This window comes from Pezoporus flaviventris, unplaced genomic scaffold, assembly GCF_033815535.1.
Source record: "Pezoporus flaviventris isolate CSIRO_AGI_PZ_B2104156 unplaced genomic scaffold, CSIRO_AGI_Pfla_v1 ptg000126l, whole genome shotgun sequence".
NCBI lineage: Eukaryota > Metazoa > Chordata > Aves > Psittaciformes > Psittacidae > Pezoporus > Pezoporus flaviventris.
In genome coordinates this window covers 153,058-225,146 of record NW_026892674.1, presented here as the reverse complement: position 1 = coordinate 225,146, position 72,089 = coordinate 153,058, and the positions used below count along the sequence as shown (strand labels likewise).

General features: G+C 39.1%; 1 protein-coding gene across 3 annotated transcripts; it reads right to left on the bottom strand.

Moving 5' to 3' along the window:
• Positions 1-33,616: 33,616 nt before the first annotated feature.
• Positions 33,617-66,847, bottom strand: YTHDC2 (YTH N6-methyladenosine RNA binding protein C2). Of its 3 annotated transcripts, none has more exons than XM_061478521.1 (30): positions 66,619-66,847; positions 66,157-66,247; positions 62,762-62,958; positions 60,838-61,037; positions 60,101-60,267; positions 56,606-56,708; positions 55,237-55,393; positions 53,564-53,671; positions 52,301-52,449; positions 51,781-51,916; positions 51,311-51,437; positions 50,235-50,300; positions 49,133-49,311; positions 48,866-48,962; positions 48,694-48,781; positions 48,514-48,594; positions 47,505-47,587; positions 46,372-46,477; positions 46,081-46,200; positions 45,495-45,767; positions 44,851-44,977; positions 44,135-44,340; positions 43,390-43,585; positions 42,153-42,262; positions 40,724-41,016; positions 39,014-39,191; positions 37,665-37,868; positions 35,738-35,920; positions 34,216-34,319; positions 33,617-34,064 (listed from the first exon to the last, which is right to left on the bottom strand). In XM_061478521.1, the coding sequence occupies exons 1-29, from the start codon at positions 66,797-66,799 to the stop codon at positions 34,239-34,241; spliced, it is 4,287 nt and encodes a 1,428-aa protein (XP_061334505.1). In that variant the 5' UTR covers positions 66,800-66,847; the 3' UTR covers positions 33,617-34,064; positions 34,216-34,238. The 3 variants fall into 3 exon arrangements, with proteins under 3 accessions (XP_061334505.1, XP_061334506.1, XP_061334507.1); XM_061478522.1 differs by having other exon boundaries at positions 46,419-46,477; positions 47,509-47,587; XM_061478523.1 differs by lacking the exon at positions 66,619-66,847 and adding an exon at positions 65,768-65,833 and having other exon boundaries at positions 62,762-62,953; positions 66,147-66,247.
• Positions 66,848-72,089: the final 5,242 nt, after the last annotated feature.

The window sequence follows — 72,089 nt, the reverse complement described above, 5'->3', positions numbered from 1 at the left end:
CACCAAGTAGTGCTGTTTAAAATCCATTCCCGTCTATGTTATTCCTTGGGATAAATTTATTGCTATTTTAACACTTCTTGTGGTTTAAGCCCAGCAGGTAACTCACAACCGTGCAGCTGCTCATTCACTGCCTGCCCCTTCCCTCCCCCCGCTCCCAGAGGGATGGGGAAGAGCGTCAAAAGAACGCAACTCCCACGGGTTGAGATAAGAACAGTCCAGTAACTAAGGTATAACACAAACCACTGCTGCTACCACCAATGATAATAATTATAAGGGAAATAACAAGGGAACTGCTCACCACCCACCGGCCGATACCCAGCCCCACTCGAGCAATGACCTAGCCCTTCTGGGTAACTGCCCCCAGTTTATAGACTGCGCATGATGTGCTGTGGTATGGAATACCTCTTTGGCTAGCTTGGGTCAGGTGTCCTGTCCCTGCTTCCTCTCCTCCCTGGCAGAGCATGAGACTCAGAAAGTCCTTGGTCAGAGTAAACATTACTGAGCAACAACTAAAAACATTGGTGTTATCAGCGCTGTTCCCAGGCTGAAAGTCAAAACCACAGCACTGCACCAGCTACCAAGAAGGGGAAAAATGACTGCTACTGCTGAACCCAGGACAACACTCCAGCTCTTTATTACTTTTCTGGTTTTGGCTGGGATAGAGTTAATTTTCTTCCCAATAGCTAGCACAGTGCTGTGTTTTGCTTTAGTCTGAGCATTATTATGCTGAAACCACACCAATATTTTAGTTGTTGTTCAGTAGCACTTTTCAGCCCCTCATGGTCTGCCAGTGAGGAGGGACACAAGAAGCCAGGAGGGAACAGAGACAGGACAGCTGACCCAAACTAGTGAAAGGGGTATTCCATACCACAGCACATAATGCCAATGTATAAATTGTGGGGAGTTACCCGGAAGGGACCGAATGCTGCTTGGGTCGGGCCGGCATCGGTGGTGAGCAGTTGTACTGTTCATTACCTGACTGTCTTGCGTTTTATTCCTCTCAGTATTTTTATTTCTTTCCATTAGTATTATTGTCATTAAATTTTACTTCATTTCAGTTATTAAACTGTTCTTATCTCAACCCACAGGTTTTACTTTTTCCGATTCTCCTCATCCCAGCAGGATGCAGAGGGAGGGAGGGAGTGGCTGCATGGTCCTTAGTTTGCCAGCTGGGGTTAAAGCCCAGCACATAAAAATTAGTGAAAATAGTCTAAAAGAACCCTACTTGGGCAATAATGAAATTCTTGGTATATTATTACTTCTCTCTGCCGATCAAAGTGCAATTCTTTCAGAAATGGGCCTTCCCAAGAGGAGACCATGCCCTGCAGGTTCTGCTCCAACCCGCTGTCTGATTGAGACAGCAAATAGCTGGACCGTCAAAGAGATTTTTTTAGCTGCACTTCAACCACTGCCTCTCAAAATCAGCTGTAGGAAAACTGTCTGTCTCAGTGGAAGTTTCTTCTGGTGATTTTCTCCAACAGAGGTTTATGTGAGTTAGTTGTTGAGAATGCTGGAAACAAAAAGTGGGAAGTACCCTATTTCAAAGGAAGAAATTAACAAAAGAGCTCCCCAGTTCAAAACCAGAAAAAGATACATCTACTTAGTGGAAAATGCCAATATGGCAGGCTAAAACAAGAAGTTTTAATTGGATGTGTACAAAATATCTGTAGGAAAAAAACAAACGAATTAGCCAAGTTATTGCCTGACCCCAAATACTAAATATACAAGTTTTTAACATAACTAAGAATGCAAAAGAGAAGAGACTGTGTGGTTAATTTACTAAATAAAAATTAAAAACCTCAAGTGAGCCCATTTTTTGGCACATCGTATTGTATGAAATATTTCTGAACTTTGTATGCAAAGGAAGATACATAGGTTCTCCACTGCTGTAGCCTAGCCAGGACTGCTCATAACCGTTTTGTTATTTTGGCTTACACATGAACTATGTTTAATGTGGACAGTAGGACAGCTAATAGTCTGCAGTATATGGAATTATTGGAAAGTTAATTTTCCAGCTGTAGAATATAGATTGTGGAAGATCAGAAAAGTGCAGTCTTTCTCTGTTACTGGAGTTTGGGTGTGGTTGTGTTCACAAAGTAGTTTCTACTATTCAAGCTTTTCTCTGCAGGTGAAGGAAACAGCTACTTCATGATGAAGAAAAATGATAACTGAATGTTAGAGTTCTGATTTGCTCTCTTAACCAGCTGCTTCTGAATAATGATTTCTATCATTAAATATAACCACAAAATGACACCTGCAGAGCAGTAATTAAGAAAAACCTGGGATGGCGGGTAGCACCAGAGCTGTTTCTGACTGGCATTTCGGAAGCCTTCTCATTCCCGGAATTGGGATGGGAGAGAAACAGCAGCTCACTACATGGAGAATGTTTTCTTGGCATTAATTTTGGAAAAGACTTTGCTGTTACTATTTGTGCTAGTTTGTCTCCATTGCTTCTTTATCTTTGCTAATTCGTGATTTTATCTTGATCTGACTGCAGGAATATGGTGAGAAGGATTTCTCTGTGAAGTAGGAGCTAAAGGTGGTACTTTTCCCTATGATTTTGCTGAAATGCATCAGCTTTAATATTGAAATCAGAGAAACGAATTGGTATCCTTCTGACAAATATGCACATTATACACGCTAAGCCAGGAGACTAAGCTTATGCTGGAAATCTAGTTTGGTTGTCAAAAATTAAGGTGCTAGTCCTGTTCCCTCTGACTGCCGCCCACTCAATACGTGTGCTCAAGGGAGTTGTTTGTGTTCGTTAATATGTCATTGTAAGCCTGCATGCAATGACCCCTTTCCCTTAGAAATTTATTTCTTATATTTGTAAGTGTAGCACGTGGAATGCGTCTTTTCCCAGGCCTGAAACTGGCTGACATTGAAGGAAGAAAAAACTTGTACGAGTTTTCAGCTTCTGAATGTTCCCATTGCACAATGTACTCTGTGCTTGGAATAAACTGCAGGTACTCTGGACTTGTGTCTTTCTCTGACCTTCAGCCTTTTATTTTTTTTTTTTCCTGGTCTTTGTTCTGTCAAAGACAAAAGGTCTATGAGGAATTGTATAATGAAACAATAGATAATAGCTTTGTGCTGACCTGGCCTGAGGTGGCTTTGCACTGAATTGTCCTGCGGTGTGCTGGAGCATCGTCTCAGTGGTCTGTGGGGAAACTAGAAGGTACCTATTTACTGCTTAAAGGAACTGCAAATGTTGAGATTTGGGTTGCATTTACTGATGAAACAAAGTATTGAGTGGAAGAGGTAGATCAAAATAGTATCTGTGATTTTGGAGGCATTATCAGGAAGATCCCCATCACCTGTACTTGCCATAAGGTCAGATAAGCACAAGCACAGCATGAAAGTAAGCTCCAACTCCTTGCTGGAGAGGTGGGCAGTTTCACAGTTCCTTCTGCTTTGCTGTGTTCAATAGAATAGATGCTTCTGTCTTTCCTTTTACTTAAACATAATCTGTGACTCTTGCAGCTGGTGCAGAGTCTTCATGCTGTGCAGCAGCTTCCTGTTTGGCTGGATTGCAAGTGATTAGTACCAAATACAGGTAGGGGTGAATCTGGCCGATGTGCTGCTTCTGGAGGTGTCAAAATCAGAGAAAAAAAAAAACAACCAACAATCAGCTCTCTGATCTACCACCAAAGGACCCAGTTCCTAGATCCTACACTTAACTGAAGAGTGATACTGACAATTTATAATCCTAGTCTATGTTCCTAATTAGCATGCTTCCTGTTTAATCTTCTATAGCCGTTTTGCTCTTCTCAGTTGTTGCAGCCTGTTTCAATTAAATCACAAATTCCTAGTACTACATGCAGCTTAAATTACAATGCCTACCACAATGAGCTGAGACTCTTATCACTGTTTTGTAGTATGATAGAGTCGTAATATTTGCATCTGCAGCTTGAGCAGCTTGCAACTGGACTTCTGCGTGTGTATGCCATGACATGATCAAACACTCCAAGAAGCAAGCACGACTCCAATATGTTTTAAAATTAGAAGCATTTAAGTTGTTGTTTGTCTGCAAGACAGGATGATACTATTTTCCTCAAGGGCTGTTCAAGAATACGAGAGTGGAGACCTGGCCTTCTGATGAATTTCTGACACTTTGGCACTGCAAGAAAACTTTTTAAACTGACGGGAATGGTGCCACGTGCTTCTGTCCAGAAGCAGGATTTGTCTCCCTGGGTTTGAGAGTAAGTCCAGTCTAAAGTACGTAGTTGGCTGTGTTTCTTTTTAAAACTTGATGATGGTTATTTTGCTCTTGGGCTCTGCTGTTGTTTGGAAGAAGGGATATTACCAGGAGCCTTGAAGTTACTAACTTTGAGATCTATCTGTTAGCCTGTAATCAAGTGAAATAGACAAAAGGACTTTTTGCTTCCTTATCTGTGAGTTCCTGGATGCTCCTACGCGACTAGGATGGCGTAACCTGTAGCAATGAAATGAAGTTTGGATACATTCAGCTATCCAGAGTTAGTAGATAAAATGGAGGCTTAATGACTGACTTCTTAATACACAAAATATCCAGATATATGGTCCATCAGGGACAGAATATCATAGTTTCAAGAAATGTTTGGGCTGATTGAATGATGCTCCCTCAATTAGGAGTCTGCGGGCTAGTCTGTGGCAGTCTGTGGGCCGTAACCAGCCTTAGTTACAGAAAGGCTCAATGTTTGTGTTTGCTACAGTGGTCCTGTTTGGAAAATGGGTAAACAGAAGTATTTTATGGGATTCTGTAACATGAGGAACTGTAAATGTAACAGATAATTTAAGACTTCTACGGTTTTTAAATGGGAAAAAAAAAAATTAAAAGGGAAAAAAATTTCCTTTTACAAGAATTCCACCTTGAACAATCTTCTGTAGTACTTAGAAGGGTAGTAGACGTCTTTACTTTGGAGGTGTGAGAATTAGAGATACACAAGAAAACCTATAAAGATTATGAAGGTAAACAAAATAATGCTGGAAGCTGATTTCAAAGTAATAAGGCTGGTGAATAAGATTTTTCTGGATAAGGCATTTCAGGTTCCTTTTAAATTAATTTAGAATTGATTGATAATAATTGATTTCAGAAACCTGACTTTAAATTTAAAGGGCAAGAGAAGCCAAAAATACTAGTTCACTGTGCTAAATGATTTAGAACATAACTATATGGTTTAGTTTTAGTGAAGAAGGTCAGTACTTCGTATTACCTGACAAATACAGTGTCATCACAGGATAAGGCTGTGTCTAACTATCTTGGTGTTAAAATAAAACTACTATGTAGCATGTTGCTGGACAACCTCTGCGATTTCCAAACACTACTTTTTTTGAGGGGGGAAGGGTAATAATATTTAGTGGGAGTGCATTTATTTGTAGCCTTACAATCAAGTGTTACGCAGTCTCTTCAAGAATATCTCTGATGGGCCCTATCAGTGGTGCATGCTTATTGGACTTACGTGATTTCTTTTTTTTTTTTTTTGTAACTTTATAAGATGTACAAATTCTTTCTTTGTTGAAAGTAGTTAACATTGGCTACATAATTGTTATTAGCGATGTTTCTTAAATATACAAAACTGAGTCACTGATCTGCATCGAATTCACTGTGAAAAGATAGTACTCTTGTAAACAATATGTAAAAAGATATTAAGTTTAATGTCATCTTTGAGAATTTAAGAATAAAGCTGGCTATCGTAACTTTGATTTGACTCTTTTAACTGACGGCTATGGCAAAACAAATGTTGGTACATTCAGAAACTGTCTTAACAGAGCACTTAAATAGCATCTCATTTCTTATCCTGATTTCTTTCTTGTTAACTTCTGCTGCTATTATTTTTAAACACAGATAGTTCGTGGAAAAAGAACTGCCAGAACTAATGTGGGAAGAAGTGTGGTGCTATGCCCAGCTTTTCGCATCAAAGCAGCAAACCTAATGAGTTCTAAGCTCAGCCTTTGCAAATTTAGGGCAGGACTGTGCAATGTGATCAAGAATCCTATTTCAAAGAATCACAGAATCATTGGGGTTGCATATCATCTGCTCCAAACCCCGCCTTCCAAGAGCAGGCTACACAGGTGGGTTTTGAACATCTCCAGTGAAGAGGCTCCGCGGTTTTCGAAGGTGACTGAGCCAGTTCCCAGAGCACTCTCGGGCGCATCCCATCAGAATGCACCCATGCATCCCACCAGGACCTATGGATTTATGGCCTATCTGTTTCCCAGCTTATCCGTAACTCAGCTGCTGCTTAGGTGTCCCTGAATTCAGGAGTTCCCTGTGCTGCTGAAGCTGCCGCCTCACCAACTGAATAATAGAGGAAGCATCAACTTGCCGCATCTGTCAGACAGTTGAAAAAATGCAACAGTGAACCAAACACACAATTATGTTGTCCTGACGAGAAATACAGGGCACATAAAAAGCACTTCTCTGAGATCTGGAGCCACTTTGCCTTTGTTATCTTATCTTCTTACCACACTGTGACTACAGAGATGAATTGGAATAAAACACTACAGGTCCACTACAAACCCACTCATTCCACCCCCAGTGCTTGTCCTGATTTCAAGTGCTCTTACTTCATTAAGTCTTTCCATTACCTCAGTGGTAGAGTTTTTTAATGTTATCACCAGTTCCCACCACTGCTGCTTAATATTTCATCCCTGGAAATTACTGAAGACAATACAGCACATATAACATCAAAGCAAAGAGGCAGGCAAACGTACTGAAGGAGGAAATACACCCGACACAGGGCAGGCCATAGGCCTTCAGCGTTAAGTTCAATTCCATTTTAATGCTTCCAGATGCACGACAAAGGCTATTAAAGAGATTGTTTTTGCAGAAGAACTGGAGGAACATCCCATTATCGGTCATATAAACAACCCATTTCTAATAAGACTACTTTGAGCTCCTACCATCAGTCTAGTGATTCACTGACAGGGAAATCATTACTTAAACGCTGTGTGAATGAGAAAAAAAGCATTTTTTTAGTTCCTAAAGTCCAACCGATTTGCTTTTACTGAGAGGAAATTTCTATTATTTTCGGTGCCATTCAGGGTGTAATTCCCGCACAGTCATAATCATCACTACCGTTTCCACCTGGCTGCTACGAAGCATCTGCAGTGCTACAGGCAGACGCTTCCCGTAGTGAAGTATGAATCTCTTAAAAGCCTCCTATGCGCAGCCCTGGCTGTGAGTAGGCAGCACAGTGGGAGAAGGTCTTGCTGCTCTACAAGCGCTACAGACTGCTACTCCTTCTGATGGCAGGCCCCCTGTTTTGGCACTGAAAAGGTTATGTGCCTATCACTAATGCTGAGAAACATCCACTGTGAAAACTTTCTAAGGTTTCCAGGTTTTCATATAGTCTCTCACTGTAATAACCGAGATTATCCCTGTACTCTGCACATTTGTCAAAGACTAACTAACCTAAAGTAAAATCCTTGTAATTTGGGATAGTGCCTCTTTTCAGGTGAACAGGCAACTGCTCCAGTGTCTTTCCTTTAACAAGAGACAATGCGCAAATAGAAATGCATTTTCTTAACTGTCACTGCTAACCATACCTTCTAAACGTCCACTGATTGCAACTGCACTTCTAATTCCTATAGCAAATAAATCATCAGGTTTATCAAACCATCAGGTTTATCAAACTATCCAATGCCTTGAAGAGACATGAAATAAGGTTTTAGCGTTACAGAGGCCTACACATCAAAATGCTTCTTCCATATACATACAAGAAATACCTAGATTACAGATTTATAATCAGTAAAGCAATATTGGGTGCACTATCCAGATGGTTTGTTTCTCTTCCCCCGTAAAAACGTGAGCAGATCAAGAGTGAGTTTTTAATTCAGATACATAGAAGACAGCATATCCAGTTAATTTAATGAAAAATGAAAAACTAGATTTCATGTTTTCTATTTTCCAGTTCGTATTTTTTTTAATCAAGTTCAAACAAGTCTCATACATGTACAAGCACCAAGTTTTTGCCACTTGTTCAGACTTGACAGATTATTCAATAAGTGAAACCGTTGTGACTGATGTATTTTTAGTATTCGCAGATACCGAATATGCTGCACAAAGGCTCTCTATGTAGGCTATGTTCAAAATTCCTTTAGCACGTTTACTGTAAGAAATGGGTTTTAGACAAAGCTCTTTCCCTAATTCCTTTGGGTTGTTCTTTTCAGCACTCAATACTAGCTGCAATACTATGCTCAATTCATGCACTTTTTTGTTGGTTTGCCTGATGTAATTATTTCTACTTCTACGCAAAACCTAGTTTAGCCTCTTGTATTATTAAGAGCTATTACAAATATTCCACTGAATTCTTACATTCAAGTGGACTGTTTTCATCATACAACTGAGGCTGTACCTTACCGAATGAAGTAAAGGCAAATGAGGGTTTTAAGCAAAATTTGTCATTGTAGTAGGAATACTGCTACATTTGTGACAAGTCTAAGGATACAAATAAGTATTGCAGGGTATTGCATAATATATTGCAGTATGGATCTCACACTAAGCAGAGAACTGCAAAAAGTGACAAGTCCTGTCACATTTCTCTATTAATAACTTCCTTGTCCTTTAATCTATATTTGCAAGTGTATACTGACTTCTGGATGCACAGCTATTTTCAAACGATTGCTATATGATTCATTTTAGGGAAAAGAGCCTTATGAAGAGGGTGTCTTGTAGATTCACAATATGAAGAGAAGAAACTGAAAAAAACAGTTACCTGTAATAAGTTCAACCATGCAATTTGAAAATGGGAATCCAGAACTGGATCACTGTGTCTGAATTGCCCAAACACCACATTAATTTAGCGGTTAATCAAACCAAGTTTGAGATGGTCAGACTTCTGCCCAAATCGCTAACATTTCTCTGTTAACTGCACTCTGTTATCTGTCTGGGAAAAAGGGGCACAAGGACGCTTGAGTATATACTATATCTCCTGCTTGAGTATGTAGGATAAAAAAAAATAACTATGCAGAACTTCATACCTAACATCTGTTCTTCCCTGGCCTTAGGCTCATTAGTGGGAATAAAGTCAGGGATCATTGCTCCCAAGCACTGTTTCAAATGGTTTGGATTAAACTGAAATCTCTGCATCATCTGTGAGCATCAAGGAGAAAAAATGACTATGATGTCCTCTCTGTTGTCTTCAAAACTGAATGAGACTCAGCAAGAATGAGGTCAAGCAAAACTAGAAAAATGTGCCTATTCATGCAACAATGCCTTGTTATACCACAACATCTGTCATACACACACTTTTCTACGTTGTACACTCTTCTGTGTATTGATCTTCATATTGTCTTTTACAAACTTGTGAGGTAGCAAGGTGCACACCAAATCAATTGCCCCAAGCCTTTAGCTTTTTTGTTAGTCTCTATAATTTCAGTCTCTATACTTTCATTTACAATATACGGCTTATTTTACGACAAAAATAAAGTGGTGCACAAAATTAAGCAGATTAATGCATACATTTATTAGAGCTTTTCACACACATAAGGGTATGGAAACCGCATTCTCAAAATAATTTTATTTAATGTTTCATATTTAGTAATCAAAACAAGATCAGTAACTCCATGCAGAACTTCGGCTGCAGCAGAAATTACGACAAAGGATGCAAAGTCCGGTCGGGAAATTGTATGGTCCATGAATGCGTCCACACAATGAAGATTGTCCATAAGGACACATCTGAGGAGTAGCTATTCAGTGCACCACTGACTACTTGAGCACTGTAGTCAGTGCACGGAGCCCCGAGTCCCATAGGCATGAAAATTACAGTTAATTTTTTTTAATGAAAAAAAATTTTCCCATTTTTTTACAGAAAATACGGTCCCAAAACTGCAGACAAGATGCTGCAGCTTTGGTTGAAATGAGGAGGTAAAGTCTAGCCTTCTTTAACTGCTACACATTCTCCCTCTCCGAATTAAGTTCCTAGTTCAGTGACGACAAACCTAGAGCTAATAATAATGATGCAATTATATCCTATTGCTAATCACAGTTCTCTGCTGGAAGTGTTTTGTTCCAAAACCTGTATCATTGAAGTAACAAACATACACCATAACCTAAGTACAGGCCTTACCTGAGTCCAACACAGCACTAAGCTGTAGGACTTCTTAGGTATCGTCATCACCCATTCTAATATTCTTGGAATTTTAACTTTCTTTAAGAAGTTAACATCTAGGTAACATTTTGCACTTGTAAACCATATGAAGTTTTGAGACAGTTTGTAAATAGCAACCTCGGTCACCCTGCTTTACCAGGGTTTATCAGAGAGCAGATGAGGAAGTGTAGAAATAAGAATAGCAAAAATAAAAAACCCAAACAATAAAAAAACAACAGTTTGATCAAAAAACATTGCGAGTAGAGATCGGTATACACACTTTGCTGACAAGACTACTGCGTCACTTGTGCTGCGTTCTAGATACAGAATTTTGCTGCCTACATAGGAACATTATCTACCATCAGACGCAGATGTCCAGCTGCTGAAAAGTGCTCTTCATAATAAAGCTGGCATGTCTGCTTTTTTCACATGATGATTCTTTACGGTGAGCTGCCAAAATGATAAACTACACTGAGTGCTCTCATCTCTCCATTGTCAATCCTTTACAAGCACTGGTAGCTGTGATGTAACTCATGCTAGATACCAATTTTTGGCAACAAGCTACATAACTGTTACCAGAGAGATTGGGACCAAAAGATGGCAAAGCGTCATGGAATCATAGGTAAAATCATGGAATCATAGAATATTTAAGTTTGGAAAGGATCTTGGTGTTCCAGCCCCTCGCTGCAACTTCACAGACAGTAGGGAAAATGATTTATTCATGAAATTCAACAATGCAACTACAGGAAGTATCCGATTACAGCAAACCCTTCTACAATGAAATTCCTCTTTCAGAAGCACTTTTCTGCTTTATATATCCCACAGGCTGCTTGCATTAATCATAATAAAAGACGTGCTTTGAAAGGAAAATGTCATCCTGTTTCTCACTGTCATGTCATCTCAATTTCTCAGAGCTCCACAAATAAGACATCTTCTAAAAAAGTTTTCAATTATTGTAGTTTCGTTCAGTGCCAGGAAAAGTACACCTAAATAAACTGGCAAGAACTTTCAACTGTAATCTGGCAAATGAGAAATCTACAGCCAGTTTTCTTTGTTTCTCTCTTTCTTCTCCCACCCTTCCTCCCTTATTAGCAATCAAAGCAAGTTGAAGGAGGGAAATTCTTTTTCTCTTTTTAGAGGGTTATTCCACTGCTCTTCTATTTCTAGATTTGCTTTTGACTACAGTGGGGAACTCCATATTGGCTGTTCAGGATTTTATGCTTATCTAGCCTCCTGGTGACAATGCATTTTTATAAATTCTATGAATGTCACTGAGGCTGCCCCTAGTATTTTTCTGCCTTTCTGTTTCACAAGTATAATCTTACTGTAATGCCATTTTCTAAGTTGAGCAAATGTCCTCACTCATTTCATGATAGAAATGAAAAGAAGGCAAACGAGCTTGCTCATGTGGAAAGACTGTTATACAGTTTTTCATAACACTATCAACACGGCCTTACAGAAAAACTGCTTTTAAAATGTTGCAAGCACAAGTTAAGAAATGCAACACTAAATTTGTTCTTGAAGAAAGATGACCCACTCGATATGATGTCATCACCATACGAAAAATATATGTAGATGCATTTGCGTTACAAATGGCAAGCTCAGTTCTTGGGTACATATATTCGTTTGTTGCTGCTGCAGTAAATTGCAGGTATGTGTTACTACAGTGCACTCTCTTTGATCTAAGTAAATTTGAAAGCTCAAGCTAAGAAATAAATGCTAAATTATGAGGTTTTAGCTGAGAGTTCAAGCAGCAAAAATATATCCCCTTATGTGTACACCAGTATTACCCTTCTTGTCACTCCATGATGAAGGTCGCACTTGGCATCGGCAAGCAATCAAGCCAAGCTTGAGAATTAAAGGAAGCACAATGCAATGACCAGAGTGGCTGTAAAGGACTTGTGACACCATGTTCTGGCCACAGGTTACCCACAGAGCCTATTGCATGGTTCAATCTTTTCCTGCAGTGTAGTGCACAATGCCATAAACATATCTTCTACGGACAAAGCCTGGAGATAACGTCGAGCCACTGAAAACACTGTGAGCTTCGTGTATCTCCATTCAGAGAGCGATCAGACTTAGCAACTCCACCTCTAACAACCGTGGATGTTAGTTCCTCAACAAGGTGGTTACTTTTTTGCCTACTAACAATACATGACAGGGTCTTTGTTTCTAGATAAATAATGCTACCACGGGGTATCGAAGATGGAAACAGCCCAGGCAGACACAATGGAAAGCCATAAGAAACACTATGGTCCCATGCTGAAAGGGAGGAGTAGCTCCAAAAAAGTGGATGAAGAGAGAAAGTTCAAAGAAAATGCCTTATCTCCTGCCCTTACAAGTTCCAAATTTAAAGTCAAATCATTGCAATTCGTGGTTAGTGAAAGCACTCAGGCTACTGCTGACTCATGAGTAAAGAATTGCAGAGCTCCAATGGTTTGGTGTGGGGAAACGGGCGACTTCAGTAGATAAAGTTTCTGCCTTTACCTACCTTTCCAATTTCACCATCCAATTTGTCTCCGAGATCCATTTTAATAATTGGTGCATTCTTTCACTGCTGTTACTTAAAGAAAGTATTTCCTTCTTTGACAACAAGAAACTCTGTACTGCGTATGCAGTGTTAGAGAAGAAATTGAACCCTTTTCCTGGAAGCTTAGGATTTTGAGACGTCTGTTCAGACTTCTGGCATTCTAATGGATGTTAGAACTAGAAATAGAGCTAGAAGCACACCAAATTATTTAAAAGGATGAATGCAAAATTTTGAATGTAGACAGGAGTTACGAAACGGCATGAAACAGCAGGAGAGAAAAAAGTTTGTTAAAAAAGCATGCTGGGATGTATAAGCAGGATCAAATCTGAATGAGACACAAAGTAATCCTTCTGCTTCACTCAGTATTGGTAGTGATTTAACATAGAAACTCCAGAAAACAATGGAAGTATTTATAAAATTCTAAAAAAAAATGACTAGTGAGAAAAATCAAATTGCTGTTATTTAGATGGACAGAAATAGTTTGAGAACATGTTGTAAACTGACAATTAGCTGTCCTTTTATAAGCGTAATTATGATAATTATATTACAAGGACAGGTTTGGAGCTTTCAGTTCAATGTTCATTTTATCTAGCAAACTGCAGATAGCACCTGCCTCCAAAAACTCCAAACCTGTCCTTGTAATATAATTATCATAATTACGCTTATAAAAGGACAGCTACAAGGACTGAAAGCCAGAGATATTTATTTTTATTATATAAATATTATATAAAATAATATATATATATATATATTCTCAGCCATAAACAAGCTGACAAGGCACATGGGCTGCTTTTCCTGCAGGGGTTTTTGAAAATACCTCTGGCCTCTGGAAATAGTTTGAGAACATGTTGTAAACTGACAATTAGTTGTCCTTTTTAAAAGCCAGAGGTATTTTCAGCTAGCACCTGCCTCCAAAAACTCCAAACCTGTCCTTGTAATATAATTATCATAATTACGCTTATAAAAGGACAGCTAATTGTCAGTTTACAACATGTTCTCAAACTATTTCTGTCCATCTAAATAACAGCAATTTGATTTTTCTCACTAGTCTTTTTTTTTAGAATTTTATAAATACTTCCATTGTTTTCTGGAGTTTCTATGTTAAATCACTACCAATACTGAGTGAAGCAGAAGGATTACTTTGTGTCTCATTCAGATTTGATCCTGCTTATACATCCCAGCATGCTTTTTTAACAAACACTTTTTTCTCTCCTGCTGTTTCATGCCGTTTCGTAACTCCTGTCTACATTCAAAATTTTGCATTCATCCTTTTAAATAATTTGGTGTGCTTCTAGCTCTATTTCTAGTTCTAACATCCATTAGAATGCCAGAAGTCTGAACAGACGTCTCAAAATCCTAAGCTTCCAGGAAAAGGGTTCAATTTCTTCTCTAACACTGCATACGCAGTACAGAGTTTCTTGTTGTCAAAGAAGGAAATACTTTCTTTAAGTAACAGCAGTGAAAGAATGCACCAATTATTAAAATGGATCTCGGAGACAAATTGGATGGTGAAATTGGAAAGGTAGGTAAAGGCAGAAACTTTATCTACTGAAGTCGCCCGTTTCCCCACACCAAACCATTGGAGCTCTGCAATTCTTTACTCATGAGTCAGCAGTAGCCTGAGTGCTTTCACTAACCACGAATTGCAATGATTTGACTTTAAATTTGGAACTTGTAAGGGCAGGAGATAAGGCATTTTCTTTGAACTTTCTCTCTTCATCCACTTTTTTGGAGCTACTCCTCCCTTTCAGCATGGGACCATAGTGTTTCTTATGGCTTTCCATTGTGTCTGCCTGGGCTGTTTCCATCTTCGATACCCCGTGGTAGCATTATTTATCTAGAAACAAAGACCCTGTCATGTATTGTTAGTAGGCAAAAAAGTAACCACCTTGTTGAGGAACTAACATCCACGGTTGTTAGAGGTGGAGTTGCTAAGTCTGATCGCTCTCTGAATGGAGATACACGAAGCTCACAGTGTTTTCAGTGGCTCGACGTTATCTCCAGGCTTTGTCCGTAGAAGATATGTTTATGGCATTGTGCACTACACTGCAGGAAAAGATTGAACCATGCAATAGGCTCTGTGGGTAACCTGTGGCCAGAACATGGTGTCACAAGTCCTTTACAGCCACTCTGGTCATTGCATTGTGCTTCCTTTAATTCTCAAGCTTGGCTTGATTGCTTGCCGATGCCAAGTGCGACCTTCATCATGGAGTGACAAGAAGGGTAATACTGGTGTACACATAAGGGGATATATTTTTGCTGCTTGAACTCTCAGCTAAAACCTCATAATTTAGCATTTATTTCTTAGCTTGAGCTTTCAAATTTACTTAGATCAAAGAGAGTGCACTGTAGTAACACATACCTGCAATTTACTGCAGCAGCAACAAACGAATATATGTACCCAAGAACTGAGCTTGCCATTTGTAACGCAAATGCATCTACATATATTTTTCGTATGGTGATGACATCATATCGAGTGGGTCATCTTTCTTCAAGAACAAATTTAGTGTTGCATTTCTTAACTTGTGCTTGCAACATTTTAAAAGCAGTTTTTCTGTAAGGCCGTGTTGATAGTGTTATGAAAAACTGTATAACAGTCTTTCCACATGAGCAAGCTCGTTTGCCTTCTTTTCATTTCTATCATGAAATGAGTGAGGACATTTGCTCAACTTAGAAAATGGCATTACAGTAAGATTATACTTGTGAAACAGAAAGGCAGAAAAATACTAGGGGCAGCCTCAGTGACATTCATAGAATTTATAAAAATGCATTGTCACCAGGAGGCTAGATAAGCATAAAATCCTGAACAGCCAATATGGAGTTCCCCACTGTAGTCAAAAGCAAATCTAGAAATAGAAGAGCAGTGGAATAACCCTCTAAAAAGAGAAAAAGAATTTCCCTCCTTCAACTTGCTTTGATTGCTAATAAGGGAGGAAGGGTGGGAGAAGAAAGAGAGAAACAAAGAAAACTGGCTGTAGATTTCTCATTTGCCAGATTACAGTTGAAAGTTCTTGCCAGTTTATTTAGGTGTACTTTTCCTGGCACTGAACGAAACTACAATAATTGAAAACTTTTTTAGAAGATGTCTTATTTGTGGAGCTCTGAGAAATTGAGATGACATGACAGTGAGAAACAGGATGACATTTTCCTTTCAAAGCACGTCTTTTATTATGATTAATGCAAGCAGCCTGTGGGATATATAAAGCAGAAAAGTGCTTCTGAAAGAGGAATTTCATTGTAGAAGGGTTTGCTGTAATCGGATACTTCCTGTAGTTGCATTGTTGAATTTCATGAATAAATCATTTTCCCTACTGTCTGTGAAGTTGCAGCGAGGGGCTGGAACACCAAGATCCTTTCCAAACTTAAATATTCTATGATTCCATGATTTTACCTATGATTCCATGACGCTTTGCCATCTTTTGGTCCCAATCTCTCTGGTAACAGTTATGTAGCTTGTTGCCAAAAATTGGTATCTAGCATGAGTTACATCACAGCTACCAGTGCTTGTAAAGGATTGACAATGGAGAGATGAGAGCACTCAGTGTAGTTTATCATTTTGGCAGCTCACCGTAAAGAATCATCATGTGAAAAAAGCAGACATGCCAGCTTTATTATGAAGAGCACTTTTCAGCAGCTGGACATCTGCGTCTGATGGTAGATAATGTTCCTATGTAGGCAGCAAAATTCTGTATCTAGAACGCAGCACAAGTGACGCAGTAGTCTTGTCAGCAAAGTGTGTATACCGATCTCTACTCGCAATGTTTTTTGATCAAACTGTTGTTTTTTTATTGTTTGGGTTTTTTATTTTTGCTATTCTTATTTCTACACTTCCTCATCTGCTCTCTGATAAACCCTGGTAAAGCAGGGTGACCGAGGTTGCTATTTACAAACTGTCTCAAAACTTCATATGGTTTACAAGTGCAAAATGTTACCTAGATGTTAACTTCTTAAAGAAAGTTAAAATTCCAAGAATATTAGAATGGGTGATGACGATACCTAAGAAGTCCTACAGCTTAGTGCTGTGTTGGACTCAGGTAAGGCCTGTACTTAGGTTATGGTGTATGTTTGTTACTTCAATGATACAGGTTTTGGAACAAAACACTTCCAGCAGAGAACTGTGATTAGCAATAGGATATAATTGCATCATTATTATTAGCTCTAGGTTTGTCGTCACTGAACTAGGAACTTAATTCGGAGAGGGAGAATGTGTAGCAGTTAAAGAAGGCTAGACTTTACCTCCTCATTTCAACCAAAGCTGCAGCATCTTGTCTGCAGTTTTGGGACCGTATTTTCTGTAAAAAAATGGGAAAATTTTTTTTCATTAAAAAAAATTAACTGTAATTTTCATGCCTATGGGACTCGGGGCTCCGTGCACTGACTACAGTGCTCAAGTAGTCAGTGGTGCACTGAATAGCTACTCCTCAGATGTGTCCTTATGGACAATCTTCATTGTGTGGACGCATTCATGGACCATACAATTTCCCGACCGGACTTTGCATCCTTTGTCGTAATTTCTGCTGCAGCCGAAGTTCTGCATGGAGTTACTGATCTTGTTTTGATTACTAAATATGAAACATTAAATAAAATTATTTTGAGAATGCGGTTTCCATACCCTTATGTGTGTGAAAAGCTCTAATAAATGTATGCATTAATCTGCTTAATTTTGTGCACCACTTTATTTTTGTCGTAAAATAAGCCGTATATTGTAAATGAAAGTATAGAGACTGAAATTATAGAGACTAACAAAAAAGCTAAAGGCTTGGGGCAATTGATTTGGTGTGCACCTTGCTACCTCACAAGTTTGTAAAAGACAATATGAAGATCAATACACAGAAGAGTGTACAACGTAGAAAAGTGTGTGTATGACAGATGTTGTGGTATAACAAGGCATTGTTGCATGAATAGGCACATTTTTCTAGTTTTGCTTGACCTCATTCTTGCTGAGTCTCATTCAGTTTTGAAGACAACAGAGAGGACATCATAGTCATTTTTTCTCCTTGATGCTCACAGATGATGCAGAGATTTCAGTTTAATCCAAACCATTTGAAACAGTGCTTGGGAGCAATGATCCCTGACTTTATTCCCACTAATGAGCCTAAGGCCAGGGAAGAACAGATGTTAGGTATGAAGTTCTGCATAGTTATTTTTTTTTATCCTACATACTCAAGCAGGAGATATAGTATATACTCAAGCGTCCTTGTGCCCCTTTTTCCCAGACAGATAACAGAGTGCAGTTAACAGAGAAATGTTAGCGATTTGGGCAGAAGTCTGACCATCTCAAACTTGGTTTGATTAACCGCTAAATTAATGTGGTGTTTGGGCAATTCAGACACAGTGATCCAGTTCTGGATTCCCATTTTCAAATTGCATGGTTGAACTTATTACAGGTAACTGTTTTTTTCAGTTTCTTCTCTTCATATTGTGAATCTACAAGACACCCTCTTCATAAGGCTCTTTTCCCTAAAATGAATCATATAGCAATCGTTTGAAAATAGCTGTGCATCCAGAAGTCAGTATACACTTGCAAATATAGATTAAAGGACAAGGAAGTTATTAATAGAGAAATGTGACAGGACTTGTCACTTTTTGCAGTTCTCTGCTTAGTGTGAGATCCATACTGCAATATATTATGCAATACCCTGCAATACTTATTTGTATCCTTAGACTTGTCACAAATGTAGCAGTATTCCTACTACAATGACAAATTTTGCTTAAAACCCTCATTTGCCTTTACTTCATTCGGTAAGGTACAGCCTCAGTTGTATGATGAAAACAGTCCACTTGAATGTAAGAATTCAGTGGAATATTTGTAATAGCTCTTAATAATACAAGAGGCTAAACTAGGTTTTGCGTAGAAGTAGAAATAATTACATCAGGCAAACCAACAAAAAAGTGCATGAATTGAGCATAGTATTGCAGCTAGTATTGAGTGCTGAAAAGAACAACCCAAAGGAATTAGGGAAAGAGCTTTGTCTAAAACCCATTTCTTACAGTAAACGTGCTAAAGGAATTTTGAACATAGCCTACATAGAGAGCCTTTGTGCAGCATATTCGGTATCTGCGAATACTAAAAATACATCAGTCACAACGGTTTCACTTATTGAATAATCCGTCAAGTCTGAACAAGTGGCAAAAACTTGGTGCTTGTACATGTATGAGACTTGTTTGAACTTGATTAAAAAAAATACGAACTGGAAAATAGAAAACATGAAATCTAGTTTTTCATTTTTCATTAAATTAACTGGATATGCTGTCTTCTATGTATCTGAATTAAAAACTCACTCTTGATCTGCTCACGTTTTTACGGGGGAAGAGAAACAAACCATCTGGATAGTGCACCCAATATTGCTTTACTGATTATAAATCTGTAATCTAGGTATTTCTTGTATGTATATGGAAGAAGCATTTTGATGTGTAGGCCTCTGTAACGCTAAAACCTTATTTCATGTCTCTTCAAGGCATTGGATAGTTTGATAAACCTGATGGTTTGATAAACCTGATGATTTATTTGCTATAGGAATTAGAAGTGCAGTTGCAATCAGTGGACGTTTAGAAGGTATGGTTAGCAGTGACAGTTAAGAAAATGCATTTCTATTTGCGCATTGTCTCTTGTTAAAGGAAAGACACTGGAGCAGTTGCCTGTTCACCTGAAAAGAGGCACTATCCCAAATTACAAGGATTTTACTTTAGGTTAGTTAGTCTTTGACAAATGTGCAGAGTACAGGGATAATCTCGGTTATTACAGTGAGAGACTATATGAAAACCTGGAAACCTTAGAAAGTTTTCACAGTGGATGTTTCTCAGCATTAGTGATAGGCACATAACCTTTTCAGTGCCAAAACAGGGGGCCTGCCATCAGAAGGAGTAGCAGTCTGTAGCGCTTGTAGAGCAGCAAGACCTTCTCCCACTGTGCTGCCTACTCACAGCCAGGGCTGCGCATAGGAGGCTTTTAAGAGATTCATACTTCACTACGGGAAGCGTCTGCCTGTAGCACTGCAGATGCTTCGTAGCAGCCAGGTGGAAACGGTAGTGATGATTATGACTGTGCGGGAATTACACCCTGAATGGCACCGAAAATAATAGAAATTTCCTCTCAGTAAAAGCAAATCGGTTGGACTTTAGGAACTAAAAAAATGCTTTTTTTCTCATTCACACAGCGTTTAAGTAATGATTTCCCTGTCAGTGAATCACTAGACTGATGGTAGGAGCTCAAAGTAGTCTTATTAGAAATGGGTTGTTTATATGACCGATAATGGGATGTTCCTCCAGTTCTTCTGCAAAAACAATCTCTTTAATAGCCTTTGTCGTGCATCTGGAAGCATTAAAATGGAATTGAACTTAACGCTGAAGGCCTATGGCCTGCCCTGTGTCGGGTGTATTTCCTCCTTCAGTACGTTTGCCTGCCTCTTTGCTTTGATGTTATATGTGCTGTATTGTCTTCAGTAATTTCCAGGGATGAAATATTAAGCAGCAGTGGTGGGAACTGGTGATAACATTAAAAAACTCTACCACTGAGGTAATGGAAAGACTTAATGAAGTAAGAGCACTTGAAATCAGGACAAGCACTGGGGGTGGAATGAGTGGGTTTGTAGTGGACCTGTAGTGTTTTATTCCAATTCATCTCTGTAGTCACAGTGTGGTAAGAAGATAAGATAACAAAGGCAAAGTGGCTCCAGATCTCAGAGAAGTGCTTTTTATGTGCCCTGTATTTCTCGTCAGGACAACATAATTGTGTGTTTGGTTCACTGTTGCATTTTTTCAACTGTCTGACAGATGCGGCAAGTTGATGCTTCCTCTATTATTCAGTTGGTGAGGCGGCAGCTTCAGCAGCACAGGGAACTCCTGAATTCAGGGACACCTAAGCAGCAGCTGAGTTACGGATAAGCTGGGAAACAGATAGGCCATAAATCCATAGGTCCTGGTGGGATGCATGGGTGCATTCTGATGGGATGCGCCCGAGAGTGCTCTGGGAACTGGCTCAGTCACCTTCGAAAACCGCGGAGCCTCTTCACTGGAGATGTTCAAAACCCACCTGTGTAGCCTGCTCTTGGAAGGCGGGGTTTGGAGCAGATGATATGCAACCCCAATGATTCTGTGATTCTTTGAAATAGGATTCTTGATCACATTGCACAGTCCTGCCCTAAATTTGCAAAGGCTGAGCTTAGAACTCATTAGGTTTGCTGCTTTGATGCGAAAAGCTGGGCATAGCACCACACTTCTTCCCACATTAGTTCTGGCAGTTCTTTTTCCACGAACTATCTGTGTTTAAAAATAATAGCAGCAGAAGTTAACAAGAAAGAAATCAGGATAAGAAATGAGATGCTATTTAAGTGCTCTGTTAAGACAGTTTCTGAATGTACCAACATTTGTTTTGCCATAGCCGTCAGTTAAAAGAGTCAAATCAAAGTTACGATAGCCAGCTTTATTCTTAAATTCTCAAAGATGACATTAAACTTAATATCTTTTTACATATTGTTTACAAGAGTACTATCTTTTCACAGTGAATTCGATGCAGATCAGTGACTCAGTTTTGTATATTTAAGAAACATCGCTAATAACAATTATGTAGCCAATGTTAACTACTTTCAACAAAGAAAGAATTTGTACATCTTATAAAGTTACAAAAAAAAAAAAAAAGAAATCACGTAAGTCCAATAAGCATGCACCACTGATAGGGCCCATCAGAGATATTCTTGAAGAGACTGCGTAACACTTGATTGTAAGGCTACAAATAAATGCACTCCCACTAAATATTATTACCCTTCCCCCCTCAAAAAAAGTAGTGTTTGGAAATCGCAGAGGTTGTCCAGCAACATGCTACATAGTAGTTTTATTTTAACACCAAGATAGTTAGACACAGCCTTATCCTGTGATGACACTGTATTTGTCAGGTAATACGAAGTACTGACCTTCTTCACTAAAACTAAACCATATAGTTATGTTCTAAATCATTTAGCACAGTGAACTAGTATTTTTGGCTTCTCTTGCCCTTTAAATTTAAAGTCAGGTTTCTGAAATCAATTATTATCAATCAATTCTAAATTAATTTAAAAGGAACCTGAAATGCCTTATCCAGAAAAATCTTATTCACCAGCCTTATTACTTTGAAATCAGCTTCCAGCATTATTTTGTTTACCTTCATAATCTTTATAGGTTTTCTTGTGTATCTCTAATTCTCACACCTCCAAAGTAAAGACGTCTACTACCCTTCTAAGTACTACAGAAGATTGTTCAAGGTGGAATTCTTGTAAAAGGAAATTTTTTTCCCTTTTAATTTTTTTTTTTTCCCATTTAAAAACCGTAGAAGTCTTAAATTATCTGTTACATTTACAGTTCCTCATGTTACAGAATCCCATAAAATACTTCTGTTTACCCATTTTCCAAACAGGACCACTGTAGCAAACACAAACATTGAGCCTTTCTGTAACTAAGGCTGGTTACGGCCCACAGACTGCCACAGACTAGCCCGCAGACTCCTAATTGAGGGAGCATCATTCAATCAGCCCAAACATTTCTTGAAACTATGATATTCTGTCCCTGATGGACCATATATCTGGATATTTTGTGTATTAAGAAGTCAGTCATTAAGCCTCCATTTTATCTACTAACTCTGGATAGCTGAATGTATCCAAACTTCATTTCATTGCTACAGGTTACGCCATCCTAGTCGCGTAGGAGCATCCAGGAACTCACAGATAAGGAAGCAAAAAGTCCTTTTGTCTATTTCACTTGATTACAGGCTAACAGATAGATCTCAAAGTTAGTAACTTCAAGGCTCCTGGTAATATCCCTTCTTCCAAACAACAGCAGAGCCCAAGAGCAAAATAACCATCATCAAGTTTTAAAAAGAAACACAGCCAACTACGTACTTTAGACTGGACTTACTCTCAAACCCAGGGAGACAAATCCTGCTTCTGGACAGAAGCACGTGGCACCATTCCCGTCAGTTTAAAAAGTTTTCTTGCAGTGCCAAAGTGTCAGAAATTCATCAGAAGGCCAGGTCTCCACTCTCGTATTCTTGAACAGCCCTTGAGGAAAATAGTATCATCCTGTCTTGCAGACAAACAACAACTTAAATGCTTCTAATTTTAAAACATATTGGAGTCGTGCTTGCTTCTTGGAGTGTTTGATCATGTCATGGCATACACACGCAGAAGTCCAGTTGCAAGCTGCTCAAGCTGCAGATGCAAATATTACGACTCTATCATACTACAAAACAGTGATAAGAGTCTCAGCTCATTGTGGTAGGCATTGTAATTTAAGCTGCATGTAGTACTAGGAATTTGTGATTTAATTGAAACAGGCTGCAACAACTGAGAAGAGCAAAACGGCTATAGAAGATTAAACAGGAAGCATGCTAATTAGGAACATAGACTAGGATTATAAATTGTCAGTATCACTCTTCAGTTAAGTGTAGGATCTAGGAACTGGGTCCTTTGGTGGTAGATCAGAGAGCTGATTGTTGGTTGTTTTTTTTTTTCTCTGATTTTGACACCTCCAGAAGCAGCACATCGGCCAGATTCACCCCTACCTGTATTTGGTACTAATCACTTGCAATCCAGCCAAACAGGAAGCCGCTGCACAGCATGAAGACTCTGCACCAGCTGCAAGAGTCACAGATTATGTTTAAGTAAAAGGAAAGACAGAAGCATCTATTCTATTGAACACAGCAAAGCAGAAGGAACTGTGAAACTGCCCACCTCTCCAGCAAGGAGTTGGAGCTTACTTTCATGCTGTGCTTGTGCTTATCTGACCTTATGGCAAGTACAGGTGATGGGGATCTTCCTGATAATGCCTCCAAAATCACAGATACTATTTTGATCTACCTCTTCCACTCAATACTTTGTTTCATCAGTAAATGCAACCCAAATCTCAACATTTGCAGTTCCTTTAAGCAGTAAATAGGTACCTTCTAGTTTCCCCACAGACCACTGAGACGATGCTCCAGCACACCGCAGGACAATTCAGTGCAAAGCCACCTCAGGCCAGGTCAGCACAAAGCTATTATCTATTGTTTCATTATACAATTCCTCATAGACCTTTTGTCTTTGACAGAACAAAGACCAGGAAAAAAAAAAAATAAAAGGCTGAAGGTCAGAGAAAGACACAAGTCCAGAGTACCTGCAGTTTATTCCAAGCACAGAGTACATTGTGCAATGGGAACATTCAGAAGCTGAAAACTCGTACAAGTTTTTTCTTCCTTCAATGTCAGCCAGTTTCAGGCCTGGGAAAAGACGCATTCCACGTGCTACACTTACAAATATAAGAAATAAATTTCTAAGGGAAAGGGGTCATTGCATGCAGGCTTACAATGACATATTAACGAACACAAACAACTCCCTTGAGCACACGTATTGAGTGGGCGGCAGTCAGAGGGAACAGGACTAGCACCTTAATTTTTGACAACCAAACTAGATTTCCAGCATAAGCTTAGTCTCCTGGCTTAGCGTGTATAATGTGCATATTTGTCAGAAGGATACCAATTCGTTTCTCTGATTTCAATATTAAAGCTGATGCATTTCAGCAAAATCATAGGGAAAAGTACCACCTTTAGCTCCTACTTCACAGAGAAATCCTTCTCACCATATTCCTGCAGTCAGATCAAGATAAAATCACGAATTAGCAAAGATAAAGAAGCAATGGAGACAAACTAGCACAAATAGTAACAGCAAAGTCTTTTCCAAAATTAATGCCAAGAAAACATTCTCCATGTAGTGAGCTGCTGTTTCTCTCCCATCCCAATTCCGGGAATGAGAAGGCTTCCGAAATGCCAGTCAGAAACAGCTCTGGTGCTACCCGCCATCCCAGGTTTTTCTTAATTACTGCTCTGCAGGTGTCATTTTGTGGTTATATTTAATGATAGAAATCATTATTCAGAAGCAGCTGGTTAAGAGAGCAAATCAGAACTCTAACATTCAGTTATCATTTTTCTTCATCATGAAGTAGCTGTTTCCTTCACCTGCAGAGAAAAGCTTGAATAGTAGAAACTACTTTGTGAACACAACCACACCCAAACTCCAGTAACAGAGAAAGACTGCACTTTTCTGATCTTCCACAATCTATATTCTACAGCTGGAAAATTAACTTTCCAATAATTCCATATACTGCAGACTATTAGCTGTCCTACTGTCCACATTAAACATAGTTCATGTGTAAGCCAAAATAACAAAACGGTTATGAGCAGTCCTGGCTAGGCTACAGCAGTGGAGAACCTATGTATCTTCCTTTGCATACAAAGTTCAGAAATATTTCATACAATACGATGTGCCAAAAAATGGGCTCACTTGAGGTTTTTAATTTTTATTTAGTAAATTAACCACACAGTCTCTTCTCTTTTGCATTCTTAGTTATGTTAAAAACTTGTATATTTAGTATTTGGGGTCAGGCAATAACTTGGCTAATTCGTTTGTTTTTTTCCTACAGATATTTTGTACACATCCAATTAAAACTTCTTGTTTTAGCCTGCCATATTGGCATTTTCCACTAAGTAGATGTATCTTTTTCTGGTTTTGAACTGGGGAGCTCTTTTGTTAATTTCTTCCTTTGAAATAGGGTACTTCCCACTTTTTGTTTCCAGCATTCTCAACAACTAACTCACATAAACCTCTGTTGGAGAAAATCACCAGAAGAAACTTCCACTGAGACAGACAGTTTTCCTACAGCTGATTTTGAGAGGCAGTGGTTGAAGTGCAGCTAAAAAAATCTCTTTGACGGTCCAGCTATTTGCTGTCTCAATCAGACAGCGGGTTGGAGCAGAACCTGCAGGGCATGGTCTCCTCTTGGGAAGGCCCATTTCTGAAAGAATTGCACTTTGATCGGCAGAGAGAAGTAATAATATACCAAGAATTTCATTATTGCCCAAGTAGGGTTCTTTTAGACTATTTTCACTAATTTTTATGTGCTGGGCTTTAACCCCAGCTGGCAAACTAAGGACCATGCAGCCACTCCCTCCCTCCCTCTGCATCCTGCTGGGATGAGGAGAATCGGAAAAAGTAAAACCTGTGGGTTGAGATAAGAACAGTTTAATAACTGAAATGAAGTAAAATTTAATGACAATAATACTAATGGAAAGAAATAAAAATACTGAGAGGAATAAAACGCAAGACAGTCAGGTAATGAACAGTACAACTGCTCACCACCGATGCCGGCCCGACCCAAGCAGCATTCGGTCCCTTCCGGGTAACTCCCCACAATTTATACATTGGCATTATGTGCTGTGGTATGGAATACCCCTTTCACTAGTTTGGGTCAGCTGTCCTGTCTCTGTTCCCTCCTGGCTTCTTGTGTCCCTCCTCACTGGCAGACCATGAGGGGCTGAAAAGTGCTACTGAACAACAACTAAAATATTGGTGTGGTTTCAGCATAATAATGCTCAGACTAAAGCAAAACACAGCACTGTGCTAGCTATTGGGAAGAAAATTAACTCTATCCCAGCCAAAACCAGAAAAGTAATAAAGAGCTGGAGTGTTGTCCTGGGTTCAGCAGTAGCAGTCATTTTTCCCCTTCTTGGTAGCTGGTGCAGTGCTGTGGTTTTGACTTTCAGCCTGGGAACAGCGCTGATAACACCAATGTTTTTAGTTGTTGCTCAGTAATGTTTACTCTGACCAAGGACTTTCTGAGTCTCATGCTCTGCCAGGGAGGAGAGGAAGCAGGGACAGGACACCTGACCCAAGCTAGCCAAAGAGGTATTCCATACCACAGCACATCATGCGCAGTCTATAAACTGGGGGCAGTTACCCAGAAGGGCTAGGTCATTGCTCGAGTGGGGCTGGGTATCGGCCGGTGGGTGGTGAGCAGTTCCCTTGTTATTTCCCTTATAATTATTATCATTGGTGGTAGCAGCAGTGGTTTGTGTTATACCTTAGTTACTGGACTGTTCTTATCTCAACCCGTGGGAGTTGCGTTCTTTTGACGCTCTTCCCCATCCCTCTGGGAGCGGGGGGAGGGAAGGGGCAGGCAGTGAATGAGCAGCTGCACGGTTGTGAGTTACCTGCTGGGCTTAAACCACAAGAAGTGTTAAAATAGCAATAAATTTATCCCAAGGAATAACATAGACGGGAATGGATTTTAAACAGCACTACTTGGTGTAAATCAGTGTTTAGCTCTGGATTCAAGGTTAAAACATGTATTTTTTTAAACAATATTTCTTTTTTTTTTTTTTCTTTAATGCCTAAATTTCCATTTTCTCTTTAGGTAGCCTTTCCTTTTTTTTCTAATACAGTGAACCATTCATATCTGTGGTAGCTTCTTTAGTGACTACAGCAGGTCCCACAGTAGCCTGTTTTAGGTCTAACCTAACTTTCTAATGGCGCCGTGCCAGAGTTAAGACCCAAAAAGAAATGTCTTTGGTCTGTAGCCTTGAGAGTTGTGCACTTTAACTTCTTGTTTTATCATTACTGCAAATAGTGTCAGCAAACAGTATTGCAAAGTCTCAAGTAAATAAAAGATTACTGAAACTTCTTGCCTCTCTTCTGCCTATTTATAGCAGTCATTGAGAACAGAAATGCAGATACGCTTCCAGTGAACACAGAACTGACCTTACCTTTTCCAAGCTGGAAGGGATCCATAAAGATCCTCAAGTTCAATCCCCTGCTCCTAGCAGGACTACTTAACACTAAACCATACAGCTAAGAGCACTGTCCAGACACTCCTTGAACTCTGTCACCAGACAGAGTAGATCAGCACCTTCCCCTCCGCTGTCCTCCATGAGGAAGCTGTAGACTGCCATGAGGTCACCCTCAGCCTTCTCCTCTCCAGGTTGAACAAACCAAGGGGCCTCAGCCGCTCCTCCTAAGTCTTGCCCTCAAGGCCCTTCACTATCTCCGTTCCCCTCCTCTGGACACACTTAATGTCCTTATACTGAAGCACTCAAAACTACACCAGTGCAGAGCAGAGTGGGGCAATGACCTCCCTCAATCGGTTGCTCTGCTGTGCTTGATGCACCCCAGGCCATGACTGCACCATTTGGTTTGTGGGTCATACTCATCTTCATATTCATCCTTTAGCTGTTAACATATTTAAAAATGCGCTTTTTGTTGCCCTTCACAATGCTGGCCAGTTTGAATGCTAATCAAGCTTTGGCTCCGCAATTTTTTTTTCCCTTTAGTGCAAACAGCATTTCTGGTTCTCCCAGGCGTGCCTTTGCTTTCAGCATCCATACACTTTCTTTTTTTCCCCTAAGTTTGAGAAGAACCCTGCTCATCCCAGCTCACCTCCTGTCCAACTTGCTTGACTTTTGTCATTGCCTGCTCCTGAGCTCTTAAGAGATGGCTCCTAAATGTCCAGCTCAAGCAGAGTAAACCAAAATGGCTCTAGAAAACTCTGTTGCTAGTACTCTACAACTGAAAGAGCAAGGAGCAGTGCTCAGGGTGTTACAGAGAAGCCTACTGACGTCTGCTCTTCGGTTGGGCAAGGAGTCACATTTTCCACATGCTGAGGGACCAAGAACTAATAGACAAATCTTAAATCATTTTTATACACAGTATTTCAGTAAGAGGAACTTCACCAGGCATTCTCTAGGAAGCTCCTGACAAGCAATGCAGATGATAAACACCTCACTAAGAGGCTGGGGATGTACAAGGAAGTAAAAACTTGTTAAAGCTTTACAAGATCACAGAGAAAAGCCACATCTGGCGTAGAAGCTGGATCCTGAACTCTTCCTCAGCTGGCTTACAAAAAACATCGTCATGTCCACCATTTCTTGCAGGTAAGTAGTGTTCCACAGAAGTAATGTTTACACAAGAATTTAAAGCCTTAATAACTTCAGAATTTAAAGTCTTTAATAACTAACAAGTCCTTATTTCCCTGGTCTCATGCCGTCTTTTCCATGGGCGGGCTAGGGGTAGGGAAGGTACAGGTATTTAAACAACATATCCTTTTAATACCTACCTGCCAATAATACCTCTTGTCCTTTTCCTTCATAGAGGAGAGAAAACTCATTTATTAATACGTCAGATATAATGCAACAAGCTACCGTACAAATTCCTTACCATAATACACTGCTTTTCCTGAGGAGAGGCCATTTCATGTGCACCTGCTAATAAATCTAGAGGTTTTTTTAACAGTCCCAGGAGATAAAGAGCCCATATGCTAACCAATTGCACCACCTAGCTTCATGCTAAAGCATTTTCAGAGTCCTATTGTCCTAATACCAGAGCTTATGTTCCTGCGAGGTGAATGCTTCTTCTAGTTTCACCCCTGCTCATCTGGTGTCTCACCACGGATATTAGAAACAATTCATTAGCTTTGATGTGTTCAGAGTTCAGAAACATCTCACCTAAAAACATGCAGTAATGCTGTTCATAGGGGTATAACAGAGCGACTTTAATTACCCTTCTTCAATTTGGCACAGTGGTGTGACCTTTCAGTCCATGAATGCTTCCTGTAACTCTTGTGTCTACATTTACCAAAGCTTGATAGTGTCTGCTGTTGGTTTGGTTCATTACTTAGTGGAGCAACATAGATTAAAACAAAACTCAGTATGTGTGAGCTCTACCACTTACTGACCCTATGTCTAGGAAGGCAAAGGCTACCTTGGTCCCATTTCCAGCAATATTTCCTTTTCTAGGTTTGTTAAAACAGGGTGCCTCTGAGCTCTGACTTCAAGTCCAAATTGTCCTGAGTCTCAAGTGAGAACCGCCCCTTTCTCACCAAGCCTCAATTCCGACAAAAACACATTTTCTGCAGTATTAGGACTTGAGTACTTGGAAACAAAATAGCAGACTTTGCGTACCTCTCTTGGATAAACAATCCATGGCATGGTTTTTAACGACTTTCTGACCTCATCCTCTTTAAGAGGAATTAAAGCAGAACAAAGGAGCTAAACTATACCTCAACATCGGACTAAAGAGCAATATAAATATGCCTGCTGCAGTCCTCCAATGTCCAAACTGGGACACGGTCCTTTGTAGCATACCTGCACAGTGCCTCTGAGAGCAGAAGACCTGGAGAAATTCACACATGAAAACTACACTGCATATACGTTACTTTAACGACTTCAATTCAACCAGCATAGGCAACCAGGAAAATAAGCTAGAGCATCAGCTCATGATTCTCTTGGAAGCTTCACAGCCTGCTTGCAAGGTGTCAGGGCCCCTTTCTATCTCCTTCCTAGACTGACTTACCAAGTCAGTCTAGTTTGTCAGACCTGTCCTAGAATAAAAGGTAGATCCCTCTTTGACATAAAAGCTGTGGATAGAGCACGGTAATTCTCTTACAGTGGTGACACTTCATTTAGTATAGTTTTAGGACTGCTGAAAGCAGCAGCCACTGAACTGTTACCCTTGCCAAGCTGCAAGATGGAGTTCTTCATTACTAACTGTAAATAAAGTAATGCAAAAAGTATGAGTACAAAATTAGTTAAGCCGAACAAAACCATGAAAACAATCAACAAATGAGGGTTTGTGTTATTTTGACATAATTCACAGCAAGCTTGTCAGCCAACAGGGGTATTTCCCTTCTCTGCCCAGCTTGCCTTTAGAAAGGTTATTAAGATGTTTCAGAGGAGCAGAAAGTACTAATCTATTTTACACACATCACACAGTTTCACTCTCAGTTTCTGCCAGTGGCCAGAACATCCTCATACACGAACAATTTTGACAATTATAATTTGTTCCTTAGTTTTCTTTGACTGCTGCTGGGCTTCACCAGATATTCACTACAGACTGAACAAAGTGGTACATTATTTAAGAGCCTCAGGTTAAAACCTCTGCACTTGGTGCTCCTGATGTATGAGCAACGTACTCGGTAACACACGCAAAGTTACAAGATCTGGCTGTGAATCTCAGAGCTCTGCTATGCAACACAGGGCAAAAAATAGCAATTTCACATCCACATGGTATGAAATTAGCTTTAAAACTCCTTCTGGACTTGACACGAATAAAATAACAGCCTCCTTTCTGAACTGCCTGATTCAATTATATGCCACGGGTTTTTTTTAGTATCTCCAGGATTAACTCATTTTCTAATGTGATGCAAGGTATTCCCTCAGTCTGCTTTCCAGACAAATGATTTGTCTTTAAATCCCAACTTATACTTTCATTTAAGTGACATCCTTCCAACTTCTGCCAAAAGAATCACAACAAAAAATGAAACTTTTAATCCAGAGCAGCAACATCTGCTTTCTGCACTGTGGTACCCGCTAAAAGATGCAACAAAGACAGCAGCAATGATGGCTGAAAACAGTTTAGCGTAACGTACAGGGAAGAAAACACTGCGAGTAAAAAGATCTGGAGCAAAGCAGTCAAACTGCTAGTCTTATTCAGATAGTAAAAGCTGTGACAGAACACATCTAGGAAGTGGCTGTTTTGAAACAATCACTTCAGCTCCATGGGGGGGAGGGGGGGAGGGGGAATAAGTAGCTGCAGAAACCACCCTAATTCACTTTAAAGACAAAGCACCTAGGAGTAACTACAAACTGATCCAACCACAACCTACAGGTTAGGCCTACCATGCATTAGCCATGATTTAATTTTGACAACAGTCAGTATCAAGCATTTAAAATGGAAGCTGAAAAAAAATCTAGAGTAGAAATTTAACCCACCATCACTGGGATGATGGAGCAGAAATTATCAGTTCAACAGTGGCAAAAAAATGAAAAGAAAAAAAAACAAGAAACAAACAACCCAAAACCAACCAACCAACCAAAGCAAATATTGAAAGAAACAGTTGCAACAAATAAGAAATTTTAGGCTACTAAGTATTTAACAAAGTACTTAGCAAAAATATATATTTAACAAACTTTCTTTAGTTCCTAGAAACTACCAAAAGCTAGCAAGAGCTGGGACCACTTGCAGATGGGTGCTGTGCCTGTGAGGCCAGTACCTATTGGCTGCAAATGGGCTCTGAGTGGACCAGGACTTTTTTTGATTAGTGGGCACCAGTGGGCCGTATGGGACAATGTCCACACAGGTCTTCCTCTGCCAAAAGGGCTACCGTTAAAGCAAGACTGATAATCAGCCTAGTGACGCACAGGGACTAGCCTAGTTCTCAGTCATCTCGGAGTGGTTCTCTGAACACATGCTAGAGCTGCCTGGAAAACATTGTCTACGCTTCCTGCTAGAAACTATAGTTGGATTCCAGACTCCAAAGTGAGTCTCCATGCTTTCTGAAACTCAAACTGTGTTCCCCCTATCATGAAACATATTTGCAAGTCATGTTAAATAATCCACAATAACAGATTTGTGATAGCACCAGCTTCATTTGGGTAGGTCTGACCTCATGAAAGTGCATATCCGTCATACCTCAAGTAGCATCATGCTCTTGATTAGTCAGATTATTCAGACTTTAGGAGTGGAGGACTCTGAGACAGAATTGTCCGAATCTGAATCAGACCAAGTATCAACCCAGTCTTCTGGGTCTCTATATAAAGAAATTCCCTTTTCCACAGCTTCCAGATGATGCCCAAGTATTTCCCAGGCAAACACTGCTATGTGGGGGAACACACATTGCTCTAGTTTCTCCACATTAGCCCAACAGATTTTAACACGGGCACATGACACTTTTCTCCTTTAGTGCAGCCCTAGTGTCCTGTCGGAAGTTGTCCAGTTCTTTTTACAGGTAGCCAACCTGAGCTGCTTTCAAATGCTGCTCAGTATTAATAAGGAAATGAACTCATAGGTACAAGCAGGGTAATGCTCCCTTTATGTTTCTGTCTCTCTGGCTTACTCTCAAAGTAGAATCTGACCCTGCAGGCTGGGCAAGGTCCTAAAATAACCACTTAAGGCACTCACTATAGGGTCAGCATGTACCATATCTCTCCTCTTACATCAGAGAGTAAGGGCTTAACTATAACTCTGACAACTTACAGGTTTACTATGTTGTAACAGACACCAGACCAACAGCTTCAGGGATAAACGGTTTATGTCTAAGTAACAGTACAGTCAAACATACAGCTCAGCAGTACAATTATGCGGGTCCTAAAACAGCAAGTCAAGTAATTCACCAAGACTGGGCTAGACCTAATATCTGGGCTTGCAAAGACTTACATGAGCATGGTTGTCAGGTAGGCAGCAGAGTATGACCTCTTCTCCAGACAAGTGACAAGGACTGGCCAACAAGCATGGGGAATGCATATTCCTTGGCTGGACTGTCCTTTTTTACCACCAAGCTGCAGAAGCATGGTCTGGACTTTTTAGCAAAACGTTACACCCCTCTGTGCCAGCTCTGTCCTTAGTGTGCATGGGGTCTGGGAATCCTGTGCAAGTCAATACAACCCAACATTCCTTTGAGGGCGGGAGATTGGAAGTATTGTATAGCGCAATACAAGCCCCACAGCTCTGCTGTATGCATCATCTCCAGAAATACTGCATTAGACAATACGCACCTTACAAGGACCCAGCTAGTCTTGCAAAGGCAAAACTGACTGTTTATGTATAGAAGTCACTATACAGGATGGCAGAACGAATGCGCGGGGTACTCTGAACTGTGTGAATATTGTTGGTGCGAATATATGGTTAATAAGTGAGTATTTCACTCATTAAAAAGTGAGAGTGTGGGCTCAGAAGCAGAAAAAGCTTTTGGTTTAATCTAATAATAACTACAAACAGTGCTGACGACAAGCAGACTGAATTAGTCTGCTAATAATGGCCTCATAGTACAGTATATTAATGACTAAGAAGTCAGTAATTCAAAATTACTGAAGTATGAAAGAAGAAATAAATTGAAAGAAGAAGTAAAGAAATAAAGCATGAAGACTACGCTGAAAGATGAATAAAGTTGTACTGCAAGTTAGTGAACTATTAAGACTACCATTTGGCAGCAGGCCTCCAAAAGACTGTTCTTCAGCTTGCCAAAGTATGACTACCTTTAAAAGGTGAAAACTACCTAAAAATGGAAACACTGCTAGACCAATCCATTCTCAGAGGTATCATGCTCCTTTTATTTATGTATTTAAATTAAAATTTAACATTCTCCTGCTACCCAATTGCTTGTATGAATATATCCTGCTTTCTCCACACTGCACATATGAAAGTTCAACCAATACTTACAGAATCTTTCAATATATTTGGAGACATGCATTCTCAATTTATTTATTTTAAGCAAACTGCAAGATTGATTAATTCACATTACACTGGTTTCTCTCACAGATTTTATTGTGTTGAGAAAGCTTTAAACGTAAACTGTATATTTAAACTGTCTGCTGTGCTATTTTAAACCCACAAACAACTTGCATGTGGTCCACTGTTTCAAACTCAGTTTGGAATTTAAATGTGTTTTTAAATATCAATTGCATGCTACTATAAAAAACTAATTCAGTCAAAACTAGGCTGGTGAGTAACATCAGGACATTTGTTAAGACAAGGAAATACTGAAACCAACATAATACCCCTTATTTTTCCTCTACTAGCTTCACAGCATGACTAACAACTTCTGGAGCTTGTTGTGCCACCTTCTTCCTCATCTTCGTACTGCAGGCTTGCTACTGGTTCTAGTAGTTATATCTGATGTTTCAACCACGACAGCTAAAATTTAAAAAAAAAAAAAAAAATCAAAAGAAAGAGAATATTTAGTACTAAGTGTACCTATTTGCCCACATACTACAAAGGACAGACAGTACTGCAATGATACATTGTATATATTATAAAACCAGCAAGTAATACATAAAATAACTACCTCTATCACATTACTTGACATGCTCAATCAGTTGAGTTTTTTCCTGTCAAAGGAATACTGTCCCAAAGCTGTAGCAACTGCTCTCCAACCTGTGGCTCCAGTTCCTACAAACGAGCAAGAAATTACAGAAATTATCTGCACTGCTACTATTGAACATATGGAGACTATAACAAAACTGTTAGATGAAGTTCCTGGTGATTGCTCTCAGTCTTTCTGAAAGAGCTCCTTCATTTTGCTATCGAAACATAGATTAGAGCTCCTGCATAGGAGAAGTTTTTTTTACTAGGGCTCAAAGACAAGACAAGAACTTTTGTAAGGTACCTTGGCATTCAGGTTGTTTGAATTTTATTATTCACAGCAAGATGTTAGTTCTTAAGACTAGAATTCCAAGTGAACACACCACCACCATATACAACGCACCATATGCCTTGTACCTGCCACAAGTCACTTATTAACTAGAGATCATTATTCTCCCTACCTCTTAAGTTTAATTCCATCAAGTGTGGTATAGAATGTGGAAAGGCAGGTCACCTGCCACTATACAATGGCTCTTGGGGGAATCATACATATTAACAAACTGTTTTTCAGATTACTAAGACTCTTTAGGTCTTAAGAGCCACTTTCAACAGAAGCACTGTTAACTCCATTACGTACTACCTTCCCTTCCTCATTCCTACAACTGAAGAGGTTCTGGGGAAGTAGCAAGAAGATGATTAGGAAGTTTAGCTCTGGAATCTCTAAAGATATTTTGCAAGTGGACTGGGGAGAATGCAGAAACTGCCAGAGAACTCTTGTGCCAATTCTCTTTCAGCTTTTTGCAGTTGCATTTAGCTTTAACACACTGGAGAACTGTCCTAAGTTTTATTCTACCTCAAGATTCTTTTCAGGCTTTACAGAAAATTCAAAGCTATAATGATGGACAGTTTACTCACGTGTGACAGACTACCTCAGAGAACAAATCTATTGCTAAAACACATCATTAGCCACTGCCCTGTTACAGATGTTGCTGAAAAAAATGCTATAAAACTAGCTTATAATCCATTGCAATTTATTCTGTTACAAATGCAGACCTGCAGACTGCTATATGACACTCTGTTTTTAAATCCCCAGTGTTGGTAGTACAGGACTAAGCAGCACTATTTTATAGAACACGCAAAACCTATAGAAACTGTATTTTGAGGAAAAAATCCTTATTAGTTCATATATTTACAAAAACTTATGAGTTAATGAGTTAGGAGAGTCACTGCTACTGTAGTAGCAGGTTGGGCAAGCGTTTTGGCAAAATTTATTTAGTCTGCCCTGGGCATCCTGCACAGCCGTCAAGAGCAGTAATGCTTGATTCTTAGTTGTGCTCTGTGGCAAAGAGGAAAACTTTTCTTTTCATACTTGCTGTAGGCTATTCTGCCAGAATTTCTGTGAATTTTTTTACCTTATGCTCTCCAGTGTTTTGAGATAAATGTCAAGGCTAAACAAGCTAACAAACAATACACCAAGTAAGGAAGACTTTAGAAGAGAACATTACCTGGCCATCCCTGCTTATTTGTACTTTCTTATTATCATTCCAAGGGTTGAGCAAATGGTGTGCAAACTGGAAAGGAATGCTTTCTTTTCGGATCCACTCCACCTTAAATACCCCTCCAAAACCAGCAGATCCCCAGTCTTGACTTTTCTCACACCCTATCTCTGACGCCATTCTAGCAAAACCCTGGAGCAAAAATTGAAATATAAAAGGAAAGACACAATTACAGCCTTTATGCTTACATTGGAATTAAATTACTTGACTATATATGAAACTTTTGAATTAGTTTCAAAGTACTCTCCCCCATTAAGCTGGATCTTTTGAAGTGTCTACACCTAGAAAGTTGTATGTGATTTCCCACCTCAAATACCCCTTCCAGGGTTTCACTACAGAATGCCTCTCAATTCATCTCTCACAATTATCAAAGTTTTTTTTTAGCTTTTTAACAGAAGTGGAAAAGGTGTTGCAAAACCACCTGAATCCTAAGGAATCAAGATGAATGTTCTACTACATAATAGTTCATTAGCTATTCCTTGTTAGTTGTAGGTATTTTTTTTCAGAAATCCATTCCTTCTTTCCCATGTTCCTTCTATGTTAACAAAATTTCACATGGAATTATGAGAGTATAGCTGTTTTTCAAGGAAAGAGGTCAAAGTTGCTTTTTTATTTCCTCACTTCAACAAAGAAGGAAGAAAAACTCAAACCACCAAAAACAAAACAAACCACCATGCACCAAACTTATAAGGTATTTATGAAAATTTACACTACTTACGACTTAAGAGTCCACAAGATGCAGTGCACTACTTAAGTCAGCAGCACACACTACTGTTGTGACAAATGCAGTCCTAGACAGCTCAAGCCAGACTTAAATGGAAATTAATAAAAGGAACAGGGGAAAAATAAAGCTGGAAAGTAAAGAGACACTTGGTACACAACAATATTCATACTGTTAATCCCATGAATGCCCAGTGCATTGTCAAACTAGAAGGCTAAGGCAACATCAACCACCTATGCTCCTGACTTCAGCATGCCTTTCTCTCCCAGATTTCTCGTCTAGAGCACCAATACAATATAGACCATTTTCAGTAACAACTGCCGTGCTGAAAATTACTTTCCAGTACTGCATTTGCAAATCATCATACATATATCTCACCATAATCCTTCAGTAGTGGCACCAAGGCAGCTGTATTTGGGCTAGTTCATTAGATTTTAAGTTTAGCTGATTTTCATTAACAGTTCATACAAAAAGAGCTAAGTTGAACTTTGTTTTTTCCTGGAACAACTGAGTTTAGCCCCCTCCAGAATACAGCCAACCTGCAACTTTGCACTACTTCACTACAGGTCAAGTCTTTAACTTCAAATGGCTACAAATTTGTCAACAAGTTGTTGACCAACACTTTGCTAAACTTGAAGTAAAGAAACAGCTCTGGAAGAATCATGGCCATTACCTTCCACCTCCTGACTTTAACACTACAGTTCAGACAGAACAGATTTTATTAAAATTTTTAATAAAGACATTTATGTATTTATTAAATGACTGGCTTTAGAAAGCTTTGACTTGACTGTAATTGCCTGTTACAATGTTTACTTTGACACACAGAGAAAAGTGTAGCAATCCCCTGTTTTGTCTGAATTTGTTTGGTTTGTTGTTTTAAAGAATTAATGCAGGGTCTAAATATTATTCTGACTCAAGATGCTCAGAAGCAATTAGCTCTTAGCCTTTGAGTGACAAACTGACTTAGCTAAAAAGGTGTATTTCAGAGAAGAGTGAAGTACTCTTTTATCAGCAACCACTTACTTTTGCTTGCTAATCTTTACTTCTTAGAGGTCAGAAGTCATAAGCAAAAACCTCCATACTACACATAGTCATTTGCTGCACTCTCCTAAACCATTAACCAAAGCTAATATTCAGTATTAACTAAGGACTCACCTGAAAGTGTCCAGACCCTTGAACAGAAAATATCAAGTAAACCATGCTGCTCTCCCAAAAGGCTCTATTTAGCTTTCGCTCATTACTTGGCGTAGTAGACCATATACCCTTCTGTTGAGAAATATCAATGTTTTGCACGTTGCTACTTTTCATTATAAAGTACCAGACTGGCATATTTGGTCTTGGTGAAGGAGATTTGGAATCCTGGAAATATTAAAGAAAATTAAATTAAGCTAAAAAAAAAAAAACAAACAAAAAAACCCACCAACCAACCAAAAAAATACCCCAAACCACCACACAAACAAAAAAACCAACAACCAAAAAAACCCAACTAGGCTTTAGTTCCAGAGTTTTAAACACACAAAGATAGAAATCTCTTGAATGCATTCCTACCCTTTTTACCCAGATTCTACAAGAAACACAGAAGCTATCAGCTGGTGCACTCTGAATTGGTTTTAAAATGTATTTTACATTCCTTCAGCACTTTCAAAAATAATAATTCATTCATCAGGGGCAGCAAACAAGACTGGCAGAACAGGCCTAAATAGTCTAGTGATCAATTACAGTTCTTTGAAGTTTGACACACTTTCGGATGGCATAAAATTAATCATTCCAGACTGTAGCCTGAAGCAAACTACTCGTTATTTCCACCTTCAGGAAAAATAAGTTTTCTACCTTTTATACTGGCTGAATTTAAAACCTTGAAGATTTAAGAGGAATTATTAAATCCTTCAATGAGTCTGTACCCAGACAAACAATGGGCTTTCCTTGCAGTGATCTCTTCAATATTACTGCAGTTTACTATTCAAGTACACAGGGAGAGTTATACCAATAACCTCACTAGGAAACGTGTGCTTTATTAAAATAACCATCATTAAAAAAGAAAGCAGCCATAATAAGGCAGATAAAACAAAACTTAAAAGAGAACTGGTATCAATGTATGCAATTCCAGAAACACAGGAAGACAGAATCCAAAAAATTCAAAGTGCATGCACTGTATACAAATTTATTAAAGAAAAAGATAAATAATAATACACCTTCACTTGGTATTGTATCAAGTTTCAAAATAAAAACCAAACATGATCTTTTCTAGTTTGGACAGCTTTACCTCAGCAGTCTGCAAAGAGTAAAATCATTACTGTATTAAACTAGTATAACAAGGACATCTAGTCTAGATTTTAAGTTCTAGAAAAACATAAGTATTATGCAGCTGTTAAAAATGATAATCTAAGTTAGAGTCTTTATTTATCAATATAATACCTGATAGCTGCTGAAAGATACCAGCAAATATATTTCTGAAGTTCTATTAATTCTGAAAAATAGGGTCATTTGTTTATGAGAACTCTTACCTTTCCAGAGGTTGGAGAAGAAGGACTAGCACAGGGGCTTGGATAGCTACTGCTGTCTGTAGACTTCACTGATGATTGATCTGACCTGTCATCTAAAGCTCGTTTGGAGCGCAAAATGGCTTTGTCCTTGTACTTCTTTGGCTGGTGAAGTGCAGGAAGCGCAGACTTCATTAAAACTCTAAAAAATAAGGTAGATACAGGACATACCAGTGATTTCATAAGGTGGCACAGAACAATTTATATCTACATATTAGCCTATTGCATGACTACATATTCTAGTAATTCCAAAAGATATTAAACACTATCTGAAAAGACACTGATCATGCACTGTATTTGAATCTTAGGGTTGAACCTCCTCTGTGACTTCTTGCCAGAGATCAAAATTCATAGACAATATTCCTGGTTGCTCTCTCTAAAAGCAGGCACATATATGAAACGCTTCTCAATGAAATTACAACTATCGTGCAGCACAGAACCATAGAACAGTTAGGGTGAGAATGGACCTTAAGATCATCTAGTTCCAACCCCCCTGCAATGGGCAGGGACACCTCACACTAAACCATGCTACCCAAGGCTCTGTCCAACCTGGCCCTGAACACCAACAGGGATGGAGCATTCATAACTTCCCTGGGCAATCCATTCCAGTGCCTCACCACCCTTAAAGAACTTCCTCCTTATATCCAATCTAAACTTCCCTTGTTTAAGTTTGAACCCGTTACCCCTTGTCCTATCACTACAGTCCCTAATGAAGAGTCCCTCCCCAGCATCCTTGTAGGCCCCCTTCAGATACTGGAAGGCTACTATGAGGTCTCCACTCAGCCTTCTCTTCTCCAGGCTGAAGAACTCCAACTTTCTTAGCCTATCTTCACACAGGAGGTGCTCCAGTCCCCTCATCATTCTCATGGCCCTTCTCTGGGCTTGTTCCAACAGTTCCGTGTCCTTTTTATGTTGAGGACACCAGAACTGCACACAATACTCCAAAGTAAGGTCTCATGAGAGCAGAGGAGAGGGACGGGATCACCTCCTTCGACCTGCTAGTCACGATCCTTTTGATGCAGCCCAGGATACAGTTGGCTTTCTGGGCTGTGAGCGCACACTGAAGCTGCCTCATGATCATTTTCTCATTAACCAACACTCCCAAGTCCTTCTCCACAGGGCTACTCTGAATCTCTTCTCTCCCTAGCCTGTAGCCGTGCCTGGGACTGGGATTGGTCTAACCCAGGCGTAGGACCTTGCACTTAAACTTCATAAGGTTGGTATCAGCCCACCTCACAACCGTGTCAAGGTCCCTCTGGATGGCATCCCTTCCCTCCAGCCTATCAACCCAACCACACAGCTTGGTGTCATCAGCAAACTTGCTGAGGGTGCGCTCAATCCCACTGTCCATGTCACCAAGAGATGTTGAACAAATTGGTCCCAACACTGACCCGAGGGACACCACTCTTTACTGTTCTCCAGCTGGACATTGAGTCATTGACCACAACTCTTTGCGTACCGCCATCCAGCCAGTTCTTTACCCACCAAGTGGTCCATCTATCAAATTGATGTCTCTCCAATTTAGAGACAAGGATGTCGTGCGGGACATGCAGGACATATAGCATAGGATAGTATATTCTTTCAATTGTATTTCTATTGTTTCTCACTTTATATTAGTAGGAGAAATTAAATTCAGTTATGATCTACAGTCTCTAGAAGATCTCAGAAGCTTACTTTTCAGCATTAGAGGAATCATCAGAGAATTCAGTTTCTGCTAAGCTTTTTCTACTGTTGGTTGACCTCCATGTAGATGTTACAGGAAGTTCTTCAGAAGTCATAGGTCTTGGTCTCTGACCAATTCCTGAAGGCTGCTGCAAACCTGCAGACTGTTCTTCAGAACTTAAAACAGCTACAATTGCTCTTACAGTTGTTTCATCAACTTGAGACCACGGTTTAGAAGGAGCTCGCATACGACGCAGAAATAAACTATGCCACTTCTGTCTCAGTTGCAACAGCAAACCAGCAGCCTGTAATGAATTTCAATTCTGTTAATAAGAATTAGATCAGACAGGTAAGAGTATCCTACATATCTTCTACCTGGCATTATCTGTTATTCTAAAATGAACAGTCTCTGAACTGAAAGGCAAGACTAAAGTGCTAAAGAAGGGGAGAAAACCCCGCATTTAAACTAAACTATTATCTTTTCCTTCTTCAGGCCCAAGATAATTTGTAAATGTTTTATTTCATTTAACTCTGCACCAAACTTAAAATTATATTGTAAACCCTTTTTCACTTCAAAATTCTACCAAAAAAAAAAAAAAAAATCACACTTCTAAACACGTCTAGCAGAGACAGTTTTATTATGACATCTGAGAAGTCCAAGTATTTCATAACCTCTAAACTACTCTATCTCCTACCACAGTCACAGCTTCTCAACTGCCTGAAGACGTCAAAGTGTTTGCTTTTCTTTTCTTTTTTTTTTTTTTTAAATCTGACAGCAGCTTTTTTTCAGCGACTCTACCTTCAAGATCTCTAACTTGTCATCCCCTTAGAGAAGGAAATATACAGTTGTCACTGTTCACTCAATTCCTGCTCACATTTTGGCTAACACAGCGCATGCTAAGGCTCAGTGTGTGCAGGGAGCAGTTCCATCATGTCAAAATGAGAGCAACACAGAGGTAGGTCAGGTGGCCAGAAAGAGCTAAAGGCAGTCACTATTACTTCTAGCTTGCTGTCTCTTGCAGCCATTATCTCCAAATGACAGCTTCATCAGAATCTACTAATTTATGGAAATGGACCAAACATCTAAGCTGGAAGGTATAAAATATGAGCTTACACAAAAAGCTTTTGATGTGGATCCAACAGCAGCTGGACTGCTGAGGCTTTCCTGCTTCCCACTGTGATACACGTGATGCCTGCACCATGATGGAGTAAGGTAGACTAGTGTGGGCAAAAGGGGATTGAGCTCCTGTTTGTTTTATTTCTTCATGAGCTCATGAAATAAAGGCTAAGTCTCAGAGTATCTTATTCCATAAATCTGAAACCCAAACAGTCTGTGACAGCCACTCTAACAGAAAATTCTTGGTTACCTAAATAATTCTGATTTAGCAAGATATATATATTCTTCCAAAAGAAACAATCATTGAAGTGATACATTACTTACTTCAGGGTCCAGTCTGAAGTGCAGCCATTCATCTAGTTTCAGTAGTGCCAAATTAGCAGTTGTTTTGTCCTCTACTTCACTATCACTGTTATCATTAGACAACCCATCCCCTGAATTAAATATAAAAGATACATTAACATTTCTGTATTACCTCCAATTATATACAAAAAAACTGAACGCTACTGTATTATCAGCAATAAACCCATTTTCCTTCTAAATTTTATTTTAGAATGTAAATACAGGTAAAGCCACTTTTTAGTTTCTGCAAATACACCCGAGTGAAGTCTTTGCTTCAGTTAGCAGAATTGAAGTATCCAGCCCTTTTTGAGGTCCCTGCTATGTAAGCACTTGTATTGATACCATCTAACCACTCATGTCCCTTCATCAGGATCAACCAGCCATTATCAAAATTCTGTGTGAAGCTGTTTGCAAAACCATGCATTATGCTTTATTTCCTAGTAAAACAGCAGATTTAAAGACCCATTAAAAAAATATAAATTATATAGACACATGGCTAATTAGTAGGGTCGTGTTTTTTTTAAAAAGTGTAATTCAATCAGCATAAACACTATTTTAAGGGTAACAGTTTAAGAGCATGACAGGAAAGATTCAAAAATAACGTGGGACTCTGATTCAAATTACTGTTTCTAGACAACTGCGGCAGCATGGATTATTTTTGCTTCTATTCCTAAAGCACTCAAGTTTTAACAAAGGAAGTTTTTATATACTCCCTATTACTTCTAGTTAATAGTAGAGCTACTTGTCATCAAAAATTACCACTAGAAAATTATCTTTAAAAATGCATATTTCTGCTGGAACTAATATGAATATTTACCATATTAACAGTTTCCACATTATTATTCAGTTTGAACAATGTGGTTCAAAATATCAAATAAACTAGTCTGCAGAAAAACCCCATACATACTACACTTTTCAACATTACTTTTGTCATTAAACATTTTGTCTCCGTTTTTTATTCCGCCACAAACTGTACTGTAATTTCAGAAACTCCACAGCTGTGTAAGTGTAATTTATGAATATGAATCTACAAGGATTCACAAAACTGAGACATCTATTACAGAACTTATAAACTATTCTTGCACAGCTACAGGTACTACAGCTCTGTCATTTTAAGAATTTGGTAATATATGTATTAAATATTCTTGAAAAATAAGCCTTCCATATCACATGCTAATATATAACAACTGAAACATTTCAAATCCAAACTTCATTATACCTTGAAAGGATGAAGGCTCCTGCAAAGCATTGCTTGGCAATCTAGCTGGTCCACAGAAGAGTGACACAGTGACAGGTGTTACAACAGAACAGCATCTGATATTTGCAATCCTATGAGCTCTCGTCATTTCATCAAATATAAGCCAGTCTGTAGGGAGGGCCTGAATGGCTGCAGCTTGCCCATTTGCAGGGGGAATCTGTGCAAGAGCAAATAAGGCTACATTATCATGCCATCTGTTTTCAATTAAAATAAAATTTAACATATTTCACATTTTATATACGTAGAAATAAATACGTATTTATATGCACGTAATCTCATACAAATTAAAAAAAGTGAGGGAGAATTCAACCAGACTCACAAATTGCTCTTCCTCCTTGAAACAAAACATTTTGCTTAAAAAAAAAAAAAGGATCTAAAATAGATCAGTTTCAGAGGAGAACTTATTCCTGCTACTATGGAGCAAGGACTGTTTAACATCTTTTAAAAGTTTTGCAATTATTTATTTTTTTTACTGTTCTCTCATTCCATCTAGAACAACAAAATACATTTTGATGAAATAATATTGGAAAAATAAACCAACTTCAATTCTTTATTTTTCAACTGCCAGGAAGAAAAATTTTTAAAATGCAGTGTTTAATGCACATGCTGCTTTTAAAGTACTGACAATTATGACGAGACATTTCTAAAATGTTCAATAGAGTACAGTGGGTTTTTTTTATGGACTATAAATTCAAACTGATTTTACCTTTTTATACTGAGGCTGACTAAGAACAGATGTAGGATGAAATCGCACTTTCTTCTCCTTTGGTCCAGTCAAAACAAGGCTTTCTCTGTCTACATGAACTAGATTGGGATACATCCCAGCCACTAAGGCAGCTTTAACTACAGCCCAGTTTTCAGAGTTAGTATTAACATCTCTGATATCAGCTCCTCCCCTGGCTCTAACAAAACCTGAAGAAAGAATAAGATAAAAAATTGTCATATTTGCTTGCATTTAAGATCTTTCTTTTTTGCTTCTCAAAACGAATTTGACGTGAAGAAAATGAAACCAAAAAAAACCCCAAAACCCTTACAAATTTGTTGACTTAACAGCACCAAGAAGAAATCATTATACTGAAATCCTTTGATAAAGGATTTTATACTAACATAAAATACAACTACTTTTTACAACACAAAGACATTTCCTACGGAAATAATATACTAGAATGTAAAAATCCAAGGAAACATGTCACACTGAAAGCCAGTGGCATGTGGAACAATCAGAACACTTTCAATTAGATCAACTGGTCCCCAGCCACACTTCCTCACTCTAGCAATTGCATGAACATGTACTGGTCTGTTTCAAATTAGGGAAAGAAAATGACACCAATGAACACTATTCTTGTTACAATTTGTATACCCTTGTACTAGGTACACACTTGACTCCAAAACTATGTTGAATTTTTTTTTAAACGCATTTACCTGAAGCTCTAAGCTGGCCAAGCAACTGACTTCTCATTCCTACAATGATTTCCATTGTGGCTTGAGACAGGAAGTTCTTTTCACAGAAGGCTCTCTCCCAGCCATCACTGCGCGCCTTCTGCCATGCCTGTAAAGAATATTTTACATTTGCCTATTAATTTCACCAGCTAAAAAAGAAAAAAAAAAAAAAAAAGGAGAAATTTACATCAATAAAATGAAGATAAAACCAACCAGAAAGAAAGGAAGTTTATCAAACCTAAATGCTGAATTTTTGTTTTCTGGTTTAGTACTTTGTTCTCTTTACCCATTCCTCAAATTAACACAATGATCATTACGTTATTGTAAGATCATTATATTATTATCAAGATAATTATTTTAAGTTATCAGTCAATGTAGCAGGACAGAAAGTGGCACCTTGTTGGAACATTTAGAATTTAACCAGGTTTGGAAATATAACAAAAAATCTGATAAAAAGTGTTCCCTCACTAATTTATGAGTCCAACATGCGGGAAAACCACTAGGCAAAAAGAGTTCCTTCTCTATGGAGTTAATCAGTCATACTACATGCAACTTGACTGGTACATCATTTACACAGATATGTGATCTACTGTGATTAATACTCTTGTCTGAAAATGAAATAATACCTGGAAAGCCCTGAGAAGCGCCATATGGTCACTAAATGTTCCTGCAGTAAAACGTTTTCTACACAGCATGGCTGCACGCTTTTGAGAGGCCAGTGCGGGTAGGACAAAAGGGTCTCGATATGCAAGAGTGCAAGCAATAGTAAGAATAGGATCCAGGCACTTCAAAACAACAGCACATAACACCATTTTACCAAGGTGTGGCTCTACTGGTAATTCAGTGAGATGATAGCCAAGTTCAGTGAGATATTCCCAAGGGTCCATGGCATCTATTCTCTGTGTAATTATAAAAAAGGGGGGGTGGAGGTAAGTGGACAAAATTTACAATAAACGCAAAGTATGTGGATACTGGACATTAACTAAGAAAGCAACTCAAACCTGTAACAGTTTGAGATGAGATTTTTGAGCATTCTCTTCCCTTAACATGGAGAAATACATCTACACACAAAATTAGACAACACAAAGACTCAAAGCATCCTTAAGTGTTTACACAACAGTCTCAGTACAAACAAAACTCAGTAAGATATGCTGCCACACCACAAATATAAAATCAAATACAATTCCCATCTAAAACTATTATTCAGCTGACCTTCAGTATTTGTACAGCATTTCTCACAATTAAAGCTGGTGGAGGATCAGGAGCTTTCATAAGAAAGTCAACAATTGGACAATTAATTGGAGCCAGAAGTTTTGTGTGTAAACAAAGCTCCTGCAAGTTAAAAGGCAAAAAAAAGATTAAGATTGGGCGAGAGAAAAAACCCAAACCAAATCAAACCAAAAACCACATACACACACAAAAAGCCAAACACTTTTTCTGCATTAATAGTATGGTTTGATGATAATACATTTTTAAAGTTATAATCTGTAACTGAACATGCACCTGAAGTGGCACTCTTAGAAGTTCTGGAGTCTGAAATTCCAACATACTCTGAAATCGAAGCCTGCTGAAGAGACGAAAACAGACTCCAGGCTGACAGCGCCCAGCCCTTGAAAATGAAATATAGGAAGTTGTTGAAAATCAGACATTCAAAAAACTCAAAAAAAAACCCCCAAAACACCACATACACCCACAAACTTAGAATGCAAGTGTAGAAGCAAGTCTAAGAAACAGATAATTTTGTCATCAAGTGTTAAGTCCCACAAGGTAGGTGAGAGCTTTGTAGTACATGGATTATTTCCAATAGTATATTGAAATATATATACGTATCTCCATTAGAATTTTGCCCCAATACTGAAAGATTTGGGGAAATCAAAGTAAGATCTATCTAAAAATAAAGTGATGTGGGGTTTTGATAACCTAAGATCAATCCAAATCTCAACTGCCCTTTGCTATAAGGAGTATAAATAATAAATTTAATTTCTTCCTCTTCACATGGCCCAAACAGTTCAAAGTTAAAGGCAGTAAAAGGAAGAATGAAGACCAAACAACTTGTGAGTGAAGGGACTGAGACAGCAAATTTTCTCATTCACACTCAAATTCCTGCAGGTTAATGCCAATATAGTATCACCAAATGTAGGCATTTGTTGGTACATAACCCCTCAGCCCTCACACAGTCTTGGGAAGGAATATGATAAAGGCCCAATAAACCATGAAGAGTTTGCAGAAGGTGAATAAGGAATCAGTGCTCAAAGTCTCTAACATAGCAGTAAGGGACATCTATTAGACTATCAATAGGTAGCCTATTGCCCACAGGTGAATTATGAAAAACCTTATTGGACACTGTGGCTGAGGGTGCTACATGCTAGAAAGAGGAAGGAGAAGTTCATGCAATTTAGATCTAATGTAAACTTTGGGAAATTCTTGAGTGTCACTCTTCTATAATTTGGAAAATGACTCCAAGGAAACACATGCTGACCCTTCACTCTTCTGCAGAAAATCGGTATCGGCCATTATCCAACATAATACTGGACGAGGTTAACATTACCCAATTGCTATTACATTGTGTATTTTATTCTTAACATACAAGATGGTGGATATCTGCAAAATAAAATTCAGTATGAAGCATTTATTACCTGCCTTTTCTCTGGATAGCACTGGCCTTTGAAATCCACACCATTTTCAGCATTGTAACACAGCTCAGTGCATCAAAAGACTTCTATAAAAGCAACGCAAGGAACATAAAACCAAGACCGACTAGGGTACATGAAATACATTATCTAGATCATCAACAGAAGCTCTCTAAATAAAAATAATACTAAGAACCATGAGCTTCTGGCACAAAGGTATGTTCTAAAGTACTTAACTTCAAGTGAATTTATGCTACCTCCTTTGCAGTATCTTCGTAGAAACTGCTACACAGTTTTCTAAATTAAAGATTTCTAGTCAATAGGCAACTGCAAGTCAACAAAAGACATGGGCTGTGTTTTGTGGTATCACAAACCAAGCAAAACCATGGTATCATATTAAATAAAGTTTTCCTCTTTGTCTGACTTGAAAATTACACCCTTATTTTCCGACATTTGATGTAAAATTACAAAAAAAAAAAATTGTATTACCAATGAGAACTTCAGATACCTGGTTTGAGTGTCTCCTAGGAAATCTGGTTTTATTTCCTAACTCATATAAAAGGTCTTAAACTGCCTCACTATGCTACCTCATTTTTCTTGAGCAATTAATTAGGGAATAGGCAGTCAACATATCAAAAACAGTGCTTAAAAAACATGGATTAGATTTGGGCTAGATACAGTTACAGCACAAAGGGAAGTCCTAGTGTTCTCCAAGTCTCAGGAAGATGGTGGTCTACACTGATGGACTTGTTATAGAAAAAAAAATAAAAAAATACTATATTCATATATCTATATATAAAAACATGTAGATATATCAACCTGCAATAGCTTTTACAGGGGTTTTAAACAGCTAGCTATTCACAGCACTGGTAGTAAAACAAATGGATGTCAAAACCTCAGTGAGTTTTGTCATCTGACATGCACTACCTCTCAGCCTACTATGTAGCTCCCCGAAACTTATGTATTATGAACACTAGGATATATACTTCCCAAAATAAGCTTAAGTGAATCATACCTCTTTCACCTTCCCCGAGTCAATAACAAATACAACATCATTGACTGTTATGCTGGTTTCTGCAATATTAGTGGAAAGAATCTGCAATTAAAAAAAAAAAGTCTATAGTAGCTGTAATAACTGTAAAAGCAACAACAAAATAGATCAACATAGTATCTCACAAAGTCCTCAGATACTTGCTATTTTGCGGATGCCAGAAGGTGGACTTTTAAGCACCTTCTTCTGATCCAAAGTCTGCATATTTGAATGAAGCATGAAAACTTGGTATCTAATGCAAGACAAAGAACACATTTTAAGGATTTTTAAAAGAAACAGTATAAACTCAAGACAACCATAAAATCAGAGGTTCTACCTGTGAGCATTATCAGCAAATCTCTTGTCATCAAAAAGAATACGGTCCCTCAGGCTAACTATCTCATCGTATCCTGGAAGAAATATTAAAATCGCTCCTAAAAAAGAAGTTGGTTTGCAGAGTTAATATATGTCAGCACTACGTATACTAAGCACTTGGAAGGTTTTACCTATTTGGAATCACTGAAAAAAAGAGTATAATTCATCAGAAACTGAATCCACAGTGATTATACACTGGTGATTACTGGGAGTGTGTGTATATACGTACCAGCATCACTACTACTACAGATGTTATAAAGTAAGTGCATAATCAGGTCCAGATCCACCTTTTCATCATCAAAACTGTGATGATAAGCTTTCAACAGCTCTCTGTCCTCTGCATCCAGGTCACTACCACTTGTTTGGACCAGGGAACTTTCATCCAGATTTCCAGATTCCACTGAAGCACTAAAATACATAAATACATAGGCCAGAGTCAAGGTTGTTTGCTTCAGGTTTGCATTCACCCATCAACTCGAATTTAGATCAACAAGACTATTCATCTTGAATTTTAAAGTGTAGGAGAACAGCATCTCCACAAAACTATTACCATTCACTGACTTAAGTGTTAACTTAGCAAAGCATGCAACTTCAATTTTTAGTGTTAACTTTATTATACTTTATTGAGACCCAAACATAAGCAAATGTGACAGAACTCAAGGTAGAAAGACAGCATCTGTTAAGGGAAAACTATTTAAAAGAAATGTATTTTCCAAAAACTTCACTAGCATAACAGTTGAGGTATTACACTAACATAAACCATAAACTACACTAAGAGAAATCATAATAACACAGGGCTCTACACAGTGAAACTACTGTATCTGTAAATTAACCGAAAAACAGTTCTTGAATGGCCATGTTACTCATATAAAGTTTCTTTAATACGCTATCATGTTCCAACAATACCCAAGAGATTTGTTTCCAGAATAAGCATCTGAAATTAAAATGGTGTATGGTATAAAATGGCCATGTCCTCTGTATATTTATTTCAGTTACTATAATCACACCCTGCCTAGATATATAATAATGATGGGAATATCCATATTAAGGTGATAAGTGCTAATATTATCAAAGAAATTCTACACCACTAGAAATATATTTACCCAAGGAGTCATGCAAACATAATACTGTGATAATGAATACAAACAAACTTTTTCTTCCATAAATATATTTTTGAAATATTCCTATTCTCAAATGGATCTTGCTATTTAGGCCAGATTCTAAAGTATAAAAAGATAAAATCTCTTCTGACTGAACGATGATAAAAGCTAATCTAAGAGCATTAAACCTTGTATTTTTTCAGCAGCTTCTGCAAATTAGTTATAGCTTACCAGTAGGACTCTAAAAGGTCAACAACTTCAGTCTGCCCAAAGCGTTTAGCCCAGTCCAACGCCACCCTGAAAAGAGTTACATAAAAATCTGTATTAATTTCTCACTTCATAAGATGCGTATGAATAGCATGTTACATGAGGAGACAACTGACTCTGCACTTCTCTACCAGTTTCCGCTTTAATGTTTAATCAGTGTTGTTATTGCTGGATCTGCAAATTCCCATTTTAAAGTGCATGTAGTAACAATAGGATTTCAGGTAACCACAAAAAGAAAATCCCAGTTTTATACAGAAGTATCCTCAAACATGCAGAAAGAAATGAGGAGGAAGAGTGTGCCTTTCCTTCAAAAAACACACACCAATGTGACAGGATGAGCCATGCCTTTTTGCAGTACCCTTTACTAGCTCCTTTAAATCAACCTGAGAAGTCACATCCCCTACCTTTCTCTCAAAAAGACATGAAAACATTAGGCTTTTTCGTGTCTTAGAGTTGTCCCCCACACAATGCAGTTCACTCTGTCTTCCTTTTAAATTACATTCTTCAGGAAATTTTTCACATATCATACCTCTGGAATCCTAATTCTTATCTTTCCATACTACAATTATTTAGTATAGTTCTCCGTTTATATGAAGACACAAAAATCTGAATTTTTACACATTCACACATATTTTTTGCATGACACAACATATTTACAGATATAACAAAGATCTTTGCACATGTATTACATTATTTTTAAATCAAATATAGGTTACTCTCTTAAACTAAAATTGCCAGACATTTTAGATATAATTTAATCAATACAGTGAGAAAGATTCCAATTCTTCTTCAAACCAGTGCATCAAATCAGACTCACTGAAACCAAGACAGTATATCCCATATTGAGACTGTTTCATTAAGAACTGAATTCAGCATTTATGGAAAATAATGTGATAAACAGAAGTCAGAAATTGTTTAAGTTGTCAAAATATATTAGTGCTTATAACAGTCAGATAAATTAGCTTAGATGTTATAGAAAGTTGTTTCTCCTTTGTATCTTGACAAATAAATCTGTCTTTCAGTTTATCTGTTTGTTTTACCAGCCATTGGATGATTTGCAGTGGATACTTGCTCCCATACTTATCAGTTGTTCTACTTGACTCAGAAAGCCTCTCCCTGAGGCAATCATTAGCGCAGTTGCACTGGTTTCACTGTGCCTATAATCAACTGAGAAGTACAACAAACATCAGCAAACCTAATACAAACATTATTTTTTTCAGCAAAAGGTAGTATAAAAATTACTTTCAAAATCCACCCCGAAGAAAATATTTCCTCACTTTATCCCACTAGTCAGTTCATGTGAATTTTAACACTATTTCAGAAACATGTCAATACTTCAAAACAAGTATCTACAAACCTCGTTAATTTTGCTAACCCTATTTTTTTCAATACACACCAGAATTCAAAAGATAACGTTTGAAATTGGAGACAGAGTAGCCACAGAAATAAAAAACATTTTGTGGTGTGGGGTTTGGTTTTTTTTTTTAATGCAGTAAGATGAAAAACTTACCACTGACATTTTCAGTTAAAATGAGGTGGAACACCTGAGCAAAGGAATCAACATCTTTATTCAACCAGATATCAGAAAGACAAGAATCCATTTCTTTTATTAGCCATGGCTCAAGGCAATTCACATCTTTCTCAGCCTGAAGAGAAAAAGCTACATTGAAAGATGACTCTCCTCCAAGAGCAGTCTTTATCCTCATATATTAGACACAAAGAATTTGAACAGTGAGTTTTCGAAGTAACAATCAGGAATACAGCATTCAAATAGTGAAAGCATTTATTGTATCATATGCAAGTACCTTAAACAATGGCAGTCTAGCCACTTGATCTGAACAAAAGCTATGTACAACCACCATAACTGAAAAGCACACGTTAGCTAGGATCATTCACGCCGATAAATTAAAAAATGTTAATATCATTCTAGACACACAAAAGGAGTAACACCTTTAGAAAAGAGTTTTTACATGGGTAGTAATAATACAATGCAGATTTAAACACCTCTTCCAACAAAAGCAAAAACTTACCAGTTGATTAAATACTGTGTCACCACCATCATCCAACAGATTATACTCCTCAGTTGCACTTGGGACAGATCTTTGTCTTTGAGATTCCACTTTGCTATTATTTTCCTGCGCAGAGCACCACTCAGTAAGACTGCTTTGCTGTTTCTCCTCTAGAATGCATAAAGTTTTGTTGTTTGGTTTTGGTTTGTTTCTGTTTTTTTTTAAGCTTTAGTCATTTTTATTATTGTTTTCAGTTACAAAAAACACTTCTATCAAGTCACAAAGTTACCTATTCAATCTCCTTTTATTTAATCTAGAATTTTGTTATCAGTCTAATATTCCACGATTAAGGGCACCTGAAGTGCACCACTGCAAACATCTGCTATAAGAACAGTGCAAAAAACACTATTTGGGTGCTTAACTCTCCAGTATTCCAATGTAGTGCATTCAAACGCGCTTCCTGAGTAAGTATCTTCTATGCCATGCTCAGTTCAGATCTTTCTCCAGAAGTGAAATACCAAAGAGAAGTGATACAGCTCCTGCATGAAACAACTAACTTTTGTGTACAAGCAGAAAAAACAGTAGAAGGCATCAGTGTGCCTTGGCTGAATTCTTCCATACACAGTGATCAGAGTTAAGCACCACGATAAACATACAGCTAGTACTAGATGGTACAGATTTTGGGTTTGCCCACACTTTTTTTTTGTTTGTTTGAATACAGACTACAATCATTACTTTCAGTTGTCAGGAAAATGTCTCAAATAATATATATACACTTAACCAACTGCAAACCAACTACATTAAATTCACGTGTGTTAATGCTTCTGGGGATACATATTGAATACATCCATGTCTCAAGAATGCAATGAAAACATTCCCAATGAGAACCACATCTGTGCAAGATGTACAAAATCATGCTTTCTTTAATGGCTGCACTTCAATTTTCACCCAAAAGTCAGCACATAGTATCTTCTGCCTCTACAGTTTTCATCTGGGCAAAGTCCCCAATTATACGCAATTCAACTCCTTAATAATGAAGAAAAATTTAACAGTTATCAACTGAAAGCAAATAGAATGTAACCACTGAAAGTGAAAAAATTTCTTTTTGAAGTTGCATAATCTACTTCAATAATGTAGACACTGGGAACTTAAAGATACTTGCTGTCATCTAACCATGTGTCATTTAATATTTTGACCATGGAAATTTTAACAGAGAATAATTCTATTTATTTGTTCAATCAGTGAGACTCAGTGCCAAACCTAATAATTAAGAAGTCCACCAACCTCGCTGCTTCTCTTTTTTGTACTTTACCATCTCTTTGTTTGTATACCCAGTGCTTCGTAAAATGTCCTCCAAAAACATCTCTTTAACTTCAAAAGGTCTTCCTTGTACTGAAAGTATAAATAATTCATACAGTATTAATAAATGTAAGACTATCTTCACTGGAGTTTATTTTCTTAAAATTCTGGGCCACAAAACAAAACAACATTTTAAAAGGGAAACATCAGCTGCGCACTTTGTTTATCACTGATCTCTTCAATTCTATTAAGTGTTATAGCAAGAAATGCGCATAAGATTGACAGTTATTAATTAAAATTTTATAAAAATGAGAAAAAGAAAATAACCATTTTTGTTTAGGGTTACAAAAAAAGAATTCACTGTGTAAAACTGCCACCTGGATTACTAAATCTAACAATAATTAATACAGCTTTAGTGCAAGATCCCACAGGCAGATTGGCACCTTTGTACTAAACTACTTTATTTCATGAGGAGTGTATGAGATGGGACTTCTCTCAGTTTCCTTAATCACCTCAGCCAAATGTGGTGTTCTTGACCAAATACTTCCTGATGAATCAGACATACCAGTGGTGTTTATCTTCTAATAATTCACCCTGATTTCTTTTTCAATATCACTGCTTTCTAGAGCTTATTTAAGGACATTAAAGAATTCTTTTTTACAGGAAGAACTAAAATCCCTAGATTCTGATTTGTTGTCTGTTAACAAACATTTGCCATAGCTGAGTTTAAAACACCCAGGACTTTTTTTTTCAGAAAAACCAAGCTACAGTTCACATACTTTTAGAAGCTGTCAGAGAGGAAGTCTTCCAACACTGATCACAAACTCTGTGTACCACAGGAACCCACAACTACAAAATACTGTTTTCTGTGGTCAGGATTTTGTCAGCTATATTGCTGAAGGAGGATCAAATCTTTTTCATTACATTAACAAAGTACCTAAACCCTCTTCTAATTCTTAATTCTCAAGATTGGAAAAGGGAAAGTATCTTTTCAGTTGCAATTAGCCTGCAAAGACTAGTATGTGATAACAATATAACCACTCAGGTAAACTGGAGAGATTGCCATCAGATATTTCCTAAATAAACATATGAATAAATGAACAGGAAGCTACAAAAAGAGTAAACTGGAAAGCCACACAACAATTTTAACTGAGATTTCCCTTCTCTAAAGAAAAAATTTGGAAAACACTGAAATTGTGTAACTTCTGGTTTATTCATCAACAGTCTACAAGCCTTATTTCACTAGGCAGAAATTCAGAACTGGGAACTAGAAATAAACACTTCAATCTTCAAAAAAAACCCACAAGACTTCTTTTTCAGGAACATTCACTAAAATAAACAGACTGTTTGTAGAGAAGATTCTAAAGAAAGTGATCCTATCCATGTCCTGAGCCTGCTGAACTTCTTAAAAAAGGCTGACATGCAGAAAACCTTCTTCTCAAAACAGTTTCACTTTGACATCATTGTTAAAAGAGGACTGCAAGGTGCCAGAGAAGGTCAACCGTGCAGAAAACTTGTAAGCCAGGAGGGTGAAGAGGAATAAAAAAAGAGAACATAAATCTATGTTCCCTTACTCAGATTGGTTTACTACAGTTTAGTAAGATCTCTAAGTCCTAGGGCAGGTATATTCAGATTTAAGAGTTTACGTAAATACTTACTGTGTATTACTGGGCAACTTCCAAAATACCTAATAAAGAGATTTGCATCTAGAGCAGCACTAGAAATAATTAGTTTTAAATTAGTGTGCTTTTGCAACACATCTCTCAGTTTTATTAACAAGAAGTCACTGAACCTATCCCTCTCATGTACTTCATCCTATAACAAAAGGGGAAAATAAAACAGAAAACAAAAAACAAGTAACAGGTAAACATCACAGATCCAAAATAATAACTTTTTAGAAACATGAACTTTTAAAAAAAACTAAAATACGTAATTTGCCAGCACATTATAGATGCATTAAAATGTGTACGTCTAGTTTAAGTGAGTTTCTTTTTAAAAACTATCCAGAAGTAAAAAAATATTCCAAGAGGTTTTATAAAGACACCAGAGCAAACTGCACTGGTAATGCACAAGCCACACATACCTTGATTTCAGAGGTGAAAGTGAATTTCTGAAACTTTTCGAATTCTTATATTTTAATTTCATTTTCAAGATAATAATATAAACCCAAATCCTGCACATCTTATTTTAATAAATTCTTGCTTCATAATTGATGAACAGTTAAATGTACGATACCACATAATCAGAAAAAAGTTAAATTGCTTCAATCCATTAAGTCATGCACAAAGCTTATCATCAATTAAGGCACATGACTGATTAATCATCTCTGCTGGTGTGCTCTGTTTTGGTTTATATTATGAACTTACAAAGCAGGATACAAGCACAACATTTTAGGCTGAAGCCAATAATGTATATATCATTCTTATACTTTTTTCCATTTAGTTTAACAGACAAGCACTTAAAATTATGAATTTTTCTATCTTCAGCAGGGAAGAACTTGTGGTAAACGTCCTGGTTCCACTGATCTATCAAACTCCACAATAGAAATATTTACATACATATATGTAAACAAATGCACTTAAATAATTTGCTCAAAATTAGATGACTCATTATCTTAAAAACATTTGCACAAACAGACTGCAAACCTGATATTGCTAAAACAAGTACACGATACAAGAAATTCTCACAAACTTATCTACATTAGCCTCCCTAGGGCTTTTCTGCTTTCTGACAGAGGCAGTTCAGAAAAAAAAACTTAAGAGCTCTGTCCTCCAAAACTGCATCATGATTCCAAAATTAAATATTGTCATGGACTTAAAGTACTTTGACCCTCCAAAAAAATTTAAAACATCAAAAGTCTACATGCTACAATAAAGATTCAGTAAGGCTCCAATGTTAATTCTGATTGTAAATAAACAAAACCACCTTATATGCTCAGCAAATTAATAAAGAAAACTAAGATCTCACCTTCCAACTAACAAATAACACATACTGCAAGAGCTCACATGAATACAACAGGATTCTTACCACAATAACATGTGTCACGGTTGATAGAGTGCTGTCTCCTGCCATCAGGGTGCGAAGTAGTACGCCATTAGTGCAAAACGTTAACAGTGTCTTTGGAGAAACCCTATTGAACAGTTCAAAAAGATTCTTCAGTCTCCTGCACCATTCAAATGTGGTTAGCTTTCCACCACTTACTGAAAATTAAAGTATTTAATAGCTGCTCACCAGAAGCAGAATTACAGTTCTCTCACCAAAGAATCCTTGCACACTATTTCTTTTAAACTATGCCTATTCCCAGAGGGCGCCTAAGCAACCTTGGTGCTTATGCTCCAAAACTTCAGAAAACGGATTTACTAACAAATTGAGATGTAAATTTATATAAATAAATAAGCAAGTGAAACAGAACCTTGAGAACCTCTGCATGTTAATTTACTGGAAAATTCAGTATGGACTGCATTGGAGAAACAGATTCCAGTTCTTCAGCATATGCTTGGATACAGCCTTTTATTTCCCTCTGTGTGGTGGGTTGACCCTGGCTGTACACCAGGAGCCCACCAAACCTGCTCTATCACTCCCCCTCCTCAACTAGACAGAGGAGAGAAAATACCAAGAAAGGCCTGCGAGTCAAGATAAGGACAGGGAGAGATCATTCATCAGTTACCATCATGGGCAAAACAGACCTTACTTGGGGAAATCAGTTTAATTATTACCAACTGAATCACAGTAGCATAATGAAAAGTAAAACCAAGTATTTCCCCCACCCCTCCTGTCTTCCTGGGCTTTACTCGCAGATTCTCTACCTCCTCCCGTGTAGTGGCACAGGGGGACACAGAATGGGGCTTGCAGCCAGCTCATCACACGTTGTCTCATCCCCCTGAGAGTCCTCCTCAGGGAGAGGACTCTCTCCTGGTTTCCAGCTGTGATAGTTACTTCTCCTTCTAGTAGCTGGCACATTGCTTCATTCTGTAGCTGGCACATTGGCTTCAATCTGAGAACAATGCCAATAACACACTGATGTTTTTTTAGTTGCTGCTTAGTAGCATCTACCTCGATCAAGGATTTTTCAGTCTCCCACGCTCTGCCAGTGAGGAGGGGCACGGGAAGCCAGGAGAAAGCAGATACAGGACCCCTGACACAAACGAGCCAAAGGCGTATTCCTTACCACAGCACATCATGCCAGCAGGGACGGATCGCTGCTTGGGTTGGGCTGGGTATCAGTCAGTGGGTACTAAGCAGTTGTACTGTGCATCACTTGTTTTTCCTGAATTTTATTCTTAGTCTCTTTTTTTGCTCCCTATTATTATTGTTAATTATTGTATTTACTTTGCTTCAATCAATAAACAGTTTTTATCTCAACCCTCAGGTTTTACCTTCTCCTGATTCTTCTCCCCACCCCACCTGGTGTGGGATCAGTGGAGTAAGTGAGTGACTGCTTGGTATTTAGTTGGCACCTGGGATTAAACCACAACGACTCCTCACACTCTTCCCCTGCTCCAGCATGGGGTCCCTCCCACACAAGACAGTCCTCTATGAACTTCTCCAACATGAGGACCTTCAAGGTGCTGCAGTTCTTCAGCATCTGCTCCAACATGGGTCCCTGCAGGATCACAAGTCCTGCAGCAAACCTCTCTAGTGCAGGCTCCTCTTTCCATGGTGCCACAGGTCCCACCAGGACCCTGCTCCAGCAGAGGCTTCCCGTGGGATAACAGCCTCCTTCAGGCATCCCCCTGCTCCAGTGTGGGGTCCTCCATGGGCTGTAAGTGGAATCTGCTCCACCATGGACCTTCCTGGGCTACAGGGGCACAACCTACCTCACCATGGGCTGCACCATTGGCTGCAGTGGAACCTCTGCTCTGGTTCCTGGAGCACCTCCTTCCCTCCTGCACTGATCTGGGTGTCTGCAGGGCTGTTTCTGCCATGTGCTCTCACTCTTCTCTCCAGCTGTAATTGCACAGTTTGGTTGGGTTTTTTTGCGGTGTGTTTCATCCCCCCCCCCCCCCCCCCCACTTCTCAAATACATTATCCCAGAAGTGCCACCACTGTCACTGACAGGCTTGTCTTTGCCCAACAATGGGTCCTCCTTGGAGCCAGCTGGCATTGGTTCAGTTGGACATGGAAGAAACTTCTAGCAGCTTCTCACAGGTAGACAGACCCCTTCTACCAAAACCTTGCCACGCAATCCCAATACACTGCACATGACTGAATCACAAAGAAATCAGCTGATCCTTTTCAAATGCTTTTTCAAGAATTTCAAATTCTTAAAAAGTGACTATTCTAGTACCTGTGGCAGAGTTAGCTAGTAAAACTAGCAATCGCCATTATCTTCTCCAGCACTGCCATCTTAAGTACCATGAAGTTGCTCTGTATTGTACTCTACAGTTCTTTCCCTGAAGATGTGAGTTCCTAGTCATTATATGTGTATTTGTTTCCAAGTTTGGAATTCATCCCTCCTTTGCTTTACCCATTTCTACTCTTCTCTCTTCTTCAGTAGCCTTCTAGAAATCATCACTGTAACTACCTCCAGCCCACATCTTTTTTGCCGAAAGTTGAAAATATTGCCATGTCTCCTTTTTGATCTTTCTCCTGAGTTTAATCTGTTGATTCTTCTTAAGCAGGATTTTCTGCACTGCTTCCAGTAATTCTTCCATTTCAATTTGTTCTGCTTCAGCCAGCATCATACTTCCACATATTAACCATTATTTGCAATTCATCTTTACTAGTTCTTTTAATCCCTTAATAGCCTTGTAAGCTTTTGACACGTATTCAAATTCTTCTTTAACTTTGTTTTATTGTTCGAGTGCACTAATTTTCATTAGCTATGTGGTATCTTCATCCATACAAGCAACAGCTATACCTTTTGCCATCTTCTCACTCACAGATCAACTGCTGCTCATTCCTGGAAATCCCGCTACCTTCACAGTTCACAGAATGTAGAAACTGCACACAACCTTCAGACTTTCATCAATTCCTTCTCTCCTTTAGGAACAAATTCCTTAGGTGACTTAGAAATCTCTACTTTTGTGTCACTTCATGCTTTAAACAAAGATGAAACAGAGTAAAATTTACCCAAACTATACTGGTAAATAATGCTCAATATTAAAATGTTGCTTTTTTTCCTTTTTACGTCCCCTATGAACTTTCACTACACAGCATTCATTATAGCACAGAGGTCTTCCTATCTATTGTTAAACCTGCAGAACTTGTGTATCAATATCTGTTAAGTTGGCAGAAAAAGAGAGAAAAGTGTAGACTTGATCTGAAAATAAGACAAGGAATTCCACACAACACCCAAAAAGAAATCAAGACAAAGCACCTGCAATTCGCTTAAAGACAACTGACTACAAGAACTTGCAAAATACAAGACAAACACTGTCCTTCTCACTCTTAAATATTCCATGACCTGAAATAACATAACCTACCTATATTTGCTATGCTGTATCCCAAATACATTGTGGTTTAAACGTACACAAGACTAAAGATACCAACATAAGATCAATTGACTTTAAGAAGTAGTACCTGCTTTCTAATCGGATCTGATAACCAATTGTCTGGCCAATCTTTTCTCTTCTTTCTGCTGCCACTCTTTCAGCCACAGCAACTGCTGCCAAGCGTCTTGGCTGAGTGCAAAATATACGGCAAGGAGTTCCAGTTTTGTAACAGTCATCAAGAAGGAACTGAGGTATCTGTAAAGAAGTGGTTTAAATTTACTTTTTAGTTTGATAAAGTCAGCTTGTTTACCACAGTGAAACAATTGAACTGCATCTCAATATTACACAGGTAGCAAAAGAATTCACTATAGAATTATCATTGCAATTGTACTTGAAAATCAATTTCTGATTTTAAGTTTAATCTGTTAAAAAGTTACAAAAGTTGTACAAAAGCTTTCCTCTCCTGCTTCAGAAAAATCTATTAAAAAAAAAAAAAGGTTTTAACACAACAGTATTCTACTCTAGACATTAAGAGCAGAACTAGCTTTGGAAGGAGAAGGGCTAAGCAAAGAAAAAGGCTAAGGAAAATCATAGCTACCTTTCTTTCAATATTTTACACTATTTTAATGAGAACCTAGTATTTATCAGAAAATTGTGCAGAACTGTTATGCTTTTAGTACACATCTGCTGGCATAGTATTTCAAAAGCAAGAAAATGAACTAGCAAAACTAGCATAAAGAAATCCCGTATTACAGAAATATTATAAAATTTGCATTAGTTTTATATAAATACTGTTATCTTTGTTACTTCATTGAAGAAACATACTTGAGTAGTTTTTCCTGATCCAGTCTCTCCTACAATCAAAACAACTTTATTTTCCTTTATTATTTTGACAATTTCTTCCTGTTTTTCAAAAACTGGTAGGGATTGCCTGAAGGAATCAAACTCCGATTCCCCTCTTTTCAGTGGAACCTGGGGTATACCATTGTTAAGTCGTCCACTTGTCTTGTTCACTTCTCTGTTTTCTGTAAGAGAAGTTATCAATTTACTTAGATACAAAAGGTCACTAAAAAAACTGTTTTCAAACAGTACATAAAATGAATATTCCTGATTTTATATGCACCCCTACAGATGAAGTGACAAACCCATCACACATTTAAAAACCATATTCACAACAACACATTCTGTTACAATGTTTGAAATAAATATTGTTCAAATGAGTTTTTACTTTCACAGATATTTTAAACAAAACCAGACTATCCCAGTGAATTGCTCAAAGTCAAAAAAGGTAATGAAAAGCAAAAACAGAAATAGAAACTAAACCTAAGAAAAGCAGCCTGGCATATTTTCCTGGACTTTTATCAAGTTTACATATTCACACCTCCATATTGATATTGTGTTCAGAAATACTGACAGTACAGTTAAGCCCCTAAATTATTCCAAACTGACAAGCACATCTTCTTAGAAAAAGAAAACTCCTTTTTCATATGCCTTCTTTCATATCCTCCCTGGTCTTTTATGACCGCCTTTCAGTCAGTTTTACAAAACCTACTGCTCTAGTCCATGAGATTTGTCTTACCATACAGACTGAACCATGCTGTACTTAAACCACTGAACCCATGCAGCACACTGTCAGGTATTAAAAAAGCAATGCTTAAGTAGCCAAAGCACCCACATACCTTTGTGGAAGACTACTTCAAACTCAGTACCGCAAATGCCATTCTATAATTCTTCAATAATTATTTTTCCAGAAGAATGAAGAGCTTGTTGTAACTTCAATTATACATATTTAATGGGATTAACAGATTAATTTATTAAAATTTAAACACTGTCTTCTCAAGACAGACACAGGACAACAGATGAAAGAGCCAAAAACCACTCTGGAGAAGCAAGATAAATTTTACGGTATTCATCATCTTATGCCTTACTTCCCTAAGGAATTGCTTTTATTATAGTTTCACTCTGTTCATTAAACGATCCTATTAAACAACTGAAACAACTGAAAAAGAAAACTAGAAAAGGAAGTGCTTAAAGCATGAAATGCTGTTAGTCAGAAATTTACAATGGAACAAAGCATACTGGTACAAGTGCTTTGTGTGCACTACACCCAGCTTTGCATATAGAAACAACATAACTCTTAGACTCATAACTGTTAAAGCAATAATCTTGTTAAAAGCATTGTTTAAAAAAAAACATAATATATCAGAAGTTTGCCTTCCACTGAATTCTTTCAATCTGTAGAAATCAAGAAGTCTATATAGTAGTTTCAGAGGGACCAAATCTATTTTAGAAAATGACAAAAATAACCCCAACTTATTCTGGGAGACCATTAATTTCTTTAAGAACAGCCAGACTCATTTTCTCGTAAGGGTTTTCTTACAGTCATGGTTACGCTTCTTTTTCCCCATCTCACCTCATGGAACTTGTAGGACCTCACATTTCAGAAATGTACTTCCAAATAAATTTGCCTGGAACTGGAATAAAGATTCAAAAGTAACTTTGCACAGAGGAGAAATGGGAACGTGGATGACATGACTGCTTAAGTTCCTCATGACACCACTTTTAAAAGACCCTATATTAACAACTGAAAGTCAAGAAAATTAATGGGTCTGTGGTGGGGGAGGGAGTCACTTGGAATGGTAGAGACAGGAAAGAAAGGGGTTTGTTTTGTGGTTGGGTTGTGAGTTGCTGCATTTTTTTTATGCAGTGCTGATTCACAAGTGCGTATCAGAAGACACACTGAACGTACCAGATTCAACAGCACACGCACTTCCTCGCTCTGTCTTTGGCAGAAGTTCTGTTCGCTCTTTATTTGTTACAGGAAATCTCTGAATTAAATTCTGAACAGCATGTTTTGTACTGGGAGCCAAGACACAAGTCATTATTGCATGTGTTAGTTCTGAGCCATCCTTCTTCTTCACAGTCAGGTATCGATTTGCTCCTTTTCTGGCAGGGGAGAAAAAGAAAACAAAAGATACTTTCAGAATATGCAACCTATTTAGATCTATTTAATGATCTTCAGCTGTAATTCTTTCAGTCCCAAGCACAAATACAGGCTGGGCAGAGACCAGTTTGAGAGCAGCCCTGAGGAGGACTTGGAGGTATTGGCTGACAAGAAGCTCAGTATGAGTCAGCTTCGATGTGCGCTCACAGCCCAGAAACCAACTGTATGCTGGGCTGCATCAAAAGCAGCGTGACCAGCTGTCCTGGTTTCAGCAGTAGCAGTCATTTTTCTACTTCTTAGTAGCTGGTGCAGTGCTGTGTTTTGACTTTCAGCCTGGGAACAGCCCTGGTAACACCGATGTTTTTAGTTGCTGCTCAGTAAAGTTTACTCTGACCAAGGACTTTCTGAGCCTCATGCTCTGCCAGGGAGGAGGGGAAACCAGGAGGAAGCAGAGACAGGACACCTCATCCAAACTAGCGAAAGAGGTATTCCATACCACAGCATGTCATACGCAGTCTATAAACTGGGGGCAGTTACCTGGAAGGGATAGATAGTTGCTCAGGTCGGGTTGGGTATCAGTCCACAAGTGGTGAGCGGTTGTATTCGCTTCCCTTATTACTTCCCTTATCATTATTACTATTGGTCGTAGCAGTAGTGGCTTTGTGTTATACCTTAGTTACTAGACTGTTCTTATCTCAACCCATGGGAGTTACATTCTTTTGATTCTCCTCCCCACCCCTCTGGGAGCTGGTGGGTGGAGGGAGGGAAGTCAGAAAGCGGCTGTGGGGCTAACTGAGTTTAAACTACAACACCAGCAGGTCGAGGAAGGGGATTTTCCCCCTCCACTGCATTCCCATGAGACCCCACCTGCAGTTCTGCATACAGTTCTGGGGCCCTCACACCAGGAGGGACATGGACCTGCTTGAGTCCAGAGGAGGCCATGGAGACGCTGTGAAGGCTGTAGCACTTCTGCAATGGAGACAGGCTGAGAGAGCTGGGCTTGCTCAGCCTGGAGAAGAGAAGGTCTCTGGAGAGACTTTACAAGAGTCTTTCAGTACCTAAAGGGGCCTACAAGAAATCTGGAGAAGGACTTTTTACAATGGCATGTACTGCCAGGACAAGGGGGAATGCATTGAGGCTGACAGAGGGTAGATTTAGATTAGATATAGGGAAGAAATCCTTCACTATGAGGGTGGTGAGACACTGGCAAAGGCTGTGCAGAGAAGCTGTGATGCCCCATCCTTGGAAGTGCTCAAGACTGGGCTTAGCGCAACCAGGTCTAGAGGAAGGTGTCCCTACCCACAGCAGATGGGTTGGAATTAGATGATCTTTAAGGTCCCTTCCAACCCAAACCATTCTATGATTCTTTCAAGACTGCTGCCAAATTATTTTCACATACAATGTTGTATCTAGAAACTTCCAAATAATGTCCTATGTAGCATAACACACACAAAAATAACAGAAGCATCCACAATATCCCCCATAAAAAACACCCTCCACTCACACAAGGTAGTACAGCACAGACACTGTAGACTTCAGATGACTACACCCAGCATAATCCTATGATGAGACTTTCATAATGCAACATTGTTCTGCTTACCTTTCTGTAAAAGCCTATCACTATGTTATGTCTATCAACAAATGGACATAAAAGACAAACAGGCAGCCTTGCAGTGATATGCCAAGCCTTAACGAAATTCAGTAAAACAAATTAAACTCCTAGGGTGTTAATTATCAAAGATGTACAACACAGAACTAGAGCCAAAGTCCAAACTATAACACTGCATTTGTTCTCAGACTGAACTCTGATACTAAAATGCGAAGTACTGTTGTAAACACATTTGAAACTGAACTATCTTGGGCCTGGGCGACAATGATGTATCAACACTCTGAAAACGACTTCTCAGGGTCACAAGTTCACAAAAGGTCACACCAAGAAGCTGTGTCAGAGGAAGTTCAGGCTGGACATCAGGAAAAGGTTCTTCACTGAGAGAGAGTGGTCTCTGGAACAGGCTCCCCAGGGAGGCCACAACACCAAGCCTGCCAGAGTTCAAGGAGCATATGGATGATGATCTAAGTCATATGGTTTAGTGTTAGGTAGTCCTGAGAGAACTAGGAATTTCCTTATGGGAAAGGGATCCTTATGGGTCCCTTCCAACTTGAAACAGTCTATGTAAACAATTACCAGTAATACTACAGAATCTAATAGGGAACCACTCAGAGACAGCTACAAATTTCTAGAAGAATCAAGATGGATTCAAGACGGGTTTACCTTGTACATTTGTACAGCCTGTATGCACATAATCTAAGCATGTTCCTGCTAACCATTTGCACACATCTGACAAGTCCAACACTCCATGTTTCCAAAATACGCTGCAAAGATATGCAAGTTCGGCCAAATTTACTGTCTGAGGCACCTGTGGCAAAAAATCAACTATACCACTCTGAGACTGGAACGACACTGGAACAGCACTATACTTGAATAAGGTCTTCTGAAACCAAGCTACGCATTCAACACAATCAGTGCTGAATTCACTTACCTGTATTTACTGAACATTAAGTATGATCAAAAATGAGGAGCAGCAAATGCTGCTACAGATTATCGAAAGTCTACACAGAGACAAGTTATATGTGACACTCCTGTAACTTCCCCTTTCCTGTTGCTTTGGCACCTGAACTCCCAAGGGAGCAGGACTAGCTGCTTTCAAGCAAGCTCATCAGGTCAGTGAACATGGGTTTTATCTTCAAAAGATCAGAGAAGGGTAAGAAAAAGAAATGTTATCATGCTTGCATATGAACCCCCTTCTGCACTTCTCAACAGAAAAACCTCTGGATGTGCTACTCCAGGTTACACTTCAGCTGTCAAGGTACGAGATTCTATGCAAAACCACTGGGCAAACAACAGTGCATGAAAAACAGAACAGATACTGGCTTAGCAAGTCTTTTTCATGGACCCATGAAATCCACAAAACAAAGGCAAGCTATCTCAAACAAAGCACATCCAAGTTGTTCTAGTAGACACAGCAGACATAACGCAAAGCACAAATATCCTTGGGTTTATGTTACTTTTAAAACTTTTGTCTCCAGCACTTTTCCCTGCAACAGCACGGGATATGTTAGAAACACAGATATTTTTAACACTAGTCATACATTTGCACCAAAAAATTTAAACAATAAATAAAAATCAGACTCCAACTTACCCTTTACTTTTAGATATCAGCCCAAGAGACTGACAGAGACGGTGAACAAATGCTCTTTCAGTACTAGTGAAAGAAGAAGGAAATTCCATTTCTAGAAAGGTATCAAAAAAAGCAAATTAACTACACAACATGCAGTATCCTTGACATATTAACTCAATGTTACGAGTTTTTCAATCTCCAAATCTATCATACTCTGCCGTGAACAACATAATTACGGTATTTTTAACTATTCTACAACTCGTATCTGCAAGCGAAGTATTCGGGCAGGAAGGGGCTGACGAACTGCTGCTGAACGAATACCGAGCCTGCGGGCTTAGATGTCCGACACCCCGCTGCAGGCCTTATTCGGTGCCGGCCCAGCTCAGGAGTCTACAGCTCCGCCGCCGCCACAGGCCGGGCCGGGCCGGCACACACCTGCCCCACGCCGCCTCTTTCCCCTACGGGCAGGCTGCCGCAACGCACCTTTCTCCTCTCCGTACCGGAACCGCTCCAGGGCGAGGTTCACCGCGATCTCCACCTCCTCGTCAACGCGGATATCCTTCAGCCTCTTGCGTCGGCCGCGGCCCGCAGCAGGGCCGGCTGGAGTGGGGGTACCCGAACACCCACCGGCCTGTCGTGGGGAGACGCTACTGGGTCTAGACATGGCCTCACGACCGGTGGCGACAGCCCAAGGCGAAGCCAGATGGTGTTGCGTAGACTGTAAAGGGAACGCGGAGCGCGAAGGAACGGAGCGGCGACAGAGGCGTTCCGCACAGCGTCGTGGCGTCACGCGCGGGGCAGGGCGCGCAAGTAGGAGCCTGTAGGTGGAGCAGCGGAAGACAGATCCTGCGAAGTTGAGCGCCCGCTTCCCTGCGGCGCCCGCAGCCCCTTATCTGCCGCCTGCAGCGCTCTCGACCACTGAGAGGCTGTCAGGCCCGCCCGAACTCAGTGCTCTCTGGCCAGCGGCCAATCTCTGAACTCCTGTACGTCAGCAGCCAAGGTACTTAATGCTACTTCATTATAGCCGTTTTTTTGCGATGTTCAGCGCTGGCATGTCAGAGCACATCACATTTATGATATTATGAAAAGTTAAATTCTTTAGCTTAACAGTGTAAGGATTCCTCCTACCATCGAATCACAGAATGGGTTGGAAGGGACCTTAAGGTCATATAGTTCCAACCCCCCTGCCACAAGCAGGGACTCGTTCCACTAGACCATGTTGCGCCAAGCCCTGTCCAACCTGGCCTTGAGCACTGCCAGGGATAAGGCAGCCACAGCTTCTCTGGACAACCTGTGCCAGTGTCTTGCTGCCCTTGGAGTACAGAATTTTCTTCTTTATATCTAAACTGAATCTTTCCTGTTTAAGTTTAAACCCATTAATTCCCCCTTTCCCCCTTGTCCTATCACTACAGTTCCTTATGAAGGGTCACTCCCCAGCATCCCTGTAGACCCCCTTCAGATACTGGAAGGCAGCTACGAGGTCTTCACATAGCTTCTCTTCTCCAGGCTGAACAACGCCAATTTTCTCAGCCTGTCTTCATATGGGAGGTGCTACAGGCCCCTTATCATTACTGTGGATCTCCTCTGGACTTGCTCCAACAGCTCCATGTCCTTCTTATGCTGAGGGTACCACAACTGCACACAGTACTCCCAATTGGGGTCTCACCAGAACAGGGCAGAGGGGAAGGATCACCTCCCTCAATCTGCCCGTCACATTTCTTTCGATGCAGCCCAGCACACTGTTGGTTTCTGGGCTGTGAGCACACATTAAAACCGAGTCATAATCAGTTTACCATCCATCAATACCCCCAAGTCCTTCTCCGCAGGGCTGCTCTGAATCACTTCTCCACCCAAACTGTAGCTGTGCCTGGGACTGCCCTGACCCAGGTGTAGGACCTTGCACTTGGCCTTGTTGAACTTAATGAAGTTGGCATTGGCCCACCTCTCAAGCATGTCAAGGTCCCTCTGGATGGCATTACTTCCTCCAGTGTGTCAACTGAATCACACAGCTTGGTGTCATCAACAAATTTTCTAAGGGTGCATCAATCCCACTGCCCATATCGCTGACAAAGGATGTTGAACAGGATCAGTCCCAACACCAATCCCTGAGGAACACCATTCATCACTGGTCTTCATATGGACATTGAGCCATTGACCACAACTCTTTGTGTGTGGCCATCCAGCCAATTATTTATCCACCGACTGGTCCATCAAATTCATATCTCTCCGTCTTCCTTAGTATCAACAGTAATAAATGAAAGATCATAACTTGTTTGAAAGAGTCATGTCAGAAATGTTTAATTACAAGCCCAGTTTTGTTAGCAGTTCATGTGTGTCTTAACAGCATCATCTTGCCTTTCTACAAAAAACCCCCATGTGGTTCTGCAAAATTCATGAGGCCCTATTCTGACCTCAGCATTACACTAGATGTTAATCTGCCTGCAGGAGTTTAAGACAGGAACTCATAAAATACTAGTGAAATAAAGGGAAGCCTGACTCAGTAAACCTGACTCAGTGTTTGAATTTAACACATTGTAAAGATGAGCGAGTACTGGCACACTGAGCATGATTTTTACTATTTGCTTGGGGTTTTTTTGTTTGTTTGTTTTTGGGTTTTTTTTTGCTATCTGCTTGGTGTTCACTATAAATATACCTGCAAACCATTTCAAACAACCAATAAATCATTCTTTCCAAACTGCTGACACAAATTACAGAAGTCAGCATTTGGGCAACAAAATCTTCTGAACACAGAGTAGTTCCATGCTCCAGTGAAGAAGACTTCTTGAGAAGTTGTTGCCTGGGTACTGCATGCAGCAGTGAGTGCGATCTGCACTGAGTGCATGAGAAGAAAGGAGTGAGGGCAGAATAGTGCCCTAAGCCCACTTCTTGGGGCAGCTGTGCAAACTGGTCTTCTGTTTTGGTCAATCTACTTCCAAAAATACTAAGTATGATTCTGCACCACCTTTGGGGTTGCCCTCCAGTTGACTGGCCTGTGGAAGGAGAAGCGGCAACATCCTCTCTGGAGCCCATGGAATCCAAACATACCCACACTAGTGTGGCATAGAGCGTGCCTCATGGTGTGGTAACACAGGTCGAGCTTCCCATTAGTTATGTCTTCTCTGAGGCTTTTGAGAAAAGACCTGTACGTACAGGTCTGTGCCAGCCAGCAAAGGAAGTGTTCTTTTGCATTCAGCCAGGTCTTCAACTAGTGTAATATTTTCTCTTTGATAAAAACAGTGGAAATCTCAGTATCTTCTTCTCTCTTCATAACTTTCTGGATGCTGTGCGCCCTTCCTGCCAGGGACAGTGGAAATGCACTTCAGGAAAGATCGTACTTTCTACTGCAGTTTGTTCTCTGTTTTTAACTTGGTTGGTTGGTTGGGTTTTGTTGGGTTTTGTTTGTTTACTTTGGTTTGGTTTTGCCATCTGAAATTCAAATTTATGGCTGCAGGAGTGAACTGCCACATAATTCATAGCAGACACCATGATGTGGGGACCTACAGCTTAGTGCAGTGTGAAACAACTTTTTAAAAGTTAGATGTGGATCATGATACAAACCAGCAAACTCAGCTGGTTTTACTGTCTTGGATGCCATACCACACCTAGAATATCAGCTGTTCCTACCAGCTAGGAGGAACTGGTGCAAGTGAAAGTCAGAAAATCAAAGTCTGAAACTACTGCACTAGGTTTTCTTGAGACTTGCCTTGAAGATGCAAAAAGTAACTACCACTGATCTCCCATGTTATAAAAACCTAATATTGCCAATCTGTTTTAATTGATTTTTATTATAATTAATATCGAGAGGCAATAAGCAAGCAGCGCTGGGTGCGCCGGGGAGTCTCCACTCCGCCCGAGATGCACGAGGGGAATTTCTGGGGATAGTCTCTTATACTTTTTGGTCTTGGGTTTCAGCCAGTCCTGTTGTCTTCTTTTCCCGGGCTTCTTGGGTTTCAGCCAATCCTGTTGTCTTCTTTTCCCGGGCTTCTCCACCTGTTGCTGGGGTCTTGTCTCCAGGTGAAGAAGTATCTTAGAAAGGTTACAAAACATCTTGGTAATGCATTAATAGGAAGATGTCTATCACAAGTCTGACCGCCATCTTAGCCCCCATAAATTCTACTCCTTATGTGTTTATTTGTTCAGCGCACAGATTTCACAACGTTCTGTAACAGGACATATCTCTAAGTTACCTACCCAACCCCCCCCCCCCCCCCCTTTTCTAAGAACATTCATGCAATTTAAACAATGAACAAAACATTTCTTTGCACAATACTGCGGTTGACCCAGGGGAATTATTCCCTTGTTTCTTCTTCCTCCTCACTGTGGTGTTGACAGGGACACTTATCATACCCTTTGCACATAGCACAATGATCACAAGGGATTCCATCTCCACACACAGTGCAATGATCACTAGGACCCCTGAGTTGCTGACACGAATCACTCTGATGTAACTCACACCCAGAAGGGGAAAAGCTAGCAGGAAGAACTCAGGTCATTAGCAAAGAGAATATAAGGAATGGATTAATTCCTGATCCACAAAGAAAGCTACTGCATGAAGTATGCATGCACAATGAGAGCAAAATATAAAAGTGCCAACTAGGAAATTTAGCTAGATTAGAGAAGATATGGGAAATCAGTTTAAAAAAAAGAAAAAGGTAAGAACTGGGTGACTGTGAGGCTTGGCAGATTGCATCAGGATGAAGGGAGGTTATTCTTGGAAATTCTCATTGCTGTGGTTTGGATTCAATCTTGTTACATTGGTATTGGTGGCTTTGCCAGGAAATGCTGGTTTAGGACTCTGTATGGTTAAAAATTTTAATTCTTAATAGGAAGTGTGCGCTGCATTTGCAGAGTGTGTGCAAGAATTTCTGTGTGTGGCATTGAACATCTAGTCTATGGGATCTGGCCAAAGAAAATGGGCTTGTGACTGCCCAGCTCATCCAACCTTTAAGTAAAAAAAACAGCTGGGGTAAACACCCCTCTCACACATGAGCAACCTCCTATACAGGACTGAGAAAAGGCACTTGCTGAGACTGAGAGTGAGACTATTGTAGATCAAAAGATGGAACATGGTGTAAACCTTCAAGGATTACACAATATAGTCTGAAAGAAGGATACTTGTAATATTCTCACCTTTCATTGTCTTGAAAGAGTATGGAAGTGTGTTTGCTTCATACTCCAGTGCTCTGGTCATCCAGAAAGAACCAGCATGAGCAACCCGATTTGGAAAACTGCAGAGACAGTATGAGCGTGAGTGTGCACATGCTTCCACTTGCAAGTAATTTTAGTTAATAAAACACCATAGAAACTCTTTGTCTTGTAATGACTTACTTAATCAAGATACCATAAATATTAAGTTAGAATTATTGCCATCTGTGATTATACTTGAAAGAGACTGTGCAACAATATGTGTGATTAATTCTGCTTACTTTACATATTCATGAGCCATTGTCAGTAACAAGGAAGATCAAGTTGTTATGTGGGAAGAAGCTGTCTTCAAAGACAGAAGTAGTAGGGGAAGGATAATATCTGATACTATGAGAGAAATGCATGCCCATAATAACAAGTTGGTTTTTTTTCCCGTATACATAAATAGGCTAGGAAAAACTTGGCTGACCTTATTAATCACGGGATGATGGAGTAAGAACTGTAATGCTACTACCAAACAGGCAAATGCTCTTTCTAGGCCTCCTCAAAATAGGTATTTCCAGTAGAGAGGAAAGATGTTGCCAGTGGTGCTGTTGGTTTATCAGTTCTTTTTACATGAATAAGGAGAAGAGACTTATTAAAACTTCATTAGGTGTTGAAAAGGGTGCCAAGGATATAAAAGGAAATTAATTTTTTTCATCTGGCAACATTAAGACTGCAAAGCAAATTACTTTTCTCTAAATGCAAAGAGACAGACGGGGATAGGTGTGAGTCATGAGAAAGTTTAGAGCACTATCTGATGATCAACT

What these genes read in the sequence shown, in the direction of transcription:
- YTHDC2 (XM_061478521.1), bottom strand. Translation starts at nt 66,799, where the DNA reads ATGTCTAGACCCAGTAGCGTCTCCCCACGACAGGCCGGTGGGTGTTCG. An exon ending in CCGTGACACATGTTATTGTG is followed by an intron (nt 55,394 to 56,605) that starts GTAAGAATCCTG and finishes CTTTTGTTATAG; the next exon opens with GATGAAGTACATGAGAGGGA. An exon ending in ACTTCAGACTGGACCCTGAA is followed by an intron (nt 41,017 to 42,152) that starts GTAAGTAATGTA and finishes AATTCATTACAG; the next exon opens with GCTGCTGGTTTGCTGTTGCA.